A 72089-nucleotide genomic window follows, 5' to 3' on the forward strand; every position below is an offset into this window, starting at 1 on the left:
CTAATGACACACAGTAATTTGTCAGTTAGAATTAGGTTCAATTGCATGTAACGAAAAAGTCAAAACAACAGCAGCTTAAATAAGGTAGATGTTTATTTTTCTTTCCCGTAAAACATGATTCCTTCAGTATTTTTGCTTCGCCACCTTGACTAAATGGATTCCTTTTCCAAGGGTACCTATAGCACACTTCCTGTCATTTGTATTATAAGAAGCAAGAAAGAGAGAGGAGAGAAGAAACAATTCCCATTTCACTAGAATTCAGCTCCCACACCTTTCTCTAAATGCCCCACTACACTTTTACTTGAATTCCACTGGCAAGAAACTGGTCACATGTCACCCCTAGCTATAAGGAATTTGGGGAATGTGGTTTTTTAGCTGTCTCATTGTGACCTACATAAAAATGGAAATTCTACTACTAAAAAAAAAAAAAAAAGAATGGTTATTAAGTGAAAAACTATAATATACATAGTCTACTGTAAATAATGATTTGATTTATATGTGCCGCTGTCTTTTCTTGTGTTCACCACAACCTAACTTTTTAAAAATACATTGGTAAACCCTTAGGTCAGTGACATGCCTGCTCATGCAATGTGAAAGAAACCTAGAGAAAGTTCTATAAGGACAGCTGGAAGCTAATGTAGGCATCCAAATTATGCTATTGTACAGGTAGAGAATACTCTGTCAAATTTCTACATAAAGGGTTATTTCAAGTTGTTGGTTCTTATTAATTTTTATTTACAGGTTTTATGAAGATGAAACTGATTCTGCTGAGCATGATCAAACCCTTGCTGTGTTGAAGACCTAATCCCACCAACTGTAAGCAATATCTGATAAACCCTGATGATAACTTTAAGCAATCTCAGACAACACCCTGGGGAAATACTCTCTGGGTTAGTACTGTTGAGACGCTCTGATTTCCCTCCCTCTCCCTGATATACTGGGATGATCAATTATTTCTTCATGACCTTTATTAGTAAGTCCCAATCACTATATGCTCTAAATAGAGTCATCAAATACTGAGGCTTCTCTTGTTACTCTGGCATTCTTGGATTTACTCTCTATCTCCATCCCCTAACTTGAACATTGCCTGTACTCTATCTGAAGGAACAAGATATCTCAACTCTGGGAGTATATCCTCTCTGGCTTCAATATAGAAGTATTTCGATGACATTTTAGCTGTTTGATTGGCTTAGTGCTTAGAATTAAAATGAAATATGGCTACCCTATTTATATGGTGCCATGAAAATTTAACTACACAGCATGAAACCAGTAGGAGGTTGGATCACTGAATGCCCAATATCATTTTGACTATACTTGGTTGTCCAATTACCTAAACCTTTTATTTTGTAAAATTTCTGTAGAATCAGGAGGGCTTTCTAATTTCAGTGTTCAAGTAGTGTTTCAATTTCTAAATTCAATTTTTCAAGTAGTAAAAAATATCCACTACTTCTATGAAGAGTAAAGTTCAATCATAAGGGAAAAAGAAATGTTTTTTTAATGCCTTTGAATTAGCCTTCTTAATTAAACTAATTTAGGCCCAAACAACTAAAGAGTAATACCAAAGAGTAATTGGTAAGCACAGATCTTTCTTTGGTAACAATGCAGTATGAATTGATAATTTTAGTAGGCTAAAAATAGACCCCCAAAAGATATTCACATCCTAATCCCTGGAATCTGTAGATATTATTTAATATGACAGTCTTTGCAGATGTGATTAAATGAAGGATCCTGAGATAGGGAGATTATCCTGGATTATCCAGGTGGGACCTAAATGCAATCATATGCATCCCTAAGAGCAAAGCAGAGGGAGATTTGACACACACAGAGAAGTTACTATGAAGATGAAAGCAGAGATTGGAGTGTACAGCCACAGATCGAGACATGTTAACAGCCACTGGAAGCTGGAAGGGAAAAAGAATGGATTCATTCCTACAGCGTTTGAAGGGAGTTCCCCTCCCACCCCCAACATCTTGATTGCTGCCCAGTGACACAGATTTCAGACCCCTGGCCTCCAGAATTATAAAAGAATAAATTTCTGTTGTTGTAAGCTGCCCAGTTGGTAGTAATTTGTCGCAGAAGTCACTAGAAACTAATGCAGTAATTTTAAACAAATAAGAATATTTTGAATCCCCATTTTTGCTTTTAATTGTTTATATGCATTTACTTCTTTCAGCTTACCTCCACAGTTAGAATTCTGATCATAAATGATTTGGGGATACTGATAGCAAAATGAGTTTGGCAACAACTACACACTAAGAGGAGTTACAAGAGATCATTGATGGCCTATAATATGCCAGGCTATATATACAAGGCACTGGATAAAAAACAATGAACCCAAGGGATGCAGCCTTTTCTGCAGATTATACAGTTTATTGGGACACAGCAATAGGTAAAACAATAAGTGCTTAATTTTGTTATGATTTAAGATGGAATAACAATAAGACAGACTTCTGGATTGAGTGGTCAAGCACAAGTTTCATGAGTAGATGATTATATATAACTCGAAACTTAATGAATGGCAATATCTTTGTTATATGATGAGTAAAAAATAGAAGTATAACTCAACTCTGGATGGCAATATAATAGTGACTAAAAATATCAATTTAGTGGACTGTGTGACCAGCTATTAAAAAAGAAAATAAAACAGGAAAAAAGCAGAGATTTCACATATGGTGAGGATACATATGGTTTAAAAAAACTCTCATTGAAGCTTTACACACACACACACACACACACACACACACACACACACACTCACACACACACATATGCTGGGTCATGGTATGAAATCTCATTCTCACTATGGACTATGGCCACAAAAATTTAAAAAGCAATTTTCCAGGTAGAGGAAAAACCAAGTGAACAGGACCCAACAGGGAAAAAAAAAAAGTTTGAACTATCCAGGAAATTAAGGAAAATGCTTGGCCTCACCTTAGTGAGCACTAGATGGGACAGAGGTCAGGTGGGCCACATAAATGGAGAAGTGGTTGGATATGAGGAGAGAGAGCTCAGCAGGGTCTGTTCATGCATGTTGTCTAGGACACGGTTATGAGTTTTTATTTTATTCTAGAGCAATGGGAAGCCACTGGGAGGTATTAAAAAGGGTCTGCTTTCCTTTACAAATGTTCATTCAACTGTGTGAAAAATGTACTGGAAAAGAGCAAGAGTAGAAGCAGGAATGCCAGTCCCCAAGATGAAACACTCATCTACGTCAGAGATAATAGTGATATGTGCACCGATGGCTAGGATGGTGGAAGGAAGATTCTTTAGGAAAAAGTTTGAAACATGTGCACCACAGTAATGGCATAAAATAATAGTGTAACTAATTTGGAACTGGTTTATTTTTCACTTTTTTTCCTATATTATATCCGAATAACAGACATCATTCTCACATAGGATTGGCATACAGTGTAAGGTATGTAATTGTATTGAAATTAACTCTCTTTTCTTTCTTGACTCAGTATGACCTAAAATGTTCCTCTTGCCTTCCTTCTCTTATACTCCATCAATTTTCTTTGTGATTTTCTAAAAAACAAAGGTTATAAAGCATCTGTAATGTAGAGAAAAAGAAAAGAAAAATAAAACCAAATGTTCGTCCTTCTAAGGAGCACCATGCAATGTATTATTTAGTTTCAGAATTCACCTGTCAACTTTAGACAGCAGTCGGCTAGCTGATTCCAGGACTGGTAGTGCCCCTAGAGTTACACCAGTCAACTTACACATCCCTGTTTTTAAATTACACAATATAGGTCAGAGATCAAAATTTCTTTGTTGATTTTATTTGCTTGATTTTGCTATGTTTTGTTTTTATCTTCCGTTTGTGCCTGTTTTGTACATTTTTCCTAAGCAAGACACGCTTAATCTTTAGATACGCAAGGAATCAGGAGTAGGGTGGAGTTTTGAGTTACTTGACACCATATTTCAGTGTATTTCAGTGCTCTTTTACTGACTTTTACAGACCAAGAAATAATTTTGTCTTGCAATCCTACTATGCCTTATGTGCAAAAATAAGGGACAGAAAAAATTGCTAAGAGAACTTGGCATGTGCCAGTTAATTCACATTTCTTCTGCCTAGCCTGGGCACCTCTTCTTGGGTCATACATAAGGGAGCCTCTGGGTAGGGACATTTTATTTAATGAAGATGAGTTCTTCACTTACTGTGTATACTCACCCTGGTCAAGTAGCAGGTCCACACAGACCTTCAAATGCTCGGGATAAGGAGAGCAAGCCTCACACTATCAATCCAGCACTTCACCAGTCTCCCCTTTTATTAAGGAAAGCTAGTTTGGCAAGCTGCAGGTATATCTTTATGCATTTGGCTAGCAGCAGTATTTTGTGCATGAAAATTAGCACCTCTGTGCATGGGTCTATTTCTCAGACATAGCTTCTGTTCAGAATTGCTTTAGCTTTTCCTGGAGCAAATAAACTCCTTATCCTAGAGCTTTGGGATTTTGAATACTGTGTCATCCTTTTAAGTATTTATCTATATAATTTTACAAGGCTAATAGGCAGAAAAAAATTTGAGGCACTGTAGCATATATGCCAAGCATTAGTTATCCAGACACTGTAAATATCTCTTAGAATAAATCACTTAAGAAATATTTTTTAAAATCACATCTATGACAGTTTTTTATTATAGGTACAATTTCATCTTGGTCAAAAGTAAACAGCACCTGACTAGGCATATTTGAACTGCTCACAGAGAGATGATCTAAGGACTCACCTAAATCTTGATCTAGTACATGAATACATCTTGCTTCAGTGAGAGAAAAATCAATATACACAGATAGTGGTCAACTGGACCCCTCATTATCCGATTCAGAACGCCAGACTATTACGATTCAGTACAGAAAAATCCAGTCATGTTGGTTTAAATGTATTATATGTTTTATTCCATATTGATCAAAAAATAAAACAAAGCAAAAATAAGACAGGAGTGAAGATAAGGTAAACAGAAAAATCACTTCAACAGGTGCCACTTGCATTTTTTTTTTACCTTTTCATTTCTCTCTCCCTTCTTATGGGGATAGTATCTCCTTATATCAACATGAAAAATCTGGAAGAAGTGATTAATCTTATTTCCAGTTGTTGTTATAGTCATAGACTTGTTCAGGAGCTTGTAGTGTGTTCTGCTTTCAGAGTCCATTAATTGCCTTTTTTCTTGACACAAAATCTCTACTATTCTACATTTTTTAACAGAAATCCCTCTAATGGAATTTGCCAATAAGCAATAACTCCAGTCTCTGTTTTGTGAGCTGAGACTGGCACCTACTGGTAAAATAAACTTAGTTCACAACTAAGATAAAATTTTTCCAGTTCATAGGCAGTAGTATATTGTTGTGTGAGCTACTGTGATATTGTCTTCATTTTGTTCATTATCATAAAGAAAAATTATAAAATATGATTATCTATATTCATATTACCGAAGTTAAATTTAAAGGATAAAAGCTGGCTAATATCCATGAGTTAAGGAAATTTAATAACTGTAGATATAACTATTTAGGTTTCAAAACAGATTAGAATCAATTTTTCTGGACTTATTGTCAAAATTTAGTACATTCCAAAGGACTGAGTTAAGAACTACAGATGGACATTTGGACATTACATAGAAGATCTCAGATAAACCTAAAAACAGCTTAAAATTAGGAATATGTTATCTCACAAGGTAGTTAGTATTATATCACTGGTGTTTCCAAGCCAAGGCTGTATAAATGTAAAAAAAATGTAGTAAATACATAAGTTTATGTAGTAAGTACAAGATAGACAATGTCATTTGAGACACTTGTTTTCTGCCCTCCAACCTGTTCGTATCACATGTGAAACATAGCACCTTTATCAATCTAGTTGCTCAAACCCAAAAACTTAAGATTCATCCCTAATTTGTTTTTTTCCTTACTCTTTTCATCCAGTTCATCAGCAAGTCTTCTTAGTTCTCCATTCAAAGTATATCCTATATTTATGTATTTTACTTAAACTCTACAGCTCTTCTATGCCAGACAACCACTGTCTTACCTGGAATCCTAGGCTATTTTTGGTGAGTCTTGCTTCTACTATGTGCAACTCTAATACTTAATCCTCATCTCAACACAGCAAACAGAGTGAATTTTTTAAATATAAATCTCATATTTAAATTGGATTATGAGCTGCTGGAGGGAAAGTGCTTGGCACATATTATATCTGTAGTATTAATAAATGTTTTGCCATTACATTACTTCAATTACAATTTCCCTAAATTCCATAAAAAGTAGCATACTAAACTCTCTGTCACACGCATGCATTTAATTAGATATTTTTAAAAGATGCATAAACACTTATTCACAGAATTAAGCTTGTGCTTAAGTTGATTACATTTTGATACATTACATATTCTGCATTTTTACAAGTATATTAGCAGAGGACATACTACTTTTCATAATTGTGGCTCCACAACTTTGCATTCTAGGAGTAATAAAGTTATATACGTTAATTATTTGTCTTTAATTTTCTTCATTAGGTAGTATGAGTATCTAAGTTATAGCTGTCAAGTACTACTTTCAGTATCCAGAATATTTTTAACAGCTTTATTGAGGTGTAATTGGCATACAGTAAACTGCTTATATTTAAAGTGTACAGATGATAAATTTTGACATGTGTAAACACCCATTAAATCAGCACCAAAATCAAGATAATGAACATATCTGTAACCACCAAAAGTTTCCTCAAGCCTGCTTGTAATCCCTACTTCCAGTCCTGTACTGTCCCCAGCCCATCCCCACACAGACAACAGCTGATATGCTTCTGTAGTAATCTTAACTATAGATTAGTTTTCGTTTTCTAGCATGTTATATAAATGAAATCATATCATTTTGGGCTCTCTTCTTTCACTCAGAAAAGATTATTCTGAGAATTATACCTTGTAGCATGTATCAAAAGTCAATTCCTTTTCCCTGCTAAGTAGTGTTCAGTTTTGTAGGCACTTATTATATGATATTTATCCATTCACCTGTTGGTAGATATTTGGGTTGTAGTTGTAAGTCTTTGAATACATATATATATACACACACACACACACACACACACACATATATATGTGTGTGTATATATATATATGAAATATATATATATGTTTCATTTCTCTTGGGTAAATACATAGAAGTGAAATGTCTGGGTAATATGATATCTATATATTTAGCTTTTTAAGAAACAGAGACCTTGTCCAGCCTTCCACATACTACTAAACTCTTGATATGGTCAGTCTATTTAATTTTAGTCACTCTTACAGGCAGTTTTGATTCATTATTTCTGTGATGGTTAATGCTAATCAATGTCTTTTCTTGTGCTTATTTCTCATCTGTATATCTTCCTTAATGAAGACTTGGTTCATATCTTTTGTCCATTTACTACTGATTTATTTTCTTATTTAGTTTTAATTTTTTTATATGATATAGATATAAGTGCTTTATCAGATAAATGATTTGCAAATATTTTCTACCAGTTTGTGGGTTGTCTTTTCATTCTCTTTACAGTATCTTTCAAAGAGCAGAAGTTTTTAATTTTGATAAATCCACACTTTTCACTTTGTTCTTTTATGGTTCACCTAGAATCATTATTTAGTTCCAATAGATTTTGGTAATTCCATCAGATTTTTCACATAAGTGATCATATATTTGGTGAATGAAGAGATTTTTAAATTTTCCGCTTCTTCCTTTCCAGTCTGAGTGTCTTTAATTCCTTTTTTTCTGTAATGCACAAGCTAAAGCCTCCTGTTAAATAGAAGTGATGAGAAAGGTCATCCTTGTCTTGTTTCTGATTTTAGGAAGAAACCATTTATTCTTTCCTAATAATAGTCATTATTTGTCTGTGATGAATGTAGCATTCATCAATAAGGACGATGTTAGCTGTAGGTTTTTCATGGAGTACCTTCAACAAGTTGAAGAAGTTTCCTTTTATTCTTAATTTTCTGGGTGTTTTTATTAAGAATAGAAGTCAAATTATATGAAATGCTCTTTCAGCATCCATAAAGTAATCAAATGGTTTTTAAATTTTGATTATTAAAACGGTAAATTATATTTATTGATTTCCAAATGTAAAATCAGCCTTGCAATCCTGAGATAAACTTTACTTAGTCCTGATATATATTATATTCATTTATATTTATATATAATTGTTTATATTTATATTCATTTTATATATATTAATTTATATTTATTGATCTTATATTCTTTAATCTATAAATATATATATATTTACACAGACTTTAAACTACATGGTTTTGAACTGCACAGGTCTACTTATACAAAGATTTTTTTAATAGTAAATGCTATACACAGTACTACATGATCTGAGGTTGGTTGAACCTATGGATGCAGATACAGAGGAACCTCAGATAGGAAGCTTCAGCTGTAAGGTATACACATTGTTCAAGGGTCAACTGTATATAGTTGGATTCAATTTGCAAATTTTTAAAAATAAATTTTACATATATGTTCCCCCAAAATATTGTTTCTAACTTTATTTTCTTTTAAAAATCGTTTAGTTTTGATACCAAAAACCATATTGGCCTTGCTATAAAAGCTTTTATCGATTTCTTTTATCTCTTTCTTCAAAGCTTGGATGAATTTGCTAGTGAAGCCACCTGGGGTTCAAGTTTTCTTTATGGAAAAATTGTTAACTACAAATCAACTTCTTTTCATAGATAAACAGCTAAGAAGTTTATCCATTTCATTTTGTTGTTGTTCTTTTTTTATAACAAATAGGGGAAATACATACAGTTGTATTTCTGATATCTACTTTTCTAAGGAATTATTATGGCCCTGGTAAAGTTGAATAACTTTCCAGAAATACAAGTTTCCCTGTGTTATGCTAACTTTCTTTAGGTGTTTTTTTTTTTTTTCTTTATTTTTTTAAGAATAGTTTCAGGTTCATAGCAAAATTAAGCAGAAGGTATATATATTTCTCATTTATTTCCTGCCCCCACACATGCATAGACTTTCCTACTATCAACATCACCCACAAGAGTAGTATATTTGTTATAATTGATAAACCTACAATGACACATCATTATCACCCAAAGTCCATAATTTATATTACAGTTCACTCTTGGTGTTGCACATTCTATGAATTGAACAAATGTTTTATGACATCTATTATTTTAATATCACATAAAGCATTTTCATTACTCTGATCATCCTTGTGCTCTGCCTATTGATTCCTCTCCACCCCCATGTTTGTCAGTCAGTGATCTTTTTATTGTCTCCATAGTTTTGACATTTCTAGAAAACCGTATAATTGAAATCATACTGTATGTAGTCCTTTCAGAGGGTCTTCTTTAACTTAGTAATATGCACTTAAGATTCCTCCAGATCTTCTCATGGCTTGATAGCTCATTCCTTTTTAGTCCTAAATAATATTTCATTTCTGGATGTACCACAGTATATCTATCCACTCACCTACTGAAGAACAACCTGGTTGCTACCAAGTTGTCACAATTATAAAGAAAGCTGCTGTAAACATCAGTGTACAGGTTTTTATATGGACGTAAGTTTTCAGCTCCTTTGGGTAAAGACCAAGAAGGATGACTTGTAGATCATATCATAACAGTGTGTTTAATTTTGTAAGAAAATGCAAACTGTCTTCCAAAGTAGCTGTACAATTTTGAATTTCCACCACCAATGAAAGAGTTCCTATTGCTCCATATTCTCACCAGCATTTGGTATGCCCAGTGTTCTGTATTTTGGCCATTCCAATAAGTGTGCAGTGGTATCTCATTATTGTTTTCATTTGCATTTCCCTGATGACAGGTGATTTGGAAAATCTATACTTCTCCATCAATCTGTTTGTCTACTTTTGCCAATATCATACTGACTTGATTACTGTAGCTTTATATAAGTCTTAAAGTCAGGTAATGTCAGTTCTCCAACTTTGATCTTTTCCTTAAAGATTGTGTTGGCTATTCTGGGTCTTTTGCCTCTTCTTATACATTTTAGAATCAGTTTTTTGATATCCACAAAATAACTTGTTGGGATCAAGTTTCAAAGAATTGACATGTTTACAATTTCAAGTCTTCCTGTGTAGACTATCTCACCATTCAATTAGTTTTTCTTTGATTTTATTTATCAGAGTTTTGTAGTTTTCCTCATACAGATATTGTACATATTTTGTTAGGTTTATACCTAAGTATTTCATTTATGTGGATACTAATGTGTAAATAATACTATGTTTATAACTTTTAATTCCACTTATTCCTTGCTGGTAAATAGGAATCAATTGACTTCTGTATATTGGCCTTATTCTCTGCAACTTCACTATAACTGATTATTAATTCTAGGAGTTTTCTTGTTAATTTTTTTAGATATGCTATATAGATGATCAGATCATCTGTAAAGAAAAGCAGCATTATATATATACATACAGCAGTCTGTATACATTTTATTCCCTTTTTTAGTCTTACTGCATTATATAGAAATTCCAGTAAAATGCTAAAAAGGAGTGATAAAAGGGGACTTTCTTGCCTTATACCTAATCTTAGTGGGAAAGCTTCAGACTTCTGGCCATTAAGTATTATATTAGCTGTAGACTTTTTTTGCAGACAATCTTTATGAAACTGAGGATGTTTCCCTCAAGTCTTTGTTTACTGAGGGTTTTAAAATGAATGAGTGCTGGATTTCACCAAATGCTTTTTCTGATATGGTGGTGTAATTCTGCTTTTTTTAGTCTGCTGTTGTAATGAATTACATTCATTGTTTTTTGTTTGTTGGACCTGACTTATATCCCTGGAATAAATCACTCTTGGCCGTGGTGTATAAATTTTTATACATTGTTGAATATGATCTGCTAATATTTGGTTGAGGAATTTTACATCTATGTTCATGACAGAGATTGGTCTATTGTTTTCTTTTTGTGTAATGTCTTTGTCTGGTTTTGGTGTTAGGGTAACACTGGCCTGACAGAGTTAGGAACTAGTCCCTTTTTTCTATGTTCTGAAGAGATGAGAATTGGTATCCTTTTTTCCTTAAATATTTGGTAGAATTCACCAGTGAGGCCATCTGGGCTGGAGCTTTTGTTTTTTAAGGTCATTATTATTGCTTCAGTGTCTTTAATAGAGAAGCCTGTTCAGGCTGTCTATTTGTTCTTCTGTGAGTTTTGGCAGACTGTGTCTTTCAAAAAATTGGTCCGTCTCATCTAGGTTATCAAATTTCTCTGCATAGAATTATTTATGATTTTCCTTTATTATAATTTCTATATCCGTGGGATCTATAGAGATATCCCTCTTTCATTTCTGATATTATTCATTTGTGTCCTCTCTCTTGTTTCCTTAGTTAGTCTGGCTAAAGGCTCATTGATTTTATTGATCTTTTCAAAGAAGCATCTTTTGGTTTGGTTTGGTTGATTCTATTGATTTCCTATTTTCAATTTCACTAATTTCTGTTCTAATTCTTATTATTTTCTTCAGCTACTTTTGATTTAATTTGTTCTTTTTTTAGCTTTCTAGGGAGGAAACAATATTTATTTTAGATCTTCCTTCTTTTCTAATATACGCATTCAAATCTATAAATTTCCCTCTTTTGCTTTTGCTACATCTGACAAATTTTTATAAATTGTGCTTTCATTTTCACTTATTTTAGAATATTTTTAAATTTCCTTTTAGCTTTCTTCTTTGACTCATGTGTTTTTTTCTGGAAGTGTATTGTTTAACCTCCACATATTTGGGGGTTTTCCAGTTTCCTTCCTGTATTGATTTTTAGTTTAATTCTACTATGATCTCGGAGCAGACATTATAGGATTTTTTATTTCCTTTAATTTTTTAAAGACTAAATAACAACATATATTTGCCAGTTGCAAGGGGTTTTTTAATATCTGGATACTCTGGGGGTATTAAATATAAAACTGTAACATCTTACCATTCATGGGCAAATGAAATAAATTTTTCTTCTGGGAATGTAGAGTTGTAATGATCATGTTGGACTTTGTTCATTCAAGTTTTACCTTTTCATACATAAGCATACGTGTGTGCACATATGTATGTGAATGTGTATTCATCTTAGTCCCTACCTTAAAGATCCTCTCTGTGCAGAGATCTAGCCAAGCCTCTTGACTGTCATAGCAAGTTTGCAGATATAGAAACAGCTATTCATCAACCATCCTTTTAAACCCCACCCCCAGGACCTCTATATAAATGAAGTGGATGCAATATCCTAGGAAGGAAAGAACTCTGTGGAAAACTGCAGAATTGTTTCACTAAGAATGTCAAACCCTCTGTTGGAGAGCCCTTTTCCCTTCTCTAACTTCTGCAAAGAAAAAAAAGTATGTGTATATATGCCAGGAGGTAGAATAAACAATGCTAATCATAGGAGGGAACAGCAAGTAAACTATGGAAGGAAGTAGCAAAGAGAATGACCTAAGTATCAAGAAACTAGAATTAATCATTTGCCCCATGTTGGGACTCGCTGTGTCAGTAAACAAGTCTAGAGGTGCAATGACTTTTCCTAAGTCAAGTTCATAAGTTAATTAGACGTAGGGGATATCCAGGTTACATGCACAAATATTTGGACTTCTTTCACAATGTTCAGTAGCTTGAACTTTAATAGCTACATTTGGATCCATGGCTTGCTTTCTATATATATTTATTTGTATTTAATCAGATGCAACTTAATCTGGTGAAATGAAACTATGAAATGGGGTGTAAGATCAGTATTTAATAAAGAAACATTGTTGGAACAGAGGAGAACAAAGACTGAAATAGCAAGATAAAATTTAATCTAGGGAAATTACAAAAGAAGGTATTAATATCTCAAACAACAAACTGCTTAAAGAAAAAATAAACTGTCAAAAATAAATATGACATTCTTATTTTTCCTTTTTTAATTATCTCATATTTATTCAGCCATTCAACTAGCAGTTATTATGTGTCAGTGCACCATTACTGTGTTAAAATATGTATTTTTTTATTGGTAGTGTGGCTCACACAATCTGGTTTGGAAGAATCTAATACGGGCAAAGGATTCTAGGAGAAAAACTAACAAAACAACATTAAGCAGATAATCTTATATAGTGATGGATGAACAGTCAGCTCTGCTTTTTATCCTTTGTTTAAGATTGTTGAGAGTCTAATACATGAATTTGAATTTATGTTGTATTTCAATCTACATGTAACATTAGGTTGAAAAGCATTTTAAAAGGTATTATGTTTCCAGAGAAAGTGGTCATTGATTACTCAACTTCTTTTCAAAAACTTTCATGTTAAGAACTAAATCAAATAAAATCTCCCTAGATCATTTTCTTTATTATTTCAGAAAGTAAATATTTGACCTTTGAAAAGCTAACTAAGCACAGTCTAAGAACTGGTACTTTTTTACATGAAGTTACTGGAAACAAAATCTTGCGACTCTTTTCTCCTGCCTTATTTTAAAATACCATTGAAAATTCTTTGTAGAAAATACAGCATATATAATACAAATAACACAAATCACCCACAATCTCTTTATTATTTACATTTTTAATTTATTATTCCAAATATACATAAATAATGAAATACATGCATTTTCTTATAGAAGTGATATCTCTGCTTTCAAACTTTTTTCACATAATAATACAACGTTAACATTATCCATAATCACAATTTTACTCCATAACATCATTTTAAATGGTGACATGGTATTCCATTATTCACTGTAACATTCTTCCTAGATATTTAGATGGTTCCCAAATTGTTATTTTATGCGGCAAACACATTGCAATAAACGTACTTGGTGTATAAATGTTAGGTGACATCTTTACTTTTTGACACGTTCCTAGCAGTGAATTTTGTGAACCAAAGGATATAATCTTTTTTAAAGATTTTGATTTACATTCAAATTCCTATGTTAAAGGTTGCAGCAGTTTGCATTTTCCTCAGCAAAGAGTATTTTCCTGTATATTTGGCAACATTAGATGTTAACATGAAAAGAAAAGGGGATCAATTGAAATAGATTAAACACAATTTTACTTTCTTCATCTTTGAGACACTTTAAAAGTTACCAAAAATTTGACATAAAACTTTATGCTTTAACTTGTTTAAGTTAGCAGTTACAACCACAATCAACAAACAAATCAAAATGTTTTGCATATTTCTTCTGATTACAATGAAAGAGCAGACCCTCCTGGTTGGAGAGGCACCAGTGAAATTCATAGAAACATTGAAAAAATGAAACCAAAAGATAAACCTGATAAAACACTTCATGTTTAGATGGTGAGGCACAATGGAAAAGGGATTCCGCAGATCACTAAATAAGCACTTGGAGAGTTTAGGGCTTGCCTATACGTTTTCTGAACCGTTGAATATCAAAAACTTGGTAAGGGGAGTGGGTGTTTGGTGGTGGGGGAGGGGCGGAGATGTGCCCCATTGGAAGAAAATACAAGTTATGTGAGAGGAATTTGAGCCCAACAGAATAATTTGGAGACTCACTACTGCCTCCACCCCACAGTCTTTTTCATAAAACTTTGCTACATTGAAGATAATTGATAGAAACTGACACAAAACCAATGTATAGATACCAGAAAGGAAATAACATGTACAACTATAGAGAGGTTTAAAAAAAAAGTGAAAAACACACTAAGTATTGGAATCATTTGTCATCATCTTTCTTTAAGCATATTCCTGTTATTAAAATCCTCCTTTTAATTTATTTTAGAGCTTAAAGTATAGTTATCCATTCTGAGTCTTCTAAATATATATATTATTATATATTTATTATATATATATTATTCTAAATATATATATAATAATATATATTATTATATATATATTTAGAAGACTCAGAATGGAGATATATGTATATATAAACCTAATAAATAGGACCTGTGGGAGCTTATGTACCAAATTACCAATTATGTAATTTTCTTACTATTAGGATTCTCTTCTGAGTTTGAAACAACCAGTGTTTCAATAACCTTTTAGAAGAGAGAAAATACGAAGTCTGCTGGTCATGGGGTCTGAATCTATGGTACGGAATAAATACAGCTATTTAGACGTCCTTTGCTCCCTTTTACGCAGACGGTAGAGGAAGGAATAATGTACAGAGTCCTGTTTCCCTGGAAAGGCTGGGGTGCATGTGCAACACCTTCTAACACACAGTTTAAAAAATGGTTTACTCTCTAAAGAAAGTAGTAACGGTTGGACAGATCAAAAAGCAAACCCAGATTTGTTTTTCACCAGATAAATTATCATTATTTCAGAAGTATTTTCAGTAACTATCCATACCTGTAATGTTGATATTGTTCTTATGTAAGAAAGGTTTAGATTGTGAAGGAAGTTTGTGAAAAATCTTAGGGTCACCTCTGTTACCTTTAGAAATAATTGCGGAGAATTCTGAACAAAAATCGGATTGTCCGAGTTGCAGATATTCTTTTTTCGTTTAGCAACCCTGCCCTAGTTTCTTTTAATAAAGAATAGCAAGCCCATGTTATTTAAGCTGTCATATATTAATTGGTTATGAAAAATGCTCAGCAACTTCTTTGAGACTTGACAGTTTCCTAGCATAGCAAGCACGGCCCTATTTTTCATGCTGCATTCAATTAAAATCTGGGTCTCCTGAGCAGTTTCTAGGTAGAGACCCAATCTGATAGCTCATCATTACTTCACATCCGAATGATACAAAAACATTCCTGGAGACATTTAATTTTTAGCGCCAGAGGCTTTCTTGATAAAAGCTTTTAAGAAAAAAAAAAGCTAGAAAGTCTTATTTTAAAAATCACAAGTGGCATTCACTGCCTGGTAAAATAAAGGAACAGTCACTGAAATGAGGAGAAAAATAATTGTTGTTGTCATCACTTGACAATATATTTTAAGTGCTACTTGGTACAGTGAGAATTTCTTATATACTCAGGAAGGAAACAACATGGTAGGGCTAAAATTATTAGACCAAATTATGTTTAGTTTTCCAGCTTGTTTTTGAGGTGTATCTGCATGTTTATTACTGAAAGTGTATCATTCTTTACCAAGATTTGTTCCCAGGCTAGATCAGAAAGAGCAAATATTTTAGTCATTCTCCAAAGGAAAGTTTAAAAATTGCTCTCATCATTTTATGAAAACAGTGGCTCCAGGGAGAAGACCCATCCTTTAAATTTAGAAATGCTTTGTAAATAGTATTAACTGCAGGCCGTTCTGCTGTAATCTTTTAGGTCAGATTTCAACTCTTTACATTATGCAACATGCAGACATTTTACGCACAGGACCCCAGCTTTTGTCTGTTTTTGTTCTACCATGAAATTAATCGGCTAAGAAAAAATACTATCACCCAGTTCTAAAACAATGTCATCATATCAGTGATCTAAATTTTATTTTCTAATAAGTGTGCATAAAATGTACTCACTCTGTAGATTCGTGAAAAAATATAACTGGAAACATTTACAAATTTCTTTCCTGGCACTCCCCAGATCCTGACATCTGTGCTGCTTCTCTGTCCCTTCACAGCCAAGCTTCCTTTAAAAACTTACCTTGTGTTAATTCTCTGTATTTCTTTAAGTTCATTCTTGCCTACCTTTCCAGTCTAACATCTGTCCCTGCACCTACTTAAACTACTCTCATTTAGGTCACCAATAGCCTCCAGACGGCTAGATCCAAAGGACATTTTTATAGCCTTAATTTATTGCACTCTGTGGGTTTTGACATTGTTGACAACTCACCACCACCTTAAATTTTCTTCTCCCTTAGCTAATATGACAAGATTCATTTTCATTTTGAAGGTCTGTGTTTAAATGGCAACTCAGTGGCTTTCTCTGACCACCCTATTTGGAATAACCTGCTGTCTAGATAAAAACTGTTTCATTTTCTTCACGTTACCTATCACTGACTGAAATTATGTTATGTGTTCATTTGTCTCCTTGATTATTGAATATTTCCACCTAGATTCTAAGATTCATGAGAACAAAGACCTGTTCTCTTAGCCACTGACCTCTCATACCTATAAAGGTGCCTTACACACATAAAAAGGATGCTTGATGAACAATGACTGATGAACATGAGTGAATGAAAACTAGGTCCCAGACCCCGAAAACCAACTGGATACTTTCACATAGATTTTTCACAAGTACCTCAAAGTTAACATTTTAAAACTTAATTCTTTCTTCCCAAACATGATTTTGAATGCTTCTTATAAATCTGAATTCCTTCATTTCATCACTCTTTGCATCTAAAAAGGTAGACATGATTTTGGGGTGATAATTTCTGTAATTTTCTTGAATTATTTTGCTCTTATTTATTTCTATCTCCTCTGTCTTAGTTCAAGCACTCCCACCTACTACAGTAGACTTCAAACTGGTCTGTAGTCCCCAGGCTTATCTCCATTCAATCTGTCCTCTGCATTTTTACCTGCACAAGCTTTCCAAAATGTAAAGCTACTCATTTTCATCCTTAGGTAGAAACCTTTCAATAGTTCACTAAGGTTTACCATTTTGAACTTAAGGGCCTTAATTTGTGTTTACCAAAATTAATAATCACTTGCTCCCATCTACTGAGAAATAGATATTTTCAGTTGATTTGAAATGCCACATATGTCATTCCAAAACTTCCACGAGTCCTTGGTCCTCTTTCTGAACTCGTTATTTTGTTCTTAGGTCTATATGTTTTTTCCTGAATCAGCACCTAGTTTATTTTATCATTAGAAATTTTCAATGATTTAGACATCAGTTGAAGCAGGTTCCACTTAATTGTCCCTTGTTTTCAAAACTTTTTAGCTATACTTACAATTCTTCTAGATGAACATTATAGCTAGCATTATCTATTAACATGAGTATACTTAACATGCTTACAACATTAAAGCTTTCCACTTAGAAAATGTTCTTTCACTCTATTTATACAAGGCTCTTGCCTTTATGAACTATCTTACATGTTCCCTCATATATGACTTGCTCATTTATTTTCTTTTTGTTTGGATGCTTCTCTGTGTGAGTGGTGTTTTTACCCTCACTTTACTTTCTTACTAGCTTTTTTTTTTTATTGAAGTATAGTTTATTTATAATGTTGTGTTTGTTTTTGTTGTACAGCAAAGTGATTGAGGTATACACATATTTTTTTTCATATTCTTTACCATTTTTTCTTACTAGTTTTGTATCAGCATTTTGCCTAGAAATCAGCCGTCCTACTAAACTATCATCTTAATCACAATAGTTTGTAACTAAATCGAGTTTTCCTGGTAGGCAACCCTATTAACTATTAATAAGGATAATTGATCTCCTTCCCAAATCTGTGGTTCTTTGTCTCATTTCTTTACGTCACCTAAGGTAATTGATAAAAATATTCAGGAAAGGAGTTGAACAATCTACATCCCACTGCTGGGTTGGATGGCTGGCATTCCCGTACTTCATTGAACCTCAGAATGTGACTTCATTTGGAAGGAGATTGCTGCAGACATAATTAGTTAAGAGGAGGTCATGCAGGAGTAGGGTGGGGCCTTAATTCACCATCACTGGTGTCCTTCTAAGAAGAAGAGAAGGAGTCAGAAAGATAGAGAAAACACCAAGTGAAGGTGGAGGCAGAAACTGGAGTGATATAAGCCAAGCGATGTCATAGACACTGGGGAACCACCAAAAACTAGAAGAAAATCATGGAACTGACTCCCCTTCAGAGACTCCAGTAGAATCCAAGCCTGCTGACATGTTTGTTCTAGACTTTTAGCCTCCAAAACTGTGAGAGGATACTTTTTTGCTGTTTTAAGCCACCTAGTTTGTGGTACTTTGTTGAATTAAACCTAGGAAACTAATACAAATATTGACTACAGCTTTTACTAACAGTAAATTACATCTTTAGGTTCCTGAAGATATTCTTTATCAAGTTTAGGAAACATCCTTCTATTTATCTTTTACATAAAGTTTGTATCATGTTTTTTGAATATAATGACCTTTCAGCGGGTATAACCGATAGGATTCTTCTATTGTTTTCCCCTTTCTTGTATTAATTCTGTGAGGTTACAAAAACCTAGACAATTCTCCACCCCTCCGTGTGAACACCTCTCTACAACCTGCTTTTGTAGTTCCTACCGGCAAGAACAGGAGTCGATTTCTCTATACTTTGAATGTCTGCTGTCTGTCTGCCTTACTTTGTCTCATAGAACATGGTGAAAGCATTATTTTTCAATTCCAAGCCTAGGCCTCAAAAAACTTGCACTCTTCCATGCTTCCTCTTGAAACCTGGCCACCACAGTATGAGCAAGTCTGGGCTAAGCTGATGAATAATGGATTTTGCCTGAGCTGAAATCAGATAACTACCTATTGAGCAAATGAGGTTATCAGCTGCTCGCTAACCACAGGGACATGAGTCTAGCCAAGGTCAGCAAAGCCTGGCCCAGGCCAAGAGCACTGCTCTGCTGACCCATGGACTCAAAAGGAATAACTAATGGTTGTTTTTTTGGCAACAAAGTTTTAGAGTAATTTTTTTATGCAGCAATAGTATAAATATAAATAAATAAATATAATAGACATAATTGACTATATAAGATATATGTATCTATATAAACTATATTAATATAAAAGTAAACTGATACTAATATAAACAGTTTATCAAAAGCTTTTATAAAATCAAAGCATCCTTGGTTTCTTATTAAAGTAATGTTCATACTACATAATTATTATAAAACAGCATTAGACTCAGTTATTAATGCTTTATTTAGAATTTTGTAGGTCCATGATAAATGACTTATATTTCCAGTCATCAAAATATGTTAAATAATACTAAAATTCAAATAATACTAATGACAAATGCATCCTTTTTAAATCAGTAAAAGATATTGTTACAATTGCCAAATGTAACCTTTTCTTTACCATTTGCTGAGTCTTTACTATATGCAAGAGACTTTATGTCATTTTTCCATTTAATAAACTATGCCATGATATTATTAATCTCAAATTACTATAAGGACTTGAAGCCCAAATAAATTAAGCTGTTAGTAAGAGTTGCAATTAGGTTTAAACTCTTGTCTGAATAATCTCAAAATTTAATCTCTGGACCAGTTGGAGGAAGTCTGGAGAACAAAGGAAGATCTGAGGAGGTGAAGGTGGATGGCTTTATGTCCATGTCATAGTTTACTCTGAAAATCAAAAGCCTTCCTCTGTATTTTCAATGCTCAAAGGGTAATACTGTACCCCTTTTCTCTAATTTGGGATCCATAGTTACTTTGTATACACATGTTTAATATTTATTCTAATACTTAATTTAACTGGATTGTCATTGTTAGCAGAAATGTGTGGACTCCTAAAAATGTATTAAATTTGTGAGACACACCACCTAGCTTTTTCTAAGTTTATGTCTATGATTTGACAAGCATCCAACATAAAAATAACGTTGGTGAGTATAAGCTTTCTGCTAAAGTCAGTAAATATTCAAAATATTAACACATGATTCCAATAAGGCCATAAAGAATTACATCTTAGTGGGCTATAGTGTGTAAAATGATAAGATAATAAAAATAATGTAAGCTGTTGTTATGCATGCAGAATTCTCTGTTCTGAAAAGAAGCACAATACAGTTGACCTCATGGGATCTATAGGTTGAAACCATGAGCAACCATATAAATAGCATATGTTAGTGCCAAAGAAGGGATTTAGATTGTAAATCCTATGTGAGAAGGCAGTGATTATACTGGACTAGGACAGATAACACAGTGGGCTAATTATAGAAGCGGTGGGATTTGAGCTGAATCTCTGAAAAACTTAGAACTTAAAGAAACAGAGAAAGTCATGTTAGGATGTCCTATTTGGAGAAATGACATAAGTCAGAAATGACAGACATCTCTGATACTCCTCCTGTCCCCACTCCAGAGCCCATGGCACACATTGCTAATAAACTGTAGATGAAAGTTTCCTCTTCCTGAGTTAAGAGGCAGTCACAGAATTCCCTTCAACAGACAGCTGCTAATCAGAGATGGCACAAGAGAAAATTTTCTGTCCATCCATGGTGGGTAAACAAATTATGTGTGGAGTACTATAGAAAAACAAAGGTAGATTTATTTGACTGAAACAGGAAGAGTATGAGGACTACTAATTGGAAAGTTTGTAAGAACTGTAATTGGTGGCTAGGAGTTTGGATTTTTCTTATGTGCAATAAAGAATGATTAAAAACTTCAGCAAAAGAGTAAATGAAGACAGGGAAACCAGAGGAGGATTGTTACATTAATCTTGTAATGAGCATGTGACTAGAAGGGAAATATCATTAATGAAGAAAAAGACACAGAAATAAAATGCATAATAAAGACAGAATTGTCAGGGATTGAGATGAATTTAATATGAACAAAAGAAAAGAATGATCAGTTAAGATTTCATTGAATCCTTACCATGTTCAGAATTTATAATAAATATTTTAAATATGTTGTATCATTTGACTCTCATAATATTCTATGGGATAGTTATCCTCACTGTCTCTTTTGTAAATGAAGAAACTGAGGCACACAGAGGCTAAAAACCTTGCCATATTTTGAAAATGAAATAAAATATTGAATCTATTTAACCAGCTTTGGTTTCAGAATAATTTTTAATTTGACTTTAGTTCTCTATTTAATCTTCCATAGCTCTGATTTCTCTGTCAGTATATATAGACTCCTGCTTTGTGAATATTACGAATTTTTTCAAGAAAAGAACATGGAATTTGCAGATTTTAGTCAACAGAAAACTCAATTACACTTGAAGGAAATTACATTTGAATTAAAAAATACAACATATGGCCACAGTTGGACATATTTATAATATATTCTTGTCATCTACATTTTTTAATTCATTATATCTTTTAAAAAATTATTTTGGTTTTCCTTAGTGGCCACAAGCTCCTAAACAGTAGCTAAAAGTTTTATGTGCCTACTAAGTTCCAGGCACTGGGCTAAACACTTTGCACATATAATTTCTCCTGAGCCTAGCGTTTAATTAGGTGAGCAGACATACTTGCTGCCATTCTACAGGTAAAGAAACTGAAGCTAGACTGTTTAAGTGACTTGCCTAAGGTGAAGTAGCAAAGCCAGGAGTCAAATTTAGATTTCTATGACTAAAGCACAAAGCCTATTTCAGGAAACTAAATTCTATCTTCCTTCACAAAATTATACTGTGCCAAATATACAGTTAGAGCACACTGAGTGCTTAATTCATTTTGACAAATCTACTTCTTCTTAAAACCAGAGGCATTAAGTAAAATAAACACTAAGAAACCCAGCATTTAGTGCATAATTGTTATATATTCTGGGCTCTGTGATAAGCACTCTAGGCACGTGATAACATTCATTCTTTCTTTTACGCCACATTATATATTGAGCATCGTTCTGAGTGCTACAGAAGCAGCAGAAATAAAATGGACAAAGTCTGTGCTCTCTCACAGAGGAAAGAAAATAGATGCACGTGTACACATCAGTCCTTGTTTCACACTATCGCAGTATACGTGAATGTCAAGTGGCAAGGTTTAGTTAACTGACACCAGCCACAAAAAAAATGATTCAAATTTCAGTTGCCATGGACAAGGTTAGGGTTAGGGTAACAGTGAGTAAATTTATAAAGTAAAAACTTTGTTGCTAGCTCTTCAGTCCACAAATTACTATATAATAGATGCACAGATGGATGAGCAATCACATTACTTCTTTCAGTATTTCTTGGTGATCAGTCACTGCACATTTTATATTAATTTCATTCACTTATAGCAAAACATCGTTATCTATTGGTGTTTGATAGGGAAAGTGTTGTCTCCTTGTCTCCCAGTGATAGACCCAGGTGACATTGCACAGCTGTGGATAATCAAAAGAAGGAACTGGCCAACAGAGATGAAAGGGCAGTGATTAAGAAACAGTGAAGTACTGAGCCATGGACACACAGATAGCAAGTGTCAGGGCTTGAAATCAGACTCCTCTTTATCTGAATTTTTTGTCCATGTCCTTTTCAATAAACTGGATATCTTTCCCAAAGGATTTTTGTATGTGTGAAGGTTGAGTGCATACTTAATATGACAGGTCATGACAGGTCTCTTAAATGACTTTAGTTGATAGGCTTTTTACAACTACATTCTGTACTGAATACAGTCTGTATTTAGTACAGCTAAAATAATTCATAAGTAAGTTTTGCTGAATGTGCAGCCCATACTGCACAATCAACCTGGCTTTTCTAGTCTGAATAAAAGTCTTTTGGCAGCTCACTGTTGACACAATTTCAGGTGTTCTGTAGTCCATTTTAATGGCCAGATATGGGCATACTACCATAGGACGAGAAAGTATTTGCTTAAGCTAACACACGTCCAGGATTTTCCATTTAGAAAGAAAGGAAAACTCATACAGCCAGACAATTCCACAAAGGAGAGTGACTGTAGATAGTAGTGTAAGAACTTTGAGAAATGTGGATGGAGATGCACTATGATTTCAGAATATTGCTTTTTCCTGGTGGGAAAATTAAATTCTGATAAAGATCGCCAGGTATAGAGAACAAAAACTGGTCTTTAATTTCGTTGCATTTAATGGTCTTTAATTCCCTTGCACTTAAAAGTCTTTAACAATCATGCAATCATGCAATCATCAAAACACTTCAGCAACTTCCTAACCAGGAAACTTACCACCTACTTATGCTACTGTTAGCTTCAGTAGATCAAAGAATACAAAGTCAATAGCAATTAGGAAAGAAACCTTTGAGAAAGGGAAAGATAGCTATAAAACACTTAATTGTTTCTCTTAAAACCTACTCCCTTGCTACCTCCAACTGCTAATAAAATGTCATTTCTCCATGACAAGTAGCCCACAGGTCTTTCTCTTCTTGGATAGGGAAAAAAGGCTTACTGTGACAATGTATGTAATACCCTTCATTATTAAAACTTGCATTATTCTAATGTTTCTGGCTTATAATTAATGTGTAAGTGATTCTAGAAGCTTAACTTCTATCCCCAGTTTGTTGCTTAGCAACAATCAAGCTGAGTGAAACACTGCTAGGGCATACACTATGGGTCATGGTGGGAAAAGCTGCTTGGAAATTTTTGAGTTGGAATTGCTCTATGTGGAGACTAAGCATTTTCTCTGTGTGATTCAGTTGAAGCAAACTTGCCTTGCTAATGGGAAATCCAGGCTAAATAAATCTGGGCCCATGTGAAAACAGCCCTATTGTAGACTTTTTACTACAATAAATATGACAATTATTTTTCAAGAACACATTGAATTCCACTGTTTCTAAGGATTTCTCACTTTAAAAAATCAATTTTAATTGTTGTCATTGGTGCAAAGACAATGATTTTATCCTTTCCTTGCATCTCAGCAGAATCAACAGGTATAACTCTCCAGGCATTCTCTACGTTCAGGAACATCCTTGTGTCTAGTCTACATATGCAAAGTGAAGTAAGAGATTGTTATAAACTAAATGTTTGTGTCGCCTAACATTCATATTTTGAAGTCTAATGGGATATGAAGGTGGGAGCCTTTGGGAAGTGATTAGATAATGAGAGTGGACTTCTTATGAATGAGACTAATGCTATCCAGGGGAAGAAATATTCTCTTCTAGGTTCGTCTGGCTGCTGCTGGTCTAAGAGTTAAATTGACATGAGACTGATAAACAGGAGGAAAACAAACAAAAGTTTCATAACATGATTACATGGGAGAGACCCAGGATGACTGAGTAATTTGCCAAAATGGCCAAATGTCTTCCATTTTTTAAAAACATTTAAACAATGTTTTATTCACTTTATGTCAACTAGGAAAAATTACCTGCATTTATGCTTTACAATATTTCACCTCATTGGGAAAAAAGATAAATGTTACATTAGAGTCATTTGACTTTCATGACTTTGTTGCTCTGAGTTAAGAAAATGTTCAACTCTTTCCGGCAATATGTCTTTCAGTATTAGAACTGATCAACGAACGGTGTCTGCCCCAAATGTCCACTTGCTGCCTTTGACTTCTGACCAGAAACAAACTTCTTTGCAGCATTTATGACATCAGGGTCAGCTACTGAGTCAGCCTGCTGAAGGACTGTGCCTGGTGGCATGTATGAACCAGCAGCTAGAGCCTGGCACCTGACTTCATCCAGGAAGCCCCCAGAAGACTCCACTGACATTAGATACTCAGCAATCAGCTTGTTCTTTGCAGCTTGGACATCTGTATTAGAACAGTTTCCTTGAGCGGTTGTTTTTACTTAGTTATAGGCAGCCTTGATAACATCTCCAGCAGCTGCAGCTTGTGAGATAGTGTAAATCCCAAAGAGTCTAGAATCTTAGTAACTGGCATTAAAATCAGACACATCAGATGGCTGGTGAATTCCCTAGGCAACAGCCTAGTACAGAGAGCTGGTGTCATTGCTGCCCCTCTCAACGTGGTTCAGCACCGAGGACGTGCTGCAGAGCACTAAATGCATTTGCGGCTGCACTCCTGTCACAGCACTTTCTGCTACAAGAGCAGCATGGAAGAGACTGTTTCCATTTTGTTCTCGAATTTCACCTCCACGGTATTTGGCCTTTGCACCAGATAAACCAAGCCCACCCCTCATGTTGAGATCCATTTAGCAACTTGCTTTAGAACAGGATGACTCACACGAAGTCCAATCAAAGCCATTCTTGCACTTGTAAAATGGTTCTAAGCATAGTAATGTAACTCATCTGGTGTCACTTTTCCAATCCTACAATCAGGACAATATAAGGAATTAGTCAAGGCATTTCAGTAAGCTGCAGCACACAAATTTTCAATGACATGAGCCTGTGGATTCCGAAAAGCCACAGTTCTGTCAATCCTTAGCTGAGACTGAAGGGCAGCTGCCTCCCAATGAGGAAATTCTGGTGCTGTGGTGACGTTGAGCAGGAACTCCATTAGAACATCAACATCATCCTGCAGATATTCCACAGTGTTAGCCATGTCTTCCCTTGCTGAAGTCACACTTAATTTACTACCAACTGCTTCAGTTCCATGGGTTACGTTGAAAGATGGAGTTCCTTTTGTAGTCAAACTGGATGCAAGAGAGTGAATGAGAGGTTCCTAAATTGTTGGAAGCCCTTGTATGTACTGCCTGCTTTAGTGAAGAAACCAATTCTTGATGCAAGAACATAGTTTTCAAGAGAAGCAATCACTACACCATTTGGTAATTGGGTGAACTCAAAGTCCTAAGGATGTGGAGTCCCTCCTGCAGGGATAGCCATGGCTTTTACTTTGGGAGGAACTTTAAGGGAATAAAATCACGAGAAGGACCCTGCTCTGGTTATTAGCTTCATGGTTCAAGATTGCTCCAGGGTCACTGCCGTCTGGTAGGAAAGCAAGATGGTGGGGACCCAACGTCCTCAATTTAAATACCTTCTTCAACTAAAGACAAAGGAGAATGTTGAGTGTACTGCATTTGAACTTCAAAGGGAAAGAAGATAATTCACACAGAGATGGAAGAGCAAACGTTTGGTAACAAATGTTTGGACACAATGAGGCAATAGAGTGGACTCTGATCTCTCCCACCACACCTAGCCCGTATTCTTTGAAGATATCTCTGGTGATAGCTCTATTCAGGGAACAGGCCCTTTATCTAAATGCTTTTAGGCAGTTAAAGGGGAAGTACCCAGGAAAACTTCCTGACTCTTCTGTTTCTTAAAAATAACCAGCCCAAATTAATCTTCATGCCAAAGAGTCACATTTGGAGGTGGCAAAATTTCCTCCACTGCAGTGTCCTTATAAAACAGACCCCAGAGCATTCACTCACTTGCTCTTTCTGCTATGTGAGGACACAGCAAAGAGACTGCCATCTATAACGGGCCCTCAGTAGACTATTAATGTGCCAGCATCTTGCATTTGAATTTCCCAGCCTCCAGAACTATGAGAAGTAAACTTCTGTGGTTTATAAGCCACCTAGTCTATGGTAGTTTATTGTAGCAGCCCAAACTAAGACAGAGATGGAGCCAGTTATTAAAAAAAAAAAATTCAAGCCCAAAACTCTTCCAATAACACGCATCAAAAAATAAAGACAAACGTATGGGGTTTTACTCTGCTAAAATTGTTCTCATGTGGATGTGTATACTACTTTCATGACTATTTGAGACCTAACCATGTCAAATACTACCTTTGACAGCCTAAAGGCTACATAGAGAACTTTGATCTGAAGGAAGACTTAAGTCAAATACCTGTAAGGTTATATGAGTCTCTTTATCTTTCACTTCTGAACTATCAACTTCTATGGTAAATAGGCACTTACCTTATATACTATTTTACATGACTAAAATGGAAATGCAAATACAAGTGATATTTTCAAAGCAAGAAGTCTGGACATGTAGATTCCCACTATACATGGAACTATAAAAAACAGGCAACAGAAGTAGGCTGGTCAGTTGAATTGACGCTGTTTAGATCTCGTTTAAATATTTAAGTAAGGGAAACAAATTATTTTTCTTTTCCTATTCCTGTATTCTTTATTCATCTCTTTTAAATTTGGAGTGCAATATTTTTAAAAATTCTTTCTAAAAGAATAATTTCCTTCATTATCTCATTGCCTTTGTTAATAAATATGCTACTAAATTAAATTTTGAATTTTGGAGAGTTTTGGAGTTAGGAACATTTGACTGGGAGTTCAAAGATTTAATATCTAAAGGGAAATCCTGACCTTGTACAAAGTATGTAATATGTAATAATAGTTTTCTCATTTGTATATGAAGAGCTATGTCAACTGAAATAAATGTGGCAGCCTGGAAGTTGAGAGTTATGTTTTATTTGGCAAGAGGACTCGAGCCGGGATGGCAGCCTCTCAGATGGCTCTGAGGGACTGCTCTGAAGAGGCAGGGGAGGAGCTAGGATATATAGGAGCTTTACAACAAAGACCAGGCAGCTGGAACAATAGAAGATTACCTATTATCTAAAGAAAACCAGGCATCTCAAGTTAAAGAATTTAGTGCTTTTCTGTGTGTGGGAGGAAGCAAACATTTGGGGTCTTTGAATTCACTCCTTTGACAACCATCTAGCTATCTAGGGCCAGAATCTTGTCCTTTCTTATTCTGAGTCCCCTCAGAGGGCACCATTGTGAGTGGCTGCAGAGGCTGGGCTGCAGGCTTGTCTTCACTAGGGGGTGGCGGCAGCTGCTGATGACTTGATGGTTTCAGCATTCTTTGTTACCTGATATGGTTTGCAGCATTTTTCGTTCACAGCTACATGACGTTGACATTTATAATTATAAATTTTACTTATTTTATTATTGCACACACACACACATACACCCACTTTATTTTTTAGAGTAGATTTAGATTCACAACAAAATTGAGTGGAAAATACAGAGCCATATATTCTCTGCTCCAACATACATGCAGCCCGTACATTTATTTTATTAAATATTTTGACCTTTGATAGGATAGGAAACAACTTTTTGCATCTTAGAATTAATTTTTATAAATAAAAACATTATTAGCTTACAAATAATCACTTTTTTCTTTTTGCTTTTTCATGAGAGTAATAATTTTAAGGTAATTTCAAAGACAAAATAAGAAATACTCAACAATAAATAGACCTAATATTTCATTAATGATTTGTAGAGAGTTTGAAAAAAAAGCCCATGAACATCAACAGCCTCTTAGATATTCTATTTTAAAATTTTAGCTATCTTTTCTTTGGAGATACATTGTAATGATTTCTCTACTGTCCCGAATTATTGCCCATAGTTTTTATTTTTTAACAGTTCAAGTAATAATTGCCAGACCTCTCTCTTCAAAGAAATTATAATATTTTGTGATTCATACCTTCACTCCATGGATTCCAATGGACACTTTGCCTACATCTTTGTTGTTGAAATAAAAGTAGTCTCATTCTGGCCCCTGGAAAGTGTATTAGTACAAACATAGTTTTATAACTTACAAGCATAGTTTTTTTTTTTTACATTTAGAAGCATTTCAAGTGTCTGCTATCATTTTAATAGTGTTTTACAGGCTTTTTTTTCCCCCTGTGTTTGACTTTATTATTGTTCACTAATTTCTTTTCTGAAAATTTACATTTGGATTCCAATCCAGTGATTTCCCTCTGGTTTATCCTTTTGTTACAAGCCTCTTAGGCAATTAACTTTCCTTGCATGGCTGCCTCTTTGGCCTTCCACATCAGCATCAGGAAACATCAGGAGAGCAATGTTCTTGTGAATATTTTTTCAGCTTACCCAGTTTTCTCCTTCCCGATGATTGCAGTCGAGAACTGCCACTCATTTCTGAGGGATTGCTCTCCTCACCTTTTCAATCTCCAGCTAACTAGTTGGGATAATAATTCTATTTCCCTCCAGGGTAAATTCCTCATTAGAACAAATTTTATGTAACTCTGACATTACCAATGGTTTTTAAAACTCTCTAGCTGTTTCTAGGCTAGTTGTTCATCAATCAATAATGGGTCAGAGTGATCACACTTCAGAGTAGGTGACACCAGGTATCCAAGCCCAAGTGATGTAAAAAAAAAAAAAAAAAATAGAGTGAACTCTTCGGAGAGGAATTTCAAGTACCAGTGAGCCGAGGCCTCAAATTCTACTTAATCCACATTATATGAAATTATTTGCAAAACCTGAAATTATCTTCAATCCAGTGTATACAATTTAAAATCTGAGGGATCAAATTTTCAGAAGGTACGTAGGACTGACTGTTCTACAAAAGTCAGGAGGTAACATTTCAGATATCATTATGGAAATCTACACCAGGGTGTTTTTTAATTAACAAGAGGATGTTAGAAGCAGTACTTTTATTGGTGAAATGATGATGTTCAAGAGAAGTGTTTGGTTAGGAAATATGTATAGGTCTCATATGAAGATTAGGTGGAAGAATTTGACAAATGAGGTGTGCAGTTCTTGAGTTCTATGACCTTGCTGGTCCTTATGCTACATTGTTTAAATGGTCTTAATTGTTCACCTGTCCCTGTGTCCACATCATTTATGTGGATATACACATCACATGACTTGCTTTAGCCAACAGAATGTTACTAAGAGTGATATAACCAAAGGATTAAAAACCACTTATGCAATTGGTCTTGCCCTCTTCTGCCTCTACTAGTCCAATAAGGTGAAATTCCTTCATGTGGCTGCTTCTCCATTTGCTTGGACCTCAGACCAAATCATATCCCAGGAAAGACAGAAGCCCAAATGGATCCTTAGCTTACAGCAGACACACCCAGCCAAGCCCAGTGTAGATCAGCCAAACCCCTCACCCCAACCTGCCAACATGTAGAAACATTATATATATAATGTTTTTTATGCCATTTTGATTTGAATCTATTATGTAGTGTTATTGTAGTAATTGCAAACTGATACATTCCTCAATTCAAATTCACAGGGAATGTACTTGACTTCACCCTAAGGTTGGTCAGTTTTGTCCTTTGAAGAAACCACGAATCCACTTTGAAGTCAAATTTTCATGCAGAGTGCCAGTGAAGAAGTCTAAGGAAGAGAGAGGTATTGTCCAAGCTACTGAATAGGTCATAAGACTGTTCTGAGCATTCTTGCTATTAATATTTGTATGTTAAGCAATGTTTGCCTTCTTTGATACCTACCACCTGGCACTAAGGATATGAAGGAAAGGAAATACACTTCCCACCTCCTCCTAAACCCCAGAGACTATGACTATTTATCAAAAGATCCCTGACATTTGCTGAATAGGGAAAAAGGACTTAGGACAGTTTGCAACAGTAAAGAAGAACAGTTATGTTGACTTTTGAAAAGTATAAACCTTTGATCAGAGAACATTTCATGTCTGCTTTATGAGAAGATGTCCCCCTTGATACAACTATATTCTTCCTGCCCTCAGACACTACCTGCATAGAAGAGATATCATTTTTGGTTTTGTTGTTACCCCACTTCCTCAAGTAAAACACACAGTATTTTCAGAATTGGCAGCTAACAGTCCTAAGGGTTTGAATTATACAGTATTTTTAATATGTATTTTTACTGAAGTAGAATCAGTTTACAATGTTGTGTCAATTTCTGGTGTACAGCTTACTACTTCAGTCATATACATACATACATATATTCATTTTCATATTCTTTTTCACCATAAGTTACTACAAAATATTGAATATGGGTCCTTGTGCTATGCAGTATAAACTTGTTGTTTATGTGTTTTATACATATTAGTATCTGCAAATCTCTTTTGTAAGCTATAGCTAGAGTTGTTTGAACAGCTCTACTGTCTTAATTTATGATTTGTGGTTTCTACAATTTATGACAACAATTTCTCAACCTCTTTCATATGTATTGTATATGTATTTGTGTGTATACATATTATATATACATATATGTTTTTCTCACTCCTGAAATAGATGGGCATTTGTTTATGATCTTCCCTTCTCCATTCCTCACATAGTGAATTTACACCAGCTGCCATTTTTCAACCCTCAGAACCATAATTCAAGTTAGAAATTATTATCTTGAGATGTCTTCAGTCATTCAATCCATGTTCTAAATCCTCTAATTCCCCAAACTCAATTAATTTCAATTCACCTGATTTCTAAATGTCATAGAGCTTTTTTAAAAAGGAAGAGTTCTTTAAAAATAATTACACATCAAAAAAGACTAATAAGTACAAATCTACCTTTAATGATCTATTATAAATAAATCTGCTTGTGGAGGATAAAAAAAAGTTTGCTGTCATTGATGTGGATGTTCTTTGGTATGAGAGGTAGTAAAGGGCAATGAATTTAAAATTATATCCACATATTCTGAAGCTGGGAAGAATCATCATAGGAAGATCAAGGAACTGTAAATTCTAATTTAGAAAAGAAGAGTATATATGAGAGAGGAAAAATAGGGATCTTTCCATTATACCCATATTCCTGGAATATACTGATCTATTGGCAACCCAAATATATGAAGACAAATCTGGATGCTGACATATTAAATTATAGAATAATTAATAAACTTCTATTTTACTTTGAGTTACACAGAATAAAGACTATAGGAAAACTACTGTCATAAAATTCACTGTATGATTTTTAACCTAGCTAATTATTCGTTATCCAAGTTACTTCAAGTATCGGTATTAGATATTTTCTCCTGTATCTAACCAATTTATCTATAAATGCCATTTTTAAAAAATCTTTTGTAGATTACTACCTTGGTCATCTCACACGTGTGATGTAAAAGCAAACACCCCTGGTTACAAAATTGGCATTAGCAACCCTAGAGGTGACAGTATGTTGAAATTTGAAGAGAGTGATTTAGAGGTACAGATGTCACCATAAGAAAGCCAGCTGACCAGCTTTTGGGATGCATCGCTGCGTAACCTTGCCTAGATAAATTCACCATGGTCTTGGGGATTAACTAACCTTAGTTGTCAAGGTGAAGACATACAAATTTGTTCAGTCAAGGACTGAATGGACTATAGTGAAAGGACTTTAACAACTATCTATTTTGAGAATTGTGGCAATTCTTAAGCTCATTAGTAACAAAGTATGTGGAAGTTGATGACTTATCTACTAATGATATATCAGGAAAAGCTAATTGTATCAACTAAATATGGAGTTTTCTTGTTTAACTTCAAGTGATTTTTCCTTCTTTGTAAGTTTTTAAAGTTCACCTTATTATCACTCTCATTGAACACTTAGCTCTCTAGGAAATAAATGTTTAGTGAATTGCTGATTACTAAATATCTAAGCTTGGAAACATGATTTACATAAAGTTTAAAACTTTAAAAGATGGACTGTAAAGATGCAGAGTGAAGTTTATTTTCTTCCTTTTCCTTATCTTGTATCTCTTTGAAAGCCAGGTCGTATGTTTTTAGTTTAGTACTCTTTCAATAATACATTATTTTTGATATTTAAGTCTTTGACTTCTTCACTTACATTAGGTTTGCTATTACAAGATGATCATTTGAAATAAGTAAGATTTACATCTATTACTAGGTCAGAGTTTCTCACAATTAATGCAATTTAACTGTGTTTATTTTCTAACCTGTGAATATGAAACTATCATTTTGCAAGCTCTTTCTGTCAGACTGATCTGCTCTCTCTATCTCTCTTAGCAGAGAAAGAGTTCTTTTAGGTTTTAACTTTTATTATTTTTATATAATATAAGTAACATAGAATTTTAGACAAATTAGAAATACTAAGTAAGTAAACATCAAAAAAACAGAAACAATTACCTTTAAAGCCTCAGTCGTAGATAATCTATCATTAACATTTTAGTATATAACCTCCTAGATGTTTTTCACTTTCCTTTCCTTTTTTTTTTTATGGACATATATCTCAAGTGATCTGGGGAAAAAAAGAAAAACATCTAGAATATTGACAGTAACTTAAATTTAAAAGTCAGTATTCTAGATCTTGCATAGGGTGGCATATGTTTATTACACTACTAAATAAAAAATAAATAGAGTCAATGATGAAAATGTGGGATTATGTTCCGACCAGAAAGATTAACATGGTAGTGTTAGGTAACAGCTCTGGAGAACACTTTTAAAAGATCAATGATACAGAGCTTTTTTTCTCTTTTCCATCTTGATCCTTTCCTCAATGTTGCTGTCTGAAAGTCAATTTGTACCATAAAAATAGAACTCGTGCAAGTAATCACTGAGTGGAAAGAGAAGGAATCTTCCCAAGGATGGAACATTATTCATGTCTGACCAGGACTGTTTGCCTCAGGACTTAAACAGCAGAGAATTAAACTCTGTTTTTTTTAAGTCATTGATATTTTGGATTTTCTTTTTCATTCTGCCCATTCTTAATCTTAATTGATATACTCTTTAAGTATCAAATAATATGCATTCATTTACATAGTTTTGGTTCGATTCTTATTTCAGAATCACCAATGGAAAACAATGTTCACAATTCAGGCACCACCATTTGGGGAACCAATATCCAAATTCTCCAAAAAGTAAGGCAGAAATAATCTGCCAGGACAGATCATCTACCCCAGAACATAGATGTGGTCACCAAAACAATGTACTCTCATCAGTAACACTAGCTCATGACACAGCTTTTGCACAGATAGGTCAATTTGTAGGTTGTACATAATTGCCAGGCTCTTTCTTATAACTCCTCCTGTTTCTCTATGATCTATGACAAAACTTGCTGATTGAATTATATGCCCTAGATCTGTGGAGATAGCACCCTCCTCACACAGTACACAGGTTTGCATATCTAGCACTCATGCAGACACATTCCAGTTCATGTGCACACATACGCAAAGACAACAGTTTACAGTACTTGCAAATTTGCCAAATAATTATAAAATAACATTGTATAAAAACTGAAAGACCTAAGAATTCACTAGGAAGCTACTTTCCCACAATTAGAGCAACTTGAACATGGCCAGAAGTTTAGGCAGAATATGGGTAAGTAGAAAGGAAAGAAAGAAATAATCATTCAAAATATCATAAAAAAGCAGAATGACTAGAGAGAATAAAAATTTTAAGAAATTATGAGAAACTGCTATTTTGTCTGGCTGATGATAGCTGTATTGAATATGGCCAGAATCATGAATATCTGATTTCTCTAGAAGCCATATGCCACCATTTCAATAGCCTGCAAGCTATCTTTGAAACAAACCAGTATTTTCTAAAGAATATTTAGCAGACTGGAAGGCTTTTTGAGATTTTCTGTATAATAAAAGTATTCAATGATCAAATAAACATGTAAAATGCTTGTAATGATCATCTATTATCTGGAATACCCAATAACATTTGCTCTTTGCAAGAGCACTTTGTTTTTCTATTTTGAGTCCTTCAATTCTAAGCTTTAACCATATGGATCTCAGGCTGACCTGTTATAATATTCCACTCCAAGGGCTTGTCCCAAACCAAGCTCACTATGTGCTTCCTAGCTTTTATTCTTTTAACTGGAAAAAAAAAATGTGGAAAAAGAGGCAGTCTCTCTTTGTTGGCAAAACCCTGAGATATTAACTCAGAAATGTTAGTGAAATGTTCCATGTCATTGAGAAAAAAAAAAAAAAGTCTAAAAAAAGAAAAGAATGAAACTGATAGAAGCAGAAATAAGACTGGAAAAAACGCTTACAGTATCCTCTCCTTGGTTCCTTGTCTGTTTTGAATGACCGCTTATCTTTGCTGTGCATTTCTGTAGTCTGTTATCCATAAATTGTCTTCCCCTCACCTTAAACTCATTCCAGCTGGAGTTCCCTCACTCACAACCAAAACTAATCTGATTAAATCAAGCCAAAGACCTTTCTCACCTGTTGAAGATGAGTGGTACAGATTAGCAAGTGCAAAGCTCTAAGAAGCGTGCTAAGGCTGCTTAACTTAATTCAGTATTTCCCCAAAATTGTAGAAAAGGAAGTTCTGTTATTTATTAGGATGAAGGCTCCAAATTCATGTATATTCTTCTTGCCCTGGTGAGCTAAACTGCATCATGGATGATCTTTGGGAGCCCTTATTTTCCCTCTGCTGTTAGGAGGGATGGAAAATATGCTTCATCTGGTGTATCAGTTCTGACAGATTAGGAAAGGCTGTTTGGAATGCTGTGTTAAGAAGGATTCTGATGCAGAACATGCCTAGTGAAACAAGAATGCCATTTGATTAGCCATTTCAGACTTTGGAACTATCATGTAGAGTGATGGTGCAGGTAATACAGAATTGCCCTTCAAGCTAGCTCCATATGCTGACCTCTTCCCCTCAGACATGAAAAGATGGATCTCAGAAAGAGAGAGGAGAGGAGGCCCAAGATGCTTCTGCAAAGCACTTTTTTCTTAGGAATCACCTTAAGTTCTGAGGCACCTTCTAAAGTTAGGGAACTCTCTTATGTTGGGACAAGCTTGAGTTCCTTATGTATTACCAACAGAACAGAATCCATGAGAGATGGAATGAAAGCTGAGGAAAAAGAGCTCCCTAATGGCACCAAACAAAAAGCAACACATTTTACAACAGTTTTTTTTCTTCTAAAAATATATATTGTACTATTCTTTACATAAACTCTCCTCTGTTGAGGACATTCGGTGAAATATACTCCATTGCGAGGGCATGTCCAAACTAAAGGACAGGGAAGCGTAGGTGCCGCAGCCTATAAAGGTCAGCCACTAGGACACAGAGGAGGTATTAGGAGAGTGGATCTGGAAGAGTAAAGGGAAAGTATCCAGCACAGGTTCAAAGGGCCATTAGTGGAGTCAGAAATGTGAAACAGTAGGGGGAAAAAAAAGATTATTAGCACCTTTATCTCTGAGCCAACAAAGTAGAACCAAGAAAGGTTTCAGGCATAAAATTAGAACTCCCCCTCTTATAAATGTAAAGAGTTAACATGAAAAGGTCTCAGAAATACTGGAGTAAGCAAAGCATCACTGTTAGAAGAAGATAACGTTGGAACTAAGAATAGTAAAATTTGAAAATGGATTAGAACTGAAGGAAAATGCATCATAGTAAGAACTGAGTATAATTTAGGCAGCAGTTTGTGTAAGTGTAAAGAGATGTAGACAGAAACCAAGAAGTTTGTTTGTTTCATTTTGTCCTGTTGTTCATTTTACATTAATAAGCACTGTTACAAATGACTTGCAAATGTTAGCTTATGTGATTTATGTAACCTTACTACATAGATGCTATGCTTCCCTTTAGGACAGGAACAAATTCAATGCAAGAACAGTTCCTGAGCTTAGAAGAAAAGACAGGCTAATAAACAATCTTTGCTGACAGGCTGCCTGACCAAGAAAAATCCTGTTCTCCATAATTAGGAAGACAGACAACCACAGGTAGGAGACCATCCTCATTTTACAAATAATGGCTGCAAAGGCAGTGGGATGTTAACTATTTCCTTAATATTCACTTGGATAACAAAGGACTCAAGCAAGCTATTTTTTCATTAAATTATTATCACCTCCCATGACCTCTCCCACCCCCTCTCTTTTACCAAAACAAAAATTGAGTTAACAAAGAAGTCAAAATAGCCATGTTTCGTAGGTACTTTGGAATCCTAGTTATTGGCTGATTTTGCAAGTCCATACAACTCTGCTTTTTCACAGTTTACTGCAATGTCTGTTTCAGAGGCAGTCTCTAAGAACAACTTCTCCATCCATTTCTTTGTAATATTTCTACCAACTGGACTGTCCTCTCTCCCTATCTCCATTCTATCAAAATTATATTTTTGAGGACCACAAATATTCTCCATCTTTCATGAAGACCATTTTTCCTCATCATCCTCAGCCATAAATAATATTTATACTGTTGAGATGTTTCTCAAAGTGTGGTCCTCAGACCAATCCATTACAATCACATGGAGATTTGATTAAGATTGAAAATTCTAGGTCCATCCTAGAAGAGGCAGAATATGAATTGCATAATTACTAAGGTCCCAGAGAGTCTAACACTCACCAAAATTTATGAAACACCATTCTAAATTAGTACAGAACTTTTGTTTCCCCCTTTTTTGTGGCATGCATCAATTTCTGCATGGACTGTAGTTATTTTGTGCCCATTATTATACTGTAAGGACTTCACTGCCATGGACCATGCATTCATGTTTGTATGTCAACTGAAATAAAATCACACAATGTAAGAGTTGTGAGTTAAGTTTTACTTGGGCAAAATGAGGATTATAGCCTGGGAGACAGCCTTTCAGATAGCTCTGAGTAACTGCTCCAAAAAGGTAGGGCAGAACATCAGTATTATATATTTCAGCGAAAGGGGGCACACATTTAGGCAGAGGCTTACTGCTATTCATGAGAAGTGGATGTCACCATTAATGATTTTAGTGCTTTCTAGATGTGAGGAGACATAAGAATTTGGGCTCATAAAATCTTTTCCTGAACATATCTATCTGAAGGCCTGTCCTGCCAGTTTTTCCCAGAGCACAGAGGGCCTCATTCCTGATCTCCACCCTGAACTCCTTTCAGGGGGTGTCGGAGGAGGCCAGCGTCTGTAGCAGTTCATGATTTAATCCTTGCAGAGGTAGATGGCAAGTGCCAATTTTTAGTTGCCAGTATCCACAATAATATTTGACACATTGCTCTGTATTAGATAGGTGTTTAATAAATATTTGTTTTACTTTCATGATTTTCTGTGAAGAAATAGTTTTGTTTCAGAAATAGTTGTATTGTTCTTATCAACAACTTACAATGACTAATTTTTATTTAATAGATGTGTTGATGTGCATAGATAAATATAGAGATACAATATTTTGTGTGTATTTGAAATTCTTACTTATCAGCATTAATGATGAAGTATAAGGCTGGAAAGTTACTATTCAGATATTTATACAACTGGACTCAACAAACTCAGGAAAGTAGTAAAATGTAAAAATAAAAGATTCAAGAAGAGTCCAAGGTCTCCCTTGAGCTAAACAGAGATCCTGCCTCAGTGACAGGAAAAGCTCCAAGGAATATGCTTCCAATCTTTATCCCATGCTTCCCCTCAGATCATTTAAGGAAGAACCCAACGGTTGTCTGCCTCCTTTTAAAATTATATCTGCCTCAGGCAAAGCTAGCCTCAAAGGGACCAATTACAGTGAAAGGGGGTGGTTATTTCCTTTCAAATTCCCTTGGCTCAGTAAAGTTAGCACATCTTTGTCAGGCCTTCTGAAGGTCCTTCTTAGGACTATAAACTTAGTTGGGCAGAACTGCTTTCTTCCGTGTAATTCCCCATAGTACATCAGGGCCAGGACTGTTAATAAATTATGCTAATGAAGTTGATGATAAAATAATCACCTCTTTATTTGTACATCATAGTGTTCAGTTCATTTAGTAGAAAGCTTAGCTTTATAAAAGCAGCATATTTCAAGCAGAGAGTATTTAACTCTGAATTTTCAGAAAGGTTAATATCTATCTAGTTATCTAGAAGTTTCACATGAAGATAAATTAACCTTTTTTTTTTTTTTTTTCCTTTCAAGCTAGGCTTTTGTCTCTTTGGGGAGGTTGAGTATCTTGAAAGTCAATCAGAAAGGTTTTTATTAAATAGCTCTACAGTCTAGCAACTTTCTCTTGAAAGTCGAAAACCCTAGCCAGACGTATTACTACAGAGGAGACCTCAGGCAATTAAATCAAAGAAACCCAGAGCACACGCCCATTATCCATGTTTCAACAATTCTTCTTGTGACAGGTACAACTCAGGTGAAACTCTCTTTTGTAATGCTTCTTCTCAAATTTGACATGGTTCTGTGAAGTCTGTCACCGAGCAATTAAAAAGAGAATCTAGTCATACAATTCAGCTCTATCTTAAAGATGCAGTTTGTTCAGCTAAGACAAGTGAGACTTTTAAATAAGAAAAGAAAAAAAGTTTATATAATGCTCTTTCTATACCATTTTTATATCCTATGAATTTGTGTATAAAATAACATTTAAACATCTGTAACAACATATTGCAGTTTTTGCTATAAAATCTTATTGCTACAAGTTCAGTGTGTCAGTGTGTCAAATACTTAAATGTAAGACTATAGAAAATTCAAATTATATGTATATATATATATATTTAATTTCATGAAAAAAGTTTTATACTATTTTTACTGTCCATTTACAGTTTTTACAAAATATTGACTGTATTCCCCGTGTTGTACATTCGTCCTTGAGCCTATCTTACACCCAATAGTTTATGCTTCACACTCCCCCCCATTGCCCCTCCCTCTGTCTCCCCCACTCTGTTTAGAAATATATTTCTAAATTATAGCTATTGTCAGATAGCACAAAATTTGATTGTTTCTCATGCCAGTTGGTCTAACTGCCTGTTAAGATCTAGGACAAATTCTATGTTAATGAATTAAAAGACCCAACCATTGATTTCTTTGGGGGAACAGAAATATACTAAGAAAAAGAAAGAAAACCTATCTTTTCTTACATGACTTCAGTCATGTAAGACTAAGGTAGTGCTCTTGAATTCTAGTCTTTGCTTTCCTGCAGCTGCTCACAAACATAAAACTTTGCGTGATACGGGAGATGACAATATACGTGGAAGGGGGACTATTTTGAGTATGCATTATGTGCCAGAAGCTTTATAAGTGTTGTCAATTAATATTGCCAATATCTTCTTGATTACCTTTTAATTGTGCAGACGTCTGTAAGTGGATCAAGTCAGCAAAACTTACCTGTTCTGTTCCTCATTGTCATCAGCTATAAAATGAGGTACTTGACAGGTGATCATTAAAGCATTTAAACACTTGTAATTTACTTCTTATACTGTATCTATGGACCTCAAAACCAAAGAGGAGAAGCAAAAAACTGAGGGGCAAGTAGTCCTGAAGTTTAGGCTATTCAGGGGTTTTAAAAACCAAGGCCTTTGGTTTAAACGGTCTGGTGGAAACAGGGGAGCAGGGTGATACGGTGAACTAGAACTATGACTTCCATGTAAAGGCAGAGCTATTGAAAGGTTGTACTTGCAGCAAAAGAATAGACTAGGAAAAAGGAGAAAGAAAAAAAGCTTTCTTATTGACTTTGGTTCTAAATAGGAAAAGGAATCTCCCCTAGAAATTCAAAACCTAAGTCTATCTCAAGATTTATGTTTGGTATTGAATTTTCACTATCTGTGTTGTCCAGAAACTCCAATGAGAAGTTAATATAAAAAGCCATGCCAGGCTGGTAGCAACCTTGCCAAACACCAACTGAAATATCTTTTGGGAGTACACATCCTCATCCTGAGCCTCACAGAATTCTCCCAGGTGATGTCCTTGTGAAGATGAGTTCACAAGCCCCAGTTTAAAAATACAGTTGAACAACATGGAGGTTAGGGGCTTCACAAGCCCCAATTTAAAAATACAGTTGAATAACATGGAGGTTAGGGGCACCTACCCTTAGAGCTGTTGAAAATCCACGTATAACTTAGAGTTGGCCCTCCACATCCTGTGGTTCCTCTGTACCTGTGGTTCCCATCCACAGGTTCAACTCATTGGCAGGTCACGTAGACTGTAGTATTTACTAGTGAAAAAAATTTGCACCTAAGTGGACCTGCATGGTTCAAACTTGTGTTGTTCAAGGATCAGCTATACACCAGGAAGTTAATCAATATTAGGCAAGTTTCAGGAAAAAACTGTAGAACTCAACCTACAACCTCAGATGTAAAGCAAGAGAGCTGTGACAGGTTCCAACTTAGAACTTCATATTGTCAAAGGTGGAAGGAGAAAAAGTAAAAATGATTAATTAATTATTGTTATGGATAATAATATGGGTATAATTAGTATATATAGTAATTAGTGCTCAACCTCACAATTAATTGTAGAAATATTTTTTAAACCACAATGAAATTCAATTTCACATACAGAAGACTGGCAAAAAAAATTTTATGTTAATTAGAATATGAACAAACTGAAAATTTTAGCCACTGTTAGTGAGAGTGCAAATTAGCACAATCCCATTTGTAAATCAAGTTGGTGAGACCCTATTAAAGTTCAACAGTTATACTTCAAACAAGCTATTCTGGTTTAAATTTATGGCCTCAAGAAACACTTGAGTATTTTCTCCTATAGACATGTACAAGGATGCTCAAAGCAGCAGTATTTGAATTCTAAAGAATTTAGAAATAACATAAAAGTCTGTTGGCTGAAAAACAGATTATAAATTCTAGCACGTGCATATACTAGGGCATTCTACAGCTCTGGAACTGAATTGTACAGAGCTACACAAACCAAAGTGATACACTTTCTATAAATATTAAAACATGGAAAACAATACCATATATTTTTTTAATTTGTATGCACATATAGTAAAGTATAAATGAATAAATAAAATTTGTAAACACTATTTCGAATTCAAAATGATGATTAACTTTAGTTGGGAGGGTGGCGAATATGATCCAGGAGGATTAGGGACATACTCTCTGGTGGAAATCGTTTATATCTTAAACTGGATTATGGGTATATTGCCATTGTGTATAATTCTCTCTCTCTCCCTTTCTCTCTCTTTGTCTCTCTCTTCCTTTGCTTCTTGAAATCTTGACAAACATAAATACATTAAGATAATTTGATTGTATGTGGCTACTTCTGAGTACAAAGTAGAGGAATGTTCAGAAATGGACACAAAATTTGATTTTTTAAGAAAATAAGTTTAAAACAAAAAACACTGATGTTACAGTATTTTACATGATTTGACAATAGTGAATACACCAATTTTGAGAGCAGAACCTAACCACAGCGAAATCATTCCTTTAAAGGGTCTCATCTTTCCAGTTCTCAGTTAAATTTTCTCCAACTCAGGGGCATGTAAATAATAATACTATAAAGGTACTTGGAGGCACAAAGAGCATGTCATCATGCTCGGAACTGGTGTTTCTGATTAATATTAGATGTAAGCAATTTCAGACTGCTGATTAGATTTATCAATAATTAATGCAATGTTATTGTGGATGATTAAGGTTATTTCTTTTAATGGGAATCTCAAATCACTTTTAACACCCTGATATAAATTCTTCATGACATATAGCCCAGCATACACTTTAGCAAGCTTTCCAGACAAGCTTTATAGTAATGATTCAACCAATCTCAGGGCACCTATGAGGAAAAATTTGTTTTGCTTATCTAATAAATGCTTATAATAAAAACCTTTAGGGGTAGCAAGACCGCTCTCTATATCTAGTGTTTGCAACTTTCTTTTACCTCTCTGTGATTTATTTTAATTTATTTCAGATTCTGGTATGTTTATTCTGTAATTTTATCCACATATGAGAAAAGAAAATGGAAATAGCTTCATACTCAATCTGGATGTCAGTATTGTAGTATGTCAACTGGTGACGAATACAATTCTTATAAAAATACAGTGTTTATTTTCATAAGAAAATTAGACCATGCCATTATATCAAGATGTGATTTTTTTTCCCTTCTGTGATGTTCCCTTATGTCCTTGAATAGTTACTTTAATTTAGGAAAATGTATATATGTATTTATATCAGAGTCTATACTGAGAATATAAGAGTTTAGATACTGAGACAACTTACTGATAATTCTTAAGCCAAAAAAACTGCTTTTGAAGAAAAAGAGTGATATCTACAATTTCAGAGGACCTTCAAAACATTTGCTCACGAGCTCTGTGCATAGCATCTGTGAGTTTTATTTTATTTTTTTATTGAGATACAACTGATAGATAACATTATTTAGTTTTAAGGTGAACACCCTGTTGATTTATACAGTTTATAAATTGTCATATCAATACCATGGTAGTGTTAGTGAACACCTTTATTATTTCTTTTTTGTGGTGAGAACAATTAAGATAAGTTTTGAAATATATTCCCAAAACAATGTAACTCCATCCCAACTAAAAATGTTTCAAAACTGTTTAAACCACTTAAAATATATAATGTTATATTTTGTTGAAGAATTTAACATAAAACTATGCATTCAACTTATTTCGGATAGAAAGAAAAATAGAGTATATATGTACTAATTGAACTAGGAATGTGGGAAACCAATGCAAAAAGCCAACAACTTTTCCTTGGGCTGTAAACGTTTTAAACAAATGAAGAGACATAACTTACTGCTAGATGAAAAAAACAATATTTTAAAAATATTAGTTGCCCTTCAGTTATTTTATATATTTGGTGTAAATGCCAATGGGATTTTTTTTTGAAATTTTGAAAAATTTTTGCACAAAATAATAGTATTTCTTGTTCAACATATAGCCTGTGAGGTATAGTTGAGGGAATTAAGGCTAAGACAATTTATGTTGTTATTTTTTACAATATTACCCAGTTATCAATTAGTGCTGATTTTTAAATTCAAGTTTCTCTACCTCCAAAGTCCTTTCTGCCACCAGTATACTATGCTGCCTTATATAGAAAAACTGGAAAAAAATAATGTGGTATTCTGCTACTGAATAAGAAGCAGATTGATAAATCAGTGGAACAGAATAAGAAGCCCAGAAGAATATATATGTGTGTGTGTGTGTGTGTATGTATATATATATAAAATACATGTATATATAATTATAATATACTGTTTAATGTTTTACTTAAAGTATATTATGATATAATTAATTTGATTTATGTGATATATAATATAATTATATGTCATATATGATTATATACAATAAAGGAGCCATTTCAACTCAGTTTGAATGTAAAAATAAATAAATGGAGTTGGGACAAAGTAAAACTTGAGATCTGTCTCAAATGACATAAGACAATAAATTATGATTGATAAACCACTGTACAACTCGAAGCCATAACAAATAATAAAGATGGATAAAGTGAAACCATAAAATAATAAAATAAAAATGTAGGTGATAAATAGGGTGGAGAAGATGTTTTATACTTAACACTTAGGACAGAAATGTGTAATTTAAAATTATCTAGAAAACGGAGTATTTTTAAACTTGGCAGCAAATGTCTTCAACTCAGGCAACAAATACTGTCCTAAACTGATATGAGTTATTTTCCCACATACTGTGACTATTCAGCTTTTTTCTGTGGAAAAGTTAATGTTAGATTATAAGTTGTTTCCCCAGATCTCTGCAGAGAGTTGCAAAATATATCATATACTCGTTGCAGTATCTTTTAAAATCTGAAAAATTCTAAACTCTACCACCCGAGCATTTTCATTTATACTTCCTATTAAATCAAAAAATTACCAAAAATTAATTTATATATTCACCAAATAAGGAGAGTATCTGCAAAAATTACAAAAAATTATGTCCTTAATATAAAATAAGTTCTTTGAAATGGGAGAAATAGTGTGTTCAATATATAAATATTAAAAGGGAAATGATACAAAGTTTGAAAAGTATCAGATGAAAAACAGTTGATTCATAAGAATAAATAAAAGTGGAAAACTTCCCTAACAAAGAAAGGCAAAAAATAGATCACTGGTGAGATATCATTTTTCCCTGTAAAATTATCTAAGTTTTAAAAGAATAATAGTACTCAGTTTTGGCACAAGTTGACTGAAATTTCAAGAATTTCAAGAAATAAACATTAACATCCACAAATAGTAATAATGCAAGACAATATATTTCTAAAGACAAGTTCAGCTACTCAAAGGTTATACAATCATTTTGACCCAGTAACAGAATTTCCAAAATAATTAAAGTTAGCAAATAATCTCAGAAGTATAAGTATAAAAAAACTTTAGCTATTAAAATATTCATTGCCACATTACAGAAAATTAGAAAATAATACCTTAAAAAAGTTTTTTTGAATAAGCAATTACATATAAAATTAATGACAAGAAGAAATGATAATTAAATGTCATGTTACAAAAACAGTATGCACAATGTGACTACACACACACATTTAAAGAATAAATATTATTTGATCAAAACATATTATTTTTATCTAATCAAATTAAATCCAGTTCTAAGTCTTAAGTCTTCATTGGCCTGGATTTGTATTTTTGGTAGAAATGTGAATTGATACATTATGAGCCACTATGGAAAACAGTATGGAGGTTCCTCAAAAAATTAAAAATAAAACTACTATGTGATCCATCGAATTCACCTCTTGGCATATATCCAAAGGAAGTGAAATGAGGATCTGAAATCAGCAAGTGAAATGCTGCTAAATTTTCTTCAGGTGAAAATTTTAGGCAAAGCGTTTGCCAAGGTTGCCAAGGACCATAAAAGAAAGAGAGAAAAAGGGATAAAAAGCCAAGGCCACATCAAGTTCTGAGGAGTACTATGACAAATTTTTTTTTTTCCTGCTGCCCAGTATATATGTACTATTTATTATATGTGGCCGAATTTGGTCCCTGACACTACCATTACTGAACAAAACAAAACCAACACACTAACAAAAATAGCTTTCAATGACCAAACTGTCATAGATCAATTTATATTTTCAATTTCATATCAATGATAAGAAAATATTGCTTCTCATACTGAACAATTGTAGGTACCCATACGTATTTCAATTTCATGTCATGTCATTAAATTCTGTATGCTACATCACCATTTTAATATTGAACACATCTAATTTGGGTAATAGGACACATGGAAATTCGCCTGGCAGAATTTTTTGAGTCTAGGAGAAAAAACTAGCTGAGAAGCAACCATCAGGGATTTAGCTCAGGAAAAGACTAAGATTCTGCATAAGTCAGTGGGTTCTAAAATACCATTTTTAGGTGGTTGAAAAGTTACGGCTACTATTAACTGTCAACTGATTAATTTGACACTTATCAGAGAACACTGTGGACAGAACAGTAAGTAATACACTTTTACAACAGACGTAAAGTTGCAACCATCTGTGCGGTTTAGAAACAGATGGTGAAAATTCTGGCCTGTTTTTGTTTTTTTTTTTGAACCTGGCTTTAAGGAAGGCAAAAAATACTATTTCACAAATTGGTACATGCAGTTACATTTAACTTACTTTTGTTTCTATAGGTTTTCAAGCAACTTCTTTTATAAACCATTATTAGTATCTTTAAAAAAGAATCACCTGATTTAATTTGCATTTGCATTTTCTTAAATTAGATTTATATAATAAAGGTGAGTGATATATTTATTAAAGAATAGAAATAGACTCAAATAACAACTGTATTAGCATGATCATTATATTCTGTTAAAATACTACCCCACTTATTTCCAAATTTGATTTATTTTTATTAAATAGCTTTAACACTGGCAGGATAAAAAAAGGGGCATTGGAAGTTTTTGCAGTTACAACTTTTCTTTTTATTTCAAACAAGTTGCCTAATTATCTGCAGGATTTTTGAGACTAAAAATCCCCAAAGTACACATGGTAAAGAGATTCCTTCTGCACTGCTTATCGACATTCTTACTTGGCTTGAGCGTTCCCTAGGACTCAGAGAAACCAAAGTGTACTGTAGTGACTTCCTAGAAATGGCTTGTGACTGGCGCTTTGTAATAAATTTAAATTTCAACAAAATATGCTAGAGTGGTGAGGTGTTATATGGCACCAGTCATACTCAAAAGAATGTCTAGGATCATATCCACCCACATTTTTTTTCAGCCATTGGAAAACAGAAACATAGTGAAGAGAGAAAAATGACAGAAAAGGACTTCCCTTTGAAGATACAGTATTGCCTATATGAACAATGCATTGCTGAAATTGATGGACTTTATTACAGCCCCAAATACCTACCCCAACCCTGTTTATCCACACCCAAATTTCCAGTTTATCTGCATGAATTTGAATCTGGCCTGAGACCAGAAATGAAGATGCTGCCAACCATATCGGACATAGAAGACTTAGTCTGGCATGAAAACATGGAACATCCAGAGCTAGCAGTAGTGTTAGGGCCAGCTGGATCCAAAGATGAATTGGCATGAAACAGTGGTGGGACCAGTTCCCAAAGCAGAGACGGGGCTAAGCAGACGGGAGGAGAAAAAGTGGCCACATGGCTGAAAAGAAAGCCAGGCTTTCAGGATTCCCATATACCCAAATCAGCCTCATTCCCCAGTGATCCAGATATAAAAACTTTTGTTTTATTTCTATGCAAAGACAGTATTTGGGATGATGCCCAGAGCCAATGCAAGGATTTGCCAGCAAGTGTGGCCTAATTCAGTCAAAATTCATAGAAAAAAAATTAAATTATTCAAATGAAAATAGAAGCATAGTTACACTCTTGTATTATATTGCAGATACCTGAATTTGAGGTTAATACTATCATACCAATGTCTGATGACAATACCAAATCACCAAGAAGTGTAGAAAATTGAAATGAAGTCCACCACGTTAAATGATTCAAATGTAATCATTATAATATATTGCTAAGTGTGATTTTTAAAATTCCATGAAGCTACTGGTGATGCTTTTTAAGAAAACATTATACTGAATCTTGCCTCTTATGTGGTACTAATAAGACATAACTCTTTTTTACAATATCACCTGTGATCTGAATCTTAGCCACCCCCCACCGCCCCCGCCTTCAGCTTTTTGAAAAAATTTCTCCTGCCTTCTGGCTTCTTTCCACGAATATTTAAATGTGTTCAACCATCTCTTATATTAAACTAAAATATCTTTCCCTGGGCCAATATGACCAGGCTTTTATACTCATACATGAATAATTTTTTGGACGTGGCCCACCCCAGAAAGGAAGTGACTGTGGGCAATCCCTGAAGGGGCTGACAGCTGTAGACTTTCTCCAGAAAACATTCCCTGCATCTCGATCAAAAGTCCTTCCTTAAGAGAAATGGGGTGTGTGTCACAGTGTCCAAAAAAGGTTATTCCTTTTGTTGTTTGGATGCACTTCCTCAAAGACATTTCTGGAAGCAATTCCTCCAGGATCCTGGTGGACCTCTCTTCTTTAGAGGAACCATAGAAAAAGGAAATCATTGCTCTTAGAGTTACAACTAGTCTCATTATCCCCTTCATCCACTATCCAGTTCCTTCCTTAGCAAGCACCTCTACCATCTGGGTGACTTGACCCAGTTTTCATCTCTGAGAGTTCTAAGCTCCTAATCACCATGCTTTTTCAGGCCAGAGTTGATGAACTTGTCCATTTACCATCAAAAGAGACACTTGGATTATCTGGCTGACAAACATATTCCACCCCTCCTTCTCCATTGTATAACAGCATCCCTATCACTTTCTAATCAAGATCTATTACCCTAGCCTGGATAGTGACACCTCTTTTTGCCATCTAGAACAAGGAGCCCTGGAGTCTTTAGACAATAGTTAGAACTTACAATTCAATGTCTCTGTCCTTGAAAAAATGTTATCCCATTTGAGAATTAAAGTCTTTAAACTAGCAGATCCCACAGTTGCAAGGTCTGGAAGTAAAAAATCTGCAAGTGGGGTCAGCTTTTTGTTATCTTTTTCAAAACAGTAAAACTTAGCAATGGCTGTTTAATTTTGTTTTCCTCTTAGTTGCTAGTTCCTTGTGATTTCCCAAATACCTAATGTATCATACAGGGTAATACATCCCCTTTCACCAGGGTACTATCCCAATTCTCTACTTTATGCCAGAGTTAACTGCTCCACCTAAGACCAATGATGAAATTCTTATTGCCAGCTGGGGAGCAAGTGATCCACCTTCAAAACATTATCTTTAGTACTTGCTTTCTCAGACAGGTTGGGTTTCTCTAGAAGCACGTTTTAAGACAGAGTTTGGCATGCAGGTGGTTTATTAAGGAATAAGTGGGAGGATGTAGGAGGAAACAGAGGGAAGATCAAGCTGTGATGTAGACCCAAGAGCAATTTGGGGCAACCCTAGAGGAAGCTTTGCAGCTAGAATGGTCCTTCAGTTTTCCTCAATTGGACAGAGATGTCCAGAGCTTTGTATATCTGCATCAATGAGTCATTGGATGTGGGGATGTGTTCATAGAGGGACTTGGGCATTTTTGTAACTTTTTTTGCCTGAAGGGGCTGAGACTGAAGTTGTTATTGAGAGCACTTCCAACACATAGTGCAATCAGTGCTTCATTAAAGAAGAATCCAATAAGTGCATGACTGTGTTTGCCACTCTTGTAGTTATGGAAGTTGCCTTCAACTTTATACTATTTAGAAGTGTGCTTTTGGATATATGGCTTAATTTTGATAGATACTATTAGACTATTTTCAAATGTTCTGGAACATTTATATTCCCAATAGCCTCAAAATAAGTTCCAACTCCTCAGTCTCATCAACACTTTAAAAGGGTGAGGTAATAGCATAGCTTTTTGATTATAACCCTTCTATTTGGTAAAAGGCATTTTTTACTTTTACTGCTTGTTAGTAGTACTTTTACGACTAGTGAATTGATTATTGCTTCATATACCTGTCAGCCTGTGGGTGTTTTTTCAGGGAGTTGCCTTTTTACTTCCCTTAGCCAGTTTTCTACTAGGTGTTTTGTCTTATTTCTGTAAATTTTTTGAGATTTAATCTTTTGTCAATTTCAGATGTAAATATCTACTCTCTAATCACCTGTGAAATAATAAGAAATACATATACTGGCCTCTGTTCCTGGTTTGTTTTCCAAAAGATTAAATCTAGAAAGGAATAATTGAGGAAAAAGGCAGAATGTTTGAAAAACAAAAGTGAACAAGTGTTTTCTGCCAGACTGAAATGAGATTTCCCTGTTGGAGATCAAGTTGGAAAAGAAACCTGTGGTTCTGGTAAAAATGAGACTCGGTCTTGTCCTTGTCAGTTTCTTGGAATGAGGCCAAGATCCCGGAAAGGAATGACTACAAGGAACTGGGAGGGAGATGGAATCATAGGTTCCAAGATGCCATTCGTATCTATTATCTGCTAAATCTGTTAAGATTTGAATTCCCAGAACAGCCTCTAATTTCAAGGAACACCACTGGCTGAAACTTGTAACCTGTTCAACATTTAGCTGGTTCTTTTATTTCTTTCTGTTTCCATTTTCTAATTTATAATATCTAGCTTATATTATTGTTCTCAATATTAAATGAGCTAACAACTGCCAAAGACTCTTCTTGTCCAAACTCTATAGACAGATTTCTCTGAGACCAACTAGGCCTCATCCTTGGACAGATCCTCAAGGCCAGTTTTAGAAAGAATTCCTGTCAAATCAGCCTAGCCAGAATCCCCTAAACTTGTTATCTAATCTCCTTTCTCATCCACTACCATCCCTGAGGTGACATATGATCACCTTAGACTGCCTCCGGTAAGAATCCTGTCAGGTCAGTTTAGCAAGAATTATCCTCATCTCTGAGTAATTTCCCATCCACCTACTCACTACCCTGCTCCTTCGCTACAAATCCCCACTTTTCCCTGTGTTGGAAGTTATTCCCAATCACTCTCCTCTACTGCAGAACTGTTGTATTCTATTACACCTATTGTGATGGTCCTAAATGAAGTCTGCCTTACCATTTTAACAAAGATCAGAATAATTTTTTCCTTTGATATAAAGCATGTGAAGACTCAGAACAACACCCAACACAATTTGATAAATATTAGTTATTTCACCATTATTAAAAATGTTATATTATTAAGACTATTTCTGTTGCTCCTTCACCCATTTTGGGGACATCATGTAAAACTCTCCCACATTACATTACAACCCTGGGAAAAGAAGGGTCTTGCCAATGATTGAGATGGAATTTACCACTATCCAGCAGGAGGATGATTCTGGAGTAAAAACAATTTGTTTTAAAGGTAATAAGATTATTTTAATTATGTACCTGAGAATGTAGACTCATGTTCAGACACATTGCAAGTTGTTAATGAGCACCTAACTATCCAGATACCAAAGACATAAGGACGATGAGATTATTCTCATAGAGAAGACATCATCTAATATAAGAACAAAGTCTTCAAAACATGTTATTTCTTATCATTATCCTCCATAAAGCCTTCATCATATCAACTTGCAACCAGTAAAAGCAATTTTGTAGAGTAATAATCTAAGGTTTAACTGGAATAATGGGTCCCAGATTTTTTAAATACAACTTTCTAGGTACAATATCAGAATTATTGAAACAGGACACCTAAGGCTAGGTAGAGGTCAGAAAAGTTCATTGTGTGACTGTTTATTAATTTTTTGTTTAAACAAATCTTCAAAGGCTCAGATTAATCTCATTTTATTTACTTGTGACAAATTTATACATTTCTGATAATGCAGTAGGGAAAAGGAACAAAAATTGGACATATAACTGACATAGCTAATTAAGTAGATTACATTCCTTGGATTTCATCATAAATGCAAAGTACATATTTACTAATACCATGTAAGTTCATTTGATATTCTTAATTTATCTCTCATGAAATACAATAATAAAAAATAAAAACGATATTCTTAACACTTTCTCTGAGTGAACATTAAAACTGAGCCACCAAAACAAAAATGATCCTGGATGATAACTGCATGTAATACTCAATTGCAGTCATTCAGTTGAGATTATATAGAATTTTTGGAGTATCTTTGTATTTGAACTAATGAAAATAACATCATCAGATTCAGAAAATGAGTACAAAATCAAGATTGACCTAAAACAACAAAGCGGCCAGTTATTTTACCAGCAAAATGAGTTTATTCAAGAACAGCAAAGAATTGTAATGTGTGACATACAATCCATGGTGAACCACAGGCTAGACTGAAAAGAACAAAGGACAGATGTGTTTCTTTATAGAGGAAAGGGGGAAGTTGGAAGGGACTATTATAAACAAAGAGTCCTTTGGAGGAAACTGGGAGTTCAAAGTGTAGTGTCTTTTTAATTGGCTAAGTTTATTGGTTGAGTCTCATTGGATGGGCAGTCACCATGCAAGGAGAAATTCTTCCTCCTGCTGGGTAGCGAAGTAGTAACCTTTTTCCTGATGAAGATGCAAAGGTACATCTCTTTTTGTTGGGTCTGCAATTGATGTTGAATGGAAGGGTGTGACAGCTCCCCCTTCTGACCTCCCAACTCCATCTTTCTGGGTTTTTTTATTTATTTATTTATTTATTTATTTATTTATTTATTTATTTATTTATTTACTTACTTATATGAAGTACAGTCAGTTACAATGTGTCAATCTCTGGTGTACAGCACAATGTCCCAGTCATAAATGTAGATGCTTATATTCATTTTCATATTTTTTTCCATTAGAGGTTATTACAAGATATTGAACATAGATCCCTGTGCTATGCAGAAGAAACTTTTTTTTCCAACTCCATCTTAACTGAGGTTTCTGTTTATTAATTTTCACATCAATAAAAAAATAAACAAAAGACTCAACTACTGAGATACTTCAGTGACAAAAATTAATCATTTTCATTTTTGCATCCCATACCAATAGTTTAGAAGGAATGGAAGTATGTCTGCCCACCTCTGCTTCTTTTTAACTAAGCTGTGATTTCTAGTTTAACAATATATTTCTCTAACTGGCTTACATAATAGTTCACAACTTTGTCTCTAAAAATTTGCTAATAGTGTGGAGCAGATGACACTAGCAATGAGCATGGAATGCAGGGGGAGAGAGAAGCAATGGAACTTCCCAGTTCAAAAGCCAACACTCTAAAAATTCAGCTCTGTGTGTCTAAAAGATTTTGTGATCTCAATAGCTCTTTGCTGACTGTACACTCAAAGGCAGAATAAAATGTTTCATGTGTCAGTAAATTTCTTATGTACAGCAAGTTGCTCTGCTCTAAGTGGTCCTCTGCTCCTCATCTCTACCAAAAGAAATGGCTATGAAATTAGTAGTGAAATGACTTGTAATACTGCCAAAACTGTGGTTCATTTTATCCAAGCAAACAGCTTCTGCAAATATAAGTGAGCTCATGAAATGGAGGGGAAATGGATAAGGATAATGGATGCAATACCAAATAATCAATAAATATCAAAAGCTTAATTTACTGGTTACATGCCAAAACCCAGTCTAGTGATTTTGGCTCTCATGGGAGACTATCTAATATAATCAAAACCTTAATTTGTTTTTCAAGTATCTTTTGGGTAATTTTGCCAAACAATGTGGGATGAAAATATGAAGATAAAGAACTTTTTTCTCCTAGATGATATTTCGAACAGGTTGAAACTCAGGTCAGATTCTATAGATAAATTCTTGGCTCATGACTTCTCTACTAGAGATGAAGTAGGAAGGAGACTATATAGTGACAACCAAAAAGTAGGATCAAGATGGTGATCTCAGATCTTACAAAGGAGGATCCTAGAAGGTAAAGCAATTATTTATTTTTGGTTTAAACAAAAGACTTGGATAAATATTTAATAGATTATTGGGGGAACTGGAGCATGAAAAAAAAACATACAGCAAAGTCAAGTGTACAAATATGTAATTTTGAAATGCACTGGACATCATAACCTGATGTGTTTTCTTCATAATTAACATGAGATAGCAATAAATTTTACAGAAAAAAACTTCACATACAGATAAGTTTTGCAAACTGTTTTTGACCTAATAGTTTGCAGTAAGACAAGTAAAAAGTTCTCAAGGATTTTCTTTAGTGATTTCTATATGAATTTCCAAGAAGGCAATATGGAATATAAGCATTTCCAAATTTATTTGAATATAAAGTTTATTTATTACAAAGCACATCATTGGTCTAAATTTATTTGGACTTTAAGAAATGCTGAATTGGAGAAAAAGTGTATGAAATGGAGCCATCAAAAACATAAGGCATAGGAATAAAACCAGTTTGGCTTGCCTAAGCCCAGTTCTAGATTTTTTATATTCTCTAGCAGAAAATGTAGTAGTCAGGATTTAAAGTGAATCGTGAGTAACTTCAGACAAAGTGCCTGCCACCGGTAACAAGAGAAAACCATTGAAAGAATAAATTTGATTCATTTATTGTTAGTCTTTCAGAAAATTGTTATCAAATAACTACATGTCAGACAGTAAGTGAGATGTTAGAGTTTCAAAGATAAATAAAATTAATAAGCCGTAATCTTTGTACACTGGGAACTCACAGTCTAACTGGGTGGGCAGGTAGAAGGAGGAGAGACATTTGAAGAGATAACTGCAATCAACAGTGTAGATTTCATGAAAAAAGAAGTCCATAACTGAAAGCTATGAACTATGTGTAAAAGTCACTAAAATAAGCTTTAAATACAAATCATTTTCAACAGTATACATTTTTATTTTGAAAAGACTGTAACAAGTGGAACAATCCTGAGTTACATGTGTTCTCCTGAATAAAATGGTTATTGTATCAAAATTAGACTTCCTTTGTGCACACTGCCAGTAATCTGTTTTATACTTGCAATAAAATCCTGTAAATCAAAATCAAGCTTCTTAACGTACCTTGGAAGGGACAGAATTACAAATATTGTACAAAGGCTAACAGCTGTTGCACCAGATTACCCTTCCTGAAAAATGTGATAATGCAGATCCTTTTCTTTCCTGACAGTCATTTAATAAAATAAAGTTCCCCAAGTGAGAGGTGCCTGCCAATAAAGCATGAAAAAAGGTGTTATGTACTCCAGCGCCTCTTTTTTGCTGTGTCAGGATCCATAAGGGAACATTCTAAAAATGACTTCCATAAATCCCTTTCTTTTGTTCACGTTTTTGCAAAAGTTTTTGTTCTGTGTGATCTTTTTTTTGGCTTGATTCAATAAAGTTATTTGATAGGTATACAATTTGTTCTCTCAGGATTATCTAAAGGGTGTCATCTATGTACTCTAGTCACAGTGTTCCGGAATGTGTCACCTAAAATAGATTAACAGCAGTTAGCTTCAATGGTTATGGATCTCACTTTGCATTCTGTCTCAAGAGAAGTTAAAGTCGAAAGCAGGAAATTGTAATTCTTGAGAAATGAACATAAGCTAGTTGTTGTGCTGAAGAGAGATTGCAGCAACTAATGTGCCCCATAAACACAAATAACTCAGTTCAGAATAAGACATAAAATTAACTAGTAATTTTGCTGTTAAGCAATGTAAGGAGAACATTTTGTTTAATGTTCTTCTATAATTCAAATATATAATTCTCAATGTATCATTGAGGTAAAATCCAGGACATGAAAATAGTCTTTGAAATTTCAGATGTTTAGAAGTTTTAAATCATTAGTGGATTTTTTTTTCATCTGTTCTTCAAAATTTTATCCCTTTGAAAGAAACCAAAAAGTTTTAAAACTTAAATAAAATAGAAATCCATTGATTCAAGTAAGTGGAAAAATCCAGAGCTAAAAATCTTTAGACATTACTGGATTCAAGAATTCAAGTTTTATATTAAAGGATCTGTCTCTCTCCATATATATGATTGAGTTTATCTTAATGGTAACCACAGTGACCCAAGACTCATTCTATTAATTAAACAACCTACTGCAAAGAGAGTGACTTTTTCTTCCCCATCACTCACAAAATTTCCTAAGTGGACACTGCTTATCCCTGCTCAGATTGCTCCTGGTATCACTTACTGCTCTCAAAGGGGTGGAGCATTCTGATTGGCCAGCCCAGATCATGCTGCACCTCTTTAATAGAGAAAGAGAACGTGATCATTAACAAACCCACCGGAATCACATGGATTGAAATAAGGGCTATTTCCCAAAGGAAGGAAAAAGAAAAGTAGTGTATTTTTCCTATGTCTTACTTTCATAATACATCTTAAAAAGAATATAATTAAAAGGTAAAATAAGAAAAAATAAAGATAATTTCTCACGTCTACTGCCCTAATATAACTGTTACCATTTTCATCCACTCCCTTTCCAAAAACCATTCCATCGCTGGAATAATCATATCATAGATACAACTATAGATGTTTTTTAATTTGGCTTTTATAAACATTTTTTATTGTGGTAGGAAGACTTAACATGAAATCTACCCTGTTAAATTTTAAGTGTATAATACAGTATTGTTAACAATAAGCACAATGTTGTACAGCAGCTCTTTAGAACTTATTTATCTGGCATAACTGAAACTTTCATCTGTTAAACAGCAGTGGGTCCCCTTCAGCCCCTGTTAACCACCATTCTGCTTTCTGTTTCTATTCGTTTGACTCTTTTAGATATCTCATGTAAGTGGAATCTTGTATTATTTGTCCTTTTGTGACTGGCTTCTTTTACTTAGCATAATGTCCTCCAGGTTCATCATGCTTCATCCATATGGCAGAATTTCCTTTATATCTTGGCTATTTTGAATAATACTTCAATGAATATAAGAATACAGATATCTCTTGAAGATCCTGATTTTGATTCCTTTAGCTATATACCCAGAAGTGGAATTGCTGGATCATACAGTTATTCTGTTTTGTTTTGTTTTTTTTAATTTTTGATGAGCTTCCATCCTGCTTTCCATAGTGGCTGTACCAATTTACATTGCTACTAACAGTGTACAAGGGTTACAGTTTTTCCATATCCTGTATAATACTTAGATTTTTTTAGTGTTAGATTTAGGTTTTAAATAAATAATAGCCATCTTAACAGATGTGAGGTTTTAATTTGCATTTCCCTGATGATTAGTGATGTTCAGCATATTTTCCTATACCGCTGACCATATGTATGTTTTCTTTGGAAAATATCTATTGAATAGCAGGAGACTTCAATACACCACTTTCGATAGAATATCCAGACAGAAAAATCAATAAGGAAATAGTGGACTTGAGCAAGTATTGTAGACCCAATGGACATAACAGACATACAGAACATTGCACCCAACAGCAGCAGAATACATAGTCTTCTCAAGTTCACATGATACATTCTTCACAATAGATAACCTATTTAGCCATAAAATAAGTCTTTCTTTTAACTTTATAGCATATAATTTTCCCCGTGTGTTAGTATTCAGGATTACTTAGTTTCCTCTTCTGATGACTTTTTAAATTGCTTTACATTTTTACTATATAATCTAATAATAAACATCATTGTATACCTATTTTTCTTCTCTTTTTTAATTTAGTTGTTTAGAATAAATTCCTCAAGATATATCTAATAGTCTAAAGCTTAGGAGAATTTTATGGTGATAGATGATTTTTAGCAAAGTTTTATACAAAACTATCTAATAATCCATTCTGTAGTAGATTCTGTTGTTAGATTCTGATTCTTCACAGTGCATAATATTCTGATTACTGGTCATTATTTTCTGACTATGTTTTTAAAATAGGTTTAAATGTAAATTGAAATGGATTTAGTTAACATATTAGTGATTATCAGAACTTGAATACCTACTGTATGACAGACACACCTAATTCATTCTCTGAAGTAGTTTTCATTATTTCTATTTTACAGAGGAAAAAACTAATTTTCAGAGAAGTTATGGGAATTTTCCAGTTTTCAAAAGTAATGTGAATTAAAAGGTTGTCTGACTTAGATACCATCAACCTTTTCTCATTACTTCAATTTGTCCAAGACTTTACAATCCTGCACCAATATCAGTAAGAGATTATTTGGTCTTACACCACAAATATATGTTTGTGTAAATATATTATGTATAAATTTTATGCTTGTAATAATATATATCTTTAAAGAAAATTTAAAATATACCAACTTTAAAAGGTAACATACAAATAAACAAAAAATTTGGTATTTCTTTCTTCAACCCAGATCACCCTTCTTTGTGGCTTCCTTTGGCTGCTCCTCTTCTTACAGCTGCTGTTGCCTTGGCTCTAGCTAAGAGAATGATCTTAGCTTGAGGTATATAGATATTTAACTATCAGGGGAATTTCTTTTTCCTTCACTCAGATACTAGTCTACCTTTTACCTTGACCCCAAGTTTCTCTAATGGAACAACTAAACTATACCCAGGAGTCAGCACTCAGTATACCCCAGTCCCACAATGGAGTTCTTTCATCCCTCCTTATACTTAAGTCTGAATAACTAAAGCAGTACTTTGATTCCATTAGATCTGGAGCTCTATTTTCCATCCCAACTCCAGGGAGAAACTCTTTATGTAAATTCCAGAATGGTTTAACTCTAATGCCAATTGCTTGCCTACTCTGATTTACGAACACCTGTTGCTCTGTTTCTTCTCCCTTTCCACGATTTATATTGAATCATTGCTTAATTCTCCTTTTTTCTCTTAAATTCTCTTTCACTTAATTCTTAAATCATCTGGCTTACTGTGTTTCAGAGAAGAAAAAAATTTTTTTTTCCTATTTGTCTTAGATCCCCAAATTTGAATCTTTAACTTTCCACAATGACTAAAAGGGTTTTTTTGAGAAAAAGAAAGCATACATTTCTTATCACTTCCTCTTGCTACCAATGTGTATACTAATACTTCCAACAGATAGCTAAGGCAGAACCTTTAATAATCATAGTATCCTTCCTCCCTCTAGAAATCAGTATATTCAGTAGTGCTTAGTCTGTGACCTTTAACTACAGACTTTGGTTTGACTGTCTCATAACTGCCCAAGGGCCCAGGTAAAGAAGTGTGTGAAAAATCCATATGGAGTTATCTTACAACCTCTGTCCCCTTCTGCAGTGCATCTCCAGTATGAAACAATCTTATCTCACAGATGCTTTCATTTTGTCCTGGGTCCTTATGCAAAAAAGAAGAGTAGAAGAAACATTAACCATGAACTTCTCTTGTGATACACTGATTTGTAAAAGAAGTGGAAAAAAAAAAAAAAAGAGTTATGTTTCACCATGGAAAAATATCAACATTCTCAAAAAACTCTTAATTTATCTGATGTGGTCTAGCAGGCCAAATCTCATTTTTGAAATAAATGTTGAAAGATATTAATGCTATTAAAAATTATATGTATTCAATTATTCTCAATACAATTTTATTATAGGAAAAATGCACTATTTAAATAAAGGGCTTTGTATAGGATTGTAGAGGAATTAAAATTTTAATATTTTATATAAATAATCATTTCCTTTTCTTTCCACAATGTCCACAAATGCAGTTAATATAGTTTTGGTAAAATAGTTTATTTTGCTGAATATTTTTAAATCTTATTTCTGTATTTATGATTACAGTAAAATGCACTTCTCTGATCACTTCATCACAAGGTCTCATATATACACTTTTGAAAAAATTAGATGAAATAAAAAGAGAATAAATTAATATTTTTCATGTTTACTCACACTTTTTAATGGATACTCATTGCCCAGTCAATAACCCCTACCATTCAAGATTTTACAAGTTTCCTTCTGAATTTACCTCTTTATTCTTTAGTTTATTTTTTAAATAAAACCTATGTTTTCAAGTCAGTATTCAGTATTGAAACAACTCAATATTCCCTGAAGCAACCACAAGCATTTCTACCTCTCTAGTGTGCCAACTTCAGCCTTTCCAAATTCTTCAAGATCTAATTTAATCAGTTTGGATCTTTCCTGAGTCACGTAACAATCTTAAGAACCTAAAGAATACTATGGCCTTTGTCACTGGAAACACACACACACAGAAGTATGCACAGCATACACGCAACATTTTGATTGCAAATATCTGAGATCTATGTTCTTTACATTCAGAACATCTAGTCTAACTGATATGTCAATTCTTCAATGAAAATTCATTTTTGGCAATGTCCTATAATGAAGAGTATATTTAGATACTGATCCAGAATCTCAGGATTTCCCAGCTCTTCAACTAACTTGGATAGGTCACTTCAGTATCTTGTGTCAGCTTTGAGTATAAAATAAGAGTTGGAGTATATTACTCATGAGTCACCATCCAATTTTGACACTCTTAACTTTGAGACCCATATTCAAAATTTGATCATGGGAAGCTGTGTTTCTGGTTGTCTCTGTATTTTATTCATGAATTAATTTAACTCATATTTATTGAGACTTGACTTGGTACCAACAATATAGTAAGATATTTTGATACTGAATGAGCTGTAAAAAACTCTAGAATTTATTAGAAGATTTTACTGAGCTCAAGATATATTCTAATCCATTTGCACCAAAGAGCAGACCTTATTATTTTGGCTGAGTACCAGAATCTAACTTCTTTTAGTTCCTACTTTCGTGGGTGGCCAATAAATCTTCAACAACCATCAACCTCTCTGTCACTGTTATGTGCTAAGCAGTTGAACTTAATCATAAGTACAAGTAAAACACCAAGGAAAATCTCTAATGATTTCTTAATTATTATTTTAATCATGTTTCTCAACCTTTATATTTTTAAGATTATGTGTTTACTTATTGTAAACTATCTGTATGCAGGAACAATTTTTTTTTCATCTTTGTATTCTATATGCCTTGCACAGAATTGGTGATCAATATGCATTTTCTGATTTGAATTGTATTATTTATCCAAAACAGGTCCATGTGAATTGCAGTGTCTCATATGTCATGGAGCAAGAATTACTACTGCAAATATGGGCCACCCAATTAAAACAGACCAAAGGAAGAAGGGTGAGTTACTCCTTATTATTTAGGCTACTTGCAACTCTACTCAGGTTGCTGTTTCTTAGTACCTAATAACAAGTTATGTCTGGAATAACTAATACATCATACACTTTACATATGTGTATTAATCATATTAGTTCAACAAATAATTATTGATTGCCTATTTTGTGAAAAAAAGAGCTATAGAATTTGAGAATACAGAGAAAAGGCACCTTAAATTCTCAAGGAACTTTCATTCCAGTGAAAGAGATAAGCAATAAACATGTATATAAATGGGCAAGATAATTTAAAATAGCATATATATGAAGAAAAATAGACACATATAGTAATACCACAGATTGATTGCACAGGAAAGGAAACTCTGAGGAGATTAACAGTAAGCTTAGAATTCACTGACAAAATCAGCCATGTGACAATTGAAACATGCTAAGTAAAGGGAGGACAAATGTCTTCAAGAGGCAGAACAAAGTACAGTATGGCTGAAATTTGATACTCTAAGAGCAGTTGCCGTAAATCACATTCAAAGAAGCGTGTAGGAGCCAGAAAAATGTGAACCCCTTTAGGAGAAATATGAATTCTGATTCATTGATATATAATCAATAATTCCATTTTATCTAATTTAACCTTCAATGTTGGGTGTTATTCTTCCCATCTCATAGAAAAGTAAATTTAAATTTAGGGACTTTGTGTAACTTGATCTGAGAGTTAATTGACAGAGTTGGTGTTAGAGAACAAGATTCCAGACCCCTTGTTCATCCCACTATACTATATGCCTTGATAGTGTTTCCCATGGCTTGAACATGGCTCATTTTAAGGACTGCAGTATTCTCTTTCTCCTGTGCAGTCCATCCCCAAAATTCTCCCTCCACACAAGTGTTCCAGTTAAATTTTTGAAACCTCCCCTAACTAATTTTTTGGTACCAATTGCCCCAATCTTCCCATCCTGCTTCCTCTAGGATTTTTAACTAAACCTGTTGATTCCTGAAATGTGTCCCTTAGATTTCATTTTAGCCCAGCCCTTTGCCTATACCAAGTGGGACAGTCTGTCTGGAATTCTTGATGTATAGCTAAAAAATGATTTAACTTCTCCAGAAAGAAAAAAAATTCTTTTTCAAAACAAAAAGAAAAAAAAATGTTACTAATACTGTTTTGGATTATAAAATTCAAAAAGTGAATAAGTCAAAAAGAAAGCAGAGAGCAAGAAAGAAATTTGTTACAAACAGAAGTTTCAAACAGATGGAATCTTTAATGAGTAGGATGATAGAATCTAATCAAGTTTTGCTAAACAAGATTGAGTGACTGAAAAAACAAACTTGATTGTTTTGCCAGACTCCAGGGTCAGTGAATTCTGAAGGAGAAGATGATTTTATTGCATTTATGGAATTACTGGATTCCTAAATTACTGGGGACTAATGCTGAGAATGATCAGATTAGAGTAAAAGGGCATTTTAGATGCTATGGAGAACTTTAATAATGTAACAAGCAGTTCCAACATTTAAAATCTCTGTTAACAAAAAGAGTACATGGATGTTTCCAAAAAGGAAGATAGATAAAACCACTTTTTAAAATTATTATTCATTTTCCAATCTTATCAGAGCAGGTAAATGAAAGATAAATCTTCTACTTATTTGCTTTGAAGGAAACAGCTATATTAAACAAACACCTGAGGGAAATCTTTTTTTTTTTAACATTTTTTATTGATTTATAATCATTTTACAATGTTGTGTCAAATTCCAGTGCTGAGGGAAACCTTTAACTAAAAGTTTCTGCATTTGTTTCTGTTGCACTTTGCCAAGACCTACAATAAGATTCAATAACAATGGAAAATATTAAAAAATGGCATTGGTCCAAATGATCATCTATTCAAAATATTAACAATTATCTCATATATATCCCTCATTAAGTGCCAGGACTTTGGTTTTTTTCTTTTTTGTTTTTTGTTTGTTTTTACATATATCAATTCATTTAATCCTCACAATTTTTTGAGGTGAGCATTATTATTAATTCCATTTTACAAATGAAAAAACTGTGTCACAGAAATGTTAAATACCTTGCCCAAAGTTAGATGGTAGTAAATATGGATCTTAGATTTAAACCCAGGAGGTCTAACTCCACATTCTGTGTTTTTAACTACTATATTTTACTGTATTTTATATACACAAAGTATAATATACCTACTATTATAATATAACCACTATATTTTGTCACAGTGCAAGGGGATCTTGAGATTAAGCAAGGCATATGACTGGTAACATAAAATGAAAACATCCATTACTCAATTAGCTTGACTTTAAAGCAACTTTGCTTGCTCACATATAGCCTCAATCTGTCCTCTCACACTAACTGTAACCGTCATTCAAGCCTTGTGGAGTTATTCTGCTCTCTTTCACCAATCTTTACTTCTGCTCAAGTCAAAACCCGCCATTATTTCTGTTATCCCTCTGGTCATCCTAAGGAACAAAGGCCTATTCCACTGACCAAAAGATTTATTTTCTCAAATAAATATTGACATAACCAGAAGAATTTGAGGAAGTTTTGCAAACTAATTGCAAAAAATGAGCCTGCTTAGCGATGTCCACATCAACCTTTAAGACACACATTTCTAACAAGTCCCCTTAGACTTCCTACCAGGTCACTGCTTCCATCCTTCTATTATCCCTAATTACAATCCTGGGTGCAGATTTCTCTTTCTCTCTAGCAGCTTCTATAAGTCAGTGACCATATAGCTCAGGATAATATTTTAGAGGCCTTTTCATACTTACTTAATATGGCCCTTTTGATATTGCTATTGTGTTTCAGTAAAATCATCTTAACACCTTCATCTTCACAAGAGCATCTTCCACTTTTATTTTTTATTTTCAAGAAAACTGTTCCTTTTAATATCATCTTTTTCCTTAAATTATCTCCATTTCCTACTCTACCGTTTCCCACACTCCAGAAAGAAAAGTCAGATTATGAAACTGGGAAATTCTGCTAGAACCTTGGGCTTTTTGAAATTTCTACATCAGTCATACAAACTTTTGCTCACCCTCATTTCAGCCAAAGCTTAATGGTTTTAGTAACCAAGTCACAGTTTTCCTCTTTAGTCCACCCTCACCGTGTTTTTCTACAGCCTGGTCTCTCATTTCCTTACCATCTTCAACTTTAGGACTCTGCTTCACCTCTCCTCAGCTTTATAAAACAACAAGCACAGCCTCAAAACAGATCTTGTAAATCATTCAGAATGCTTGCAATTCCAAGATCAGAAACTCTAAAATTTCTTCTTCTAAACAATACTCTGACAGCCGCTCACTTACCACAATTCTCCTGTTCTTCTGGAATCTGCTCCAAATAATGTAACTCATTTTCACAGAAATTTAGAATTGCAAATGCTCATCCCATCTTTAATGAAGAATGTCTAAACTACTCTTAAAGATGGCCATCTTGACTCTGCTAATCATACTCAGGGATAAAGAGATCAGCACTTCTTGACAATGATGTTAAGAGGTGATTAATTTAGATTTGTAGAGACAAATTCTATTTTAACTTAAATTCATCTGTTGGTCTTAGTTCTCAGCTTCAAGGCAATACAGAATTCGTTTGTTCATGGTCTCAAACAGGATATCTTCAAATACTTAAATTAAGCCTCTTTTATTGACTTCATCGTTTTTATCTTTGTTGTATTTACTCTGGCCTAATCAGATGTGGAGATGTATTTACTGTCCTGCCTTCAGTGTTTGGAATACTGCCTAACACAGTAGATACTTAATAAAAACATATTAAATGAATGAATGAATAAACTAAAGAGTATATCCTAGATGTGCTATATTTAAATCAGAATATAATGGAGTAATTATCACTGTGCCTGGACACTATGCTTTTGTTTACAAAGCCAAATATTGAATTAATTTTTATAATAGCCTTATTACAGAAGTCTCTAGGTTTTGGCTAGGCTGAAGTCTCTAGGTTGTTGTTTCCTGAAGTCTCAAGGATTTCACTAGGCTGGATTTGTTTCATTACTAATTACTTTTAATTGTACCTTCATCCTCCATGTACTTATTATGCATTTAAAAAAAAATCCAAGTGTCGTTTTAAGAGTTTTCCTCTTTTATTTTCTTAGATGTTCTCCATCTTATTATTCAAAATCTTTCTAAACTACAGTGCTGTCGTGCATCACATTAGGGATTCTTTTCCAGTTTTGTGTCATCCACCTATTTGATTCAAATGACTTCATGGGCATATGGTAAAGAGAATTGCTGTTTATTGTGTCTATATTCCAAGCATTGTGCTAAAAAATTTGCACAGTTTTTCCTAACACATCTGCTCTCTCTGCCATCTTTCCAGAAGTTCCACCCATGCTTTTGATAAGCTGCCATGTATGTCTTTATATAAGCACTGATTAAAACAGGACAGTTCTGCACAATTCTACAAGATATCCATCCCAATCAGTGATTCAGACATTCATTGATTCAATAAATAATTAATGAGCACCTACTGTTGTTACCAAACCAGACTTGAGTCCGCTTGCGAGCTACTGACACCAGGTTGTAGTGAAGGAAAGTACAGTGTTTACTGCAGGCACCAATCAAGGAGTCCTGGTAGCTAGTACTCAAAAGGCCCAAACTCCTCTATGGCTTTGAAGGAAAGTTTTTTTTGTTTTTTTTTTTTTTAAAGGCCAGGTGAGGGAGGGAAGTTGTGGGGTGTGTGATCAGTTTGTGGACATTCTTCTGATTAGCTGATGGTGAGGTAATCCAGAGTCAACATCATCAACTTTCTGGTTTCAAACTATCTGTGGTCTATGTGCTTGTGGCCAGCATACAGTTAACTCCTTACACCTGGTAGGGGTTTCAGTATCTGCAAAACAGCTCAAAGGGCATGGCTCAGAATAGTATCTATAGCTTTTGAGGAGGAACTAAAGGTCCTCGACTTTGTTTAATGGCTAAGCAGTTATTATTTTGTCTTGCTTGATTGTTTTCCTTTATTTCTTCATGATCTCACTTCTCTGATTAAGTTTATTCCTTGGAACTTGGGAGAGGCCTGGGAGGCCAATGTTTTCCAACAGACAAGAAGCAGGTGGAAGACATGGGTTGGTCTGTCCCAGGAAGGCTCCATGGGATCCTGCTCAGTTACACTATGTGCCAGGCACTGAAAGTGCCTGGTGCCAAAATTATTACATTAAAAAAATCCTCACCCTTGTAAGGGAGACAAATAAATATATAATATAGTGCCAGATACTGTTAAGTTTTACACTGAAAAATAAACTATGATGTGAAAGTTAATTAAGGGAAACCTCATTAAAATGGAGTTGGAAGGCCATGAGGGGGAGATCTCATACACATACTTGACTTCAGTACAAATCCCAACAGGAAAAAAGATATGTTGCATCTCCAGCAGGAAGTGACACTACTTTACAATCTACCACCAGCAAAAGGAAGGTTTTCTCCTTTCCTAGCAACAGCTGAGCCAGTGAGAGACTGTCACAACTCAGCCAATAAAAAGCCACTATGCTTCGAATTTCCAGTTTCCTCCAATGAAATTCTGTTCACAGTAGCCTCTCCCAACTTCCCCTTCTCCTCTATAAAAGAGTTTCCTCTGTTTTTTTAAATTTTGTTTTTTATTGAGGTGTAGTTGATTTACAATGTTAGTTTCAGATATATAGCAAAGTGATTCAGTTATACATATACATACATATATTTTTTTCAAATTCTTTTCCATTATATGTTATTATAAGAAATGGAATATAGTTCCCTGTGCTATACAGTAGGTCCTGGTTGTTTATCTGTTTTATATATAGTAATGTGTATCTGCTAATCCCAAACTCCTAATTTATCCCTCTCCCACCCTTTCTCCTTTGGTAACCATAGTTCGTTTTTTATGTCTATAAGTCTATTTTTGGTTTGTAAGTAAGATTGTATCATTTTTTTTAGATTCCACATGTAAGGGATACTGTATTGATATTTGTCTTTCTCTGTCTGACTTCACTAAATATGATCATCTCTAGGCCCATCCATGTTGGTGCAAATGACATATTTCATCCTTTTTAATGGCTGAGTAATGTTTATCAAGATGTGATATATATATCACATCTTCTTTATCCAGTCATCTGTCAATGGACATTTAGGTTGTTTTTATACCTTTGCTATTATAAGTAGTGCTGCTATGAACTGCTATGAACATTGGGGTGCATGCTTCTTTTTGAATTAGGACTTGCATGTGGATTGCCATAGTTGTGTGTCCTGAATTACAATTCTTTGCTGGTCCTAAATAAACCCATTTTGCTGGTACAATAGCTGCCTTTTTTATTGTTTTAGGTTAACAATGGCAATATGATTTGAGTGTGAAGGTATCTATTTTAAATAAGTGGTAAGAGAAGACCTTGCTAAGGTAACATTTGAGCAGACATTTAAAGGAAGTAAAAGAAAGCCATGATAAAAATCTAATTGAAGAGAGGCAGCGAGGCTTTGGGATAAAATTTTTCTTAAGTTTTCTCAAAAACATCAAGAGAGCTTGTGTGATTGATTCAGAGTGATGTCCTTAATGAAACAATCTATTATTCAACATCTTGAATACAACCTGCCAAGTAGTCACTTAGTCATATTATCTTGCTAGTACCTAGTTCATATTTCTTCATTTTATGATCAGAGAAACCAAGAGAAGTAATGGTTTCCTTAGCTTCCTCAGATTTTCCTTCTCATTCTGATAAATTTATTCAGAATTGACCACACAGAGAGTGGTATAATGCTACCAGATTTAGATTTAGAAGAATTTTCTTCATTGACGTTCATTAGCTCTAAGAAATTAAATAGCAGTGTCTCCATATGTCAGTTCCTTCACCTGTAAATTGGAGATAATAAAACAATTTCCTGCAGAGACACTTGTATTGACGTTAGAACACCTCTTTCTCTCACTCAGTATTCTTCCCTTTTAATCTATGTGATTCTTACATCAAAATAAACATTGTCTTCTATAGCACTGCGACTCCAAGGTCCATGCCCGTGCATGTATTCCAGTGTGCCTGGAATACTTTCCCCTCACCTTATCTCCTTCTCCTTCTGGTAAATGCCTACGTATTTTTCCATACATAGCTCAAATGCTCACTCCTCTGCTACACCTTATTTGAGTTTCCTAGGCGGTGGATGTCACCCTATTAACATTTCCATAGGACTTTATAGATATGTTTGCTATTATATCTTATTTGTCTTTCCGTTGGGACTGAGAGATACTTGAAGTCTGGAACTATTAATTATATATATGTGTGTCACCTTAAAACAACCCTAGAATTAAGTGGGATATAAATAATATGAAATAAACATACATAATTTATAATCATACTTGCATATTCTCTCTCTAGAGTGAGACTGTTTGGTAATATATTTGAGGTCCTAGGCTTTAGAGCAAGCTTTACTGGTTTTTTATTCCATCTTTACCATCTCAAAGTTACATTACCTAGGAAAAGTCACTTAATATCTCTGAGCCTCATTTCCTCAGTCTTTGACATTGGTTTATAATGATTCCTACATCTCAGCATTGTGGTGAGAATGCAGTGAGTACCTACAGAGCACTTAGTTATTTAAAATCTTAGATATGATTCCACTTCTTCTTCATATGTATTTTCTCTTTGTGTCTTGTACATATTAAGGGATCACGGGCATTCACTAGTGCACATAGCAGAGTCTGCAACATAGAAGATAATCAATAAATGTTGCTGAATGATGAATGAATTGATGAATCACTACCTTTCTAAAGTGAATTTCATGAAAGTTTTACTAAAGGGAAAACTAAAAATACTAGATATAAAATAACTCATCTGAGAATACAAAACCAGAAGTAAAAAACAAAACAACTTTTTAAAATTTCTAATTTCACAAAGTACTTACTACATTGCATTTTCATAGTTGAATCATTTGGTTATAAGTAAGTGAAAGTAAAGAGAAGGAATGAAAGGAGGAAGATTAGGGGAAGGAGGAAAATATATTCAGCTTAGTAACAGTTTATTAACCAATTGGAGCAACATTAGAAGTTTTGCTGACTCTTAACCAAATTCATATTTGTGATCTGACTTATAATTATCCCCTTGACTCTTGCCACTTCCACACCGCCCTCATTTTTTACTGCATCCAAGCATACATGCTACAGTCTTCCAAATAAAATGCACTTGGCATTATTTCTTACCTTTTATTCTGTGTAATTCAAAGAGAACTGCATTAAATATAGTTTAATTAATACTTATTGAGAGCTCCTAAGGTGCATTCATTTACTAAATGAAGAATGATTTGTTTTTATTTCATATCAACATGACATAATTTAATCTGGAAGTGCAGTTGAAAGCATCTACAAGTAGTAATTAAAGAAGAATGAATGTATTACTGATCATGCAGGCCTTTGCCATTGGGAGGGAGAGACTTGGATGGCACATGTAATCAGAAGTGAAAAAAAGGGTTGGTTTATTTTTCCCTTTATGTTCTGAATCCGAATTTAATGGCTTGAAAACTAATATAAGTTAATGAGAATTTCACAGGAGAGATTCTGTATGGTGTGTCTGCTAACAATGGAAACATTGTGAACTGACCCAAAAAAAGTAGGAATATACTGAAATATAATGAAAAATTTTAGCAGCTTGAGTAAAGAAACCGTTTACACAGCCAAAGATTTTTATCATAAGTAATGAAATAAAGCTTATACTGACTTTTACTCCCTGAGCAGATCACTGACAAAAGACAGATCACTAGCGAAAGAAACTGAAGAAAACTAGAATGTCTTTCAGGAGACCTACAAAGAATAATTCTACCAGCCAAGTTAAAATCTCCTTGGCAGTTATGTTGTCCCATCTTTTTTACAGCTTTAGTATGTGAATTACCTTCAGTGAAACAAGCTACCAGCAAAGGAAATTTTTGGAACAAAAGCAATAGGAAAGATATATTGGTTATGGCAGAATAAAGGACTATATAATACCAACATATCTGTTAGAACATGCTTTGTACTTAGGATTCCATAAGCAGATGGACACTGAAATGTTTTACAAGGACAGACCAGGCAAAAATGTCACCAGTGTCCACTGCTAAGCCAACCATCTCTGAGCATAATAATAATGACATATCTGATATTATTTTTCAGTAGCCTTTTAATGTATTCCAATGTCATATTTCACAGAACTAGAACAAATAATTGTAAAATTTGTGTGGACCACCAAAGATTCCAAACAGCCAAAGCAATCTTGAAAATATGAGCAAAGCTGGAAGTATCACTTTCCCTAACACCAAACTATACTACAAAGCTATAATAACTATAACAGTATGGTACTGGCATAAAAACAGACATACAGATCAATGGAACAGAATTGAGAGCCCAGAAATAAATGCACATATATATGGACAATTAATGGTTTACAACAAAGGAGCAAAGACCATGCAGTGGAGAAAGGAGAGTCTCTTCAGTTAATGGTGTTGGGAAAACTGGACGCCACATGCAAAAGAATGAGTCCAGACCACTATCTTACACCATATGTAAAAATTAACTTAAAATGGATTAAAGATATGACTATAAGACCTGAAATCATAAAACTCTCAGAAGAAAACAAAGGCAGTAACTTCATTAATATTGGTATTAGCAATGTTTTTGTAGATCTGACTTCAAAAGCAAGGAAAACAAAAGCAAAAATAAACAAATGGGATTACATCAAACTAAAAAGCTTCTGCATAATGAAGAAAACCATCATCAAAATGAAAAGGTAATCTACTGAACAGGAGAAGATATTTGCAAATCACATATCTGGTAAAGAATTAATATCCAAAATATATAAAGAACACATACAACTCAACAACAAAAAAACAAACCTGATTTTAAAATGGGCAGATGATGTGAATACACATTTTTCCAAATAAGACATACAGATGGCCAACAGGCAAGTGAAAAAATATTTAACATCACTAACTATTAGGGAAATGAAAATCAAAACCACTGTGAGATAGTACCTCAAACCTATTAGGATGGCTTTTAGTGAAAAGACAAAAATAACAAATGTTGGAGAGGATGTATAAAAATGGAAACTCTCCTACACTTAATGGGACTATAAATTAGTGCATTTACTATGGGAAAAAGAAGTATGGAGATTCCTCAAAGAATTAAAAATAGAACTACCATATGACCCAGCCATTCTACTTCTGGTATTCACCTGAAGAACATGAAAACACTAATTTTCATAGCCTGCATACACCAGGGTCAAAATAGTTAATCAATACATCTCAGATTGCAGCATACTAGAGAAATCTGAAGAGTGTGTGTAGCACAGTAAGTATCCTAAAGTCAATGACTTCTACACAGCAGGGGAGGCTTTCTCAGGTGATGACCAACCTGAAAAGCTATTCACTTAGAGCCAACATCCAAAACAACCCAGACGACCCTTCCCCTGTTAGAGAAGGATGTCACTCCTGGCTTACAGATAGGCATTTTGCACAACAACTATTAAAAGAAAACATTTTTTAAGTTGCAGCCTCCCAAATTAGAAATAGTGAGAGCCAGAGCAACTGAACTCCATGAACGTGGAAGGTATAGTTTCAGAAAATACAGATAGAGAAAGGGAGGCTCTCTGAAAGTAGTTTGAGCCCTGGAACAAAGATGAGTCCATTTAGATTCAACAGATATGACATAGGAGCAGCATAAGGCACTGAAGATCAACAGGACAGCAAAAGAATAAGACTTTCTGAAAAAGATTAGGACATTTGCCAGAAATGGCCCATCTTTACTGTTGAGGTAAAGAATATACATTATGTAATTTTAAACATACATGTTTAAATTAACTATATTAAATTATATGAAGAAAATTCAACATTTAGGAATTATTAAAGAAATTATTCCAGAACACTAAGTGAGCAAAGAAATCATTATTCTTTAAGGATCAGTGTTATAGTAAGCATATTTCTCCCTAGGTAGCACAGAACTGCTTTTTGGTCTACAACATTAAACTTTGTGAACTCAATATTACTATGCCCATATTACAGATAAAAAAGGAATTTGAGGCTCAGAACTAGGACTTGAAGTCAGATCATTTGAGTGTAACTCAGTATGTATTTCTTATATATAGCTGTCTCCTTTTGGCATTCTGCAATTAAAGTCCTGATAATTATTTAACAGAATGCTATAGCATAATCTGGAGGCAACATGCTAAAAATTACCCATTGCAAGTACTCTAAACAAGTCTACTTTTAAGACAAAATTACACCCTGTATGCTTTTGCAGCAGTATTTCAGCAAATAACCTCTTAGTTGTATCCACATTCATGGGATAACGTCAATTTTGGCAGCAGCATTTTGAACACAAAGAGAATGTAGCTTCTTAGGGATGTTCAGAGAAAAATTGTGAATTACACTGCATTATATATTACAAAAATGTAGGTGAGTATTTTTAGATGAATAACCCCACCATTCTGCATAACCTATGGTTTACTGTATTTTCTTTCTTTCTACTATTGCACAAAGATACAGTACAGAGTTTAGAGGTGAAAGATTGAGTGGACTAGGGCATGAGTATCTAAGGGCAACTGTGTCCTTCTCATATGAGGCAGTAGTGGGAAGAATTTTCAATATGCTGCCCCTTCTAGGTCAACTTTTGTGCCAGGAAGTTGTGCCATGGCTATGTCATGGTTTGGAGAGGTGCACAGAGCAACTAGGTTACCAACCAATGGCAAAGATAGAAAATTACAGTTTTGGTATATACTTTAGAATATTAACTTGTTGTCTATCTCGTAATTAACTTAAGAATATTTAATTTATTAGCCTATTAAAT

The 72089-nt window shown here is 34.2% G+C and overlaps 1 pseudogene; it reads right to left on the reverse strand.

Annotated features, from left to right (window-relative positions):
- Nucleotides 1–24795: 24795 nt before the first annotated feature.
- LOC105093301 (cytochrome b-c1 complex subunit 2, mitochondrial-like) lies at nucleotides 24796–26152 on the reverse strand (annotated as a pseudogene).
- Nucleotides 26153–72089: the final 45937 nt, after the last annotated feature.

The sequence above is a fragment of the Camelus dromedarius genome, chromosome 20 (genome assembly GCF_036321535.1).
Source record: "Camelus dromedarius isolate mCamDro1 chromosome 20, mCamDro1.pat, whole genome shotgun sequence".
In the NCBI taxonomy this organism is placed as follows: domain Eukaryota; kingdom Metazoa; phylum Chordata; class Mammalia; order Artiodactyla; family Camelidae; genus Camelus; species Camelus dromedarius.